The sequence below is a fragment of the Argiope bruennichi genome, chromosome X2 (genome assembly GCF_947563725.1).
Source record: "Argiope bruennichi chromosome X2, qqArgBrue1.1, whole genome shotgun sequence".
Lineage (NCBI taxonomy): Eukaryota > Metazoa > Arthropoda > Arachnida > Araneae > Araneidae > Argiope > Argiope bruennichi.
This window is the reverse complement of record NC_079163.1, coordinates 112,875,744-112,947,832: the sequence shown is the minus strand read 5'-3', so window position 1 is coordinate 112,947,832 and position 72,089 is coordinate 112,875,744. Positions and strand designations below refer to the sequence as shown.

At 30.0% G+C, this 72,089-nt stretch overlaps 1 protein-coding gene across 1 annotated transcript; it reads right to left on the bottom strand.

The window, feature by feature from the left end:
* Positions 1-34,942: 34,942 nt before the first annotated feature.
* Positions 34,943-67,317, bottom strand: LOC129960416 (neuropeptide F receptor-like). Its single transcript, XM_056073839.1, has 2 exons — positions 67,061-67,317; positions 34,943-36,957 (listed from the first exon to the last, which is right to left on the bottom strand). Exons 1-2 carry the CDS (start codon positions 67,070-67,072, stop codon positions 35,815-35,817), a joined length of 1,155 nt encoding a protein of 384 aa, XP_055929814.1. The 5' UTR covers positions 67,073-67,317; the 3' UTR covers positions 34,943-35,814.
* Positions 67,318-72,089: the final 4,772 nt, after the last annotated feature.

Here is a 72,089-nt window from a genome sequence, read left to right as displayed (position 1 = left end):
AGTTGAATTTGCTTACAGTTTTTCACTTATTTATATTTCATTTAGATTCTTGTGATTTTCTTTGATCTGAAATGGTTTTGAGAAGTAAATAAATTACTGAAATGGCAATTAAAATTTTTGTAAATTTTGATAGAGTGGTAAGTAAATTTGGTCATTAATGCTAAAAGAAATGTTAGTTCTACATGTAAAAAAAATATCATTTTTTCCTTTTCTTTCCCCACAAAAAACTATTTTTAAAAGAATTTTTTTAATGTGTTATCCAGAAATTTAACTGCTTTAATAATTCATATTAGTTGCCAGAAACTTATATTTTTAAAAATGAAATTTAAATTCAGTGTTTCACTCTTATGACTACGTATTATTAAAGCATTAATTATCTGACACAAGAATATATAAGAATTAAATATCATATAATTATCTTATGAAATCCAATATCCATTATCTTATGCAATGTAGTTTTGGAAAAAACGAATATATTTCGGTTCTGGATACACAAAAAAAATGATAAATAACATTGTAAAACTATCGTGCAACATATTTCTCTTTGCAAATGTCGTATTATTGTTGAGTGCCTCCAAGTGCAATTTCGTTAAAGAAATTAAATTCGAACTTGTTTTAATGCATAAATTTTTGTGCATTTATTGTAAAATTGGACGGTACATTGAATTTTTAATTTATCTATCTTCATAAAACGAAACTGGAAATATTAGAAATGTTTGTTGACAAACTAAATGGTTTTCAATGCAAACGTGGTTTTTAAATTTCATGTTAAAGTATTTCTTGAATGATATATCCCCCCCCTTTTTTTTTATTACACCTTATATGAAATTATGTACTTAAAATAAAAAAGGGACGAAATAGTGATTTGAACCTATTAAAAACCGAGACATATAAACATTTAAATGAGAATTAGAATTATCTGAATTGTTTATACCATGAACGATAATTTGTATTTTGAACTCTTGTTATAAACGTTTAACTTTTAGTGAGAAGTCATCGAAATTCTTCAAAATTTTATTTAATAATTGAAATTACTTAGGGGCGGATTTTCAATTCGACAGACTAGCCCAGAAATTTAACTGCTTTAATAATTCATATTAGTTGCCAGAAACTTGAACTGGGCTGCAAGAGAGCAACGGTATCCATTTCAGTTAAAGATGTTATTATCCTAGTTGAGAAATATACTGGTAAAAAAAGCGATTCTATGACTTACATAATATTAGAATATTATTAACACTTTTTCAGATGCAATTGGTCAAGTTGTTATCTGTTCATTACATTTGCTTTATTTATTACAAATTTTATATAAACTAAGAGTTTACTTAAATAATATTGCTTACAATCGCAAATGCCTCATAATCATGGGTTTAATAAATGGACCAAATAAATACAAATATATTTTTATCAGTTTACGAAAATAAAAAGAATAATAGAAAAATTAGATAAAGTTAGCATTTTTGTAAACAGGCAAGGCAATTCTATTCAGCAATATGTTTTTTGCTTAAGAGTTAATTATTATTTTTGTTTCCCATTTTAATTTCTTTAGTTTTTTTTTTTTTTTTTTTTTCACCATTTAGGCCTCGACAAGCCACCTATAATAGATAAGATAAAACAGGATTTCCAATGAGTTCTTTTCCGTGACAATTTATCTACTTTTTATATTTGTTGTCTGTGTGTAGAAATAATAGAACTTTCATAGTTCGCCAGATTTAATTTCAATATTAGATGTATTTCAGGCATTTCCTGTAACAACGGATTGTTCACTAGCCATCTTACCTTTCGAGAGTTTTACTAAGAAAATTTAAAATTGAATTTTAAAAAAAATTTATGCATATAATTTTAATGTGGTCATGAATTCTTGATCAGTCAGTCGTGGGTTCTTATTTCCCGCCATTTGTGCAGTTCTCAATCAAAATTAAATACCCTTTTAACTGTGTTCAACTAAAAAGTTCGACGCCTGTCATCCATAGTTCGTGTTGAAGTTTATAGCTCAGTCGAAGTGTCATGGAAAATAACAGAATATGGAAAACGTACATATCATCAATAACTTTATAGATTTCATTTGTTGAATTGGCCGAACAAAACACTACCGCTAAACAAAATTACTATTGACTCCAATATGAGGGATGATAGTTGCAACATCTGTTTTTTACATTTTAAGTAAAAAGTTAATTATCCACGAGGAAAAATTTAAATAGGAAAATTTATAGATATTAAAAGATTTATGAAATGAGACGTCGAACATTAAGATAACTTAAATCAGATAGGAGTAAATTTAATAAAAATAGTTTAACTTTTTTTTTACAGTTTTAGCAAGTTTTTTGCAAATTCTCTTATATTAAATAGAAGAAATTACCTAATAAAAATTTCAGAAACATACCTGAAATTGTTTTTCGGAAAAAAAAATCAATAATCGAGAAATGCCTTTATAAGTACTTTGCTATCAGTCCAAATCTGCGAAGGAAAAGGGGAAAAAAAAACAAAAAAAAAAAAACAGCTCTAAAAGTTTTATCCTACAATTTTAGATAGCATCATTATAATGGTCGATTTTCGAAACGAAAAAAAAAAGTAGTGAAAATTAAATTTGAAAAAGAGATTTAAAAAACTGGCATTTTGGTCTCGAAGTGCTCGGGAGCGGGGCGGTTATCAAAAAAATGCCCTCGCGTTTAATATTTCAGGCCAAAATTTTAACTTCAGATTTGATTTTCTTTTCTTTTTTTTCTGAAAATCTGTCATTATAAAACCATTTGAAATCGTAGAAAAATATTTTTTATTTATTTCGTTTCGCAAATTTGTACTGATAGAAAAATATTTATTGACATTTTTCGATCATTCTGTTTTTTTCGATAAAGCTGAATTTTCAGTAAACAATGCGGGTATGGATTTGAAATTTTTGTCAGTCACTGTGTACATTCCTTCACTCCAATTGAAAAAAGAAAACAAATTCACCCCTGCCTTTTTATTTTATTTTTTTAAAGAACTCTTCTGGCCCAGTTTACTATCAAGTTCCAAATGCAAATGTCTTTCCATTAATTAATCATTTCTTCTGATCATTTTCAGTGAATTTGCATTGATTCATTGAATAATTCATATCCCCTGTTTATAAATTCAAGCATGTCTAGGTACGTCTTCTAATTTTGTGCTATGTAAATGGAAGATATATACAGTTTTAAGTTGGGATAATTTCGAAATATTGAATTTTGCTACAAGTTTATTGCACTGAAATCTGTTATTATATTTTTCATAATATAGCATTTCATAAGAACCAGCATTCTAAAAACATCACGAAGGAGGAAAGGCACCGAAGGCCGTAAGTGAATAAAATGCGGAGAGGACGAATCAGGAAATGATAACCGATATGAACTGAAACGGAATTTTCCCTCTCCCTGAGTTTCACGTGTAGTGACACAATATGATGATATGTTTTGTGCTTTACAGTATAATGAATAAACCGAATATTTGATTGCCTTTTTGATTCATTGCCTTAAAATATCATACAGATGTACGACTTTGATAACAAAATCACCTAATTTCACTTATCTAATTTGATAGTATTTGCTTTTTTGATTTATTGCGTTCATTTGATGTGAATAGGCACACAATCATCTTTTTGAATGATTTGGTCCAAACTTTGATACGCATATTCAGTTGTATTGATAAAACTCTGTACTAAATTTTAACCATCTAGTTATTTATGTTTTTAATGAACCACTCTAAATATTTTTAATAATATGTAATATAATATTAAATAATTATGTAATGCATGTTTATTTTTTGATATGTGTACGGTCAATCAAACGAACTTCCACAAACGATTTCACCCAAAATTTGATAGAAATTTGAAAAGCGATGATAAATATCCGCATACCGGATTTCAAACGTGTAGTTTGCTGCATTTTCAATTATCTTGTTCCTAAACAGACAAGATATAATTTCAAAAAATGTATCTTTCTGTCTTGGAGAGATCTAAAACGTGGAGATTTATCAATACCTCGAAAGTAATTTTTTTAAAGATTACAAATTCTTTGTACTTTTGATATACGAAGAAGCAAAAAGCACCCAACCCCCCCGAAAAAAAAGTTATTTGTAATTTTTTTTCTCCATATCTCCTTTTAATTTTCTAATGATTCAAAAAATTGATTGCTATGATCTTGATTGCAATAATTCCAAATGTATTATTCTTACCATTCTTTCACGCATCTAATCCCATGTCGATTTCTATGAACTAATCTATTATCTGTTTCGAACTGGAAGCATTCTTTCAGAATATCGTAACGTGAAAGTGGACCGAAATGGCGATTAATTTTTAATTCTTTGCGCTCGGATGTCCCCTATCGAGCATTATTCAAGACGGTGCGTCACTTTGACTTTTTATTTATTTATTTTTAAATTTTGTTTGTTAAAAATACCTACAGAATGATAAGAGGATGTAAATTAATTTTTTGGAGAAATTCAACTTCAAACAATTATTTATATATATGAGCAATAAACAAGTCTTCGTATTAGGTGAATTATTATGCATCGAATTACTTTTCCGAGTGCAAAAGTTTAAAACAATCTTAATTTGAAAGTAGACTTTGTTCAGTGAGTTTTACATTTAAGAGGATATTTCATTCAAGGCGCAAAATTTTCAATTCTTGGAAAGATTCTACAGGATTAATAGGCCATATTTCAAACTGCAATATATGCAAATTTACGTCTTCAATTTCAAACAAACACAATAAAAACATTCAACCAATTCAGTATTAAATCACCGAAAATTCGTCTTAGTATTGTGGGGACTAATCTGTGTGTGTGTGTGTGTTGGCACTCTACTACGCCGTTTGACCTACAGTTATCAAATTTGGCACATGTATAGCTTGGATTTCGGAAATGGGCAGCTCAGAGCAACTTTTTTTTTTTTTGAATTTTTATTAATTAAAAATTAAGCGAAATTTTGGAGTTTTCCGCTTTAACTTCCAAAATATTACAGAACTGAACACATTTTTACATCACTTAAAGCTAAAAAAATAATCTTTTCAATGATATCAATGTTTTAACTTATAAATTAAATTTCTATTTTTAAGGAATTTTTTTAAAAAAATATTTTAATTATTTTTACTAACAATTTTTTTCGTACAAAATGAAAATAATATTCAACCTTTACGAGCACGTTATGAGTACGTGAGGAAAATTAGCTTCTATCAGCGTGTTGCCACCATGTTGACAAAAGATTAAGTTAACTCTAAGTTGAAATTCAACCTAGGAAAGTGTAATGTTCAGCACTCATTCGTTGGAATTAATATGAAATGTGATATTTTCAATAAAAAAATGAGATAAAAGCTTTATTTGGCGTTTTAAAATAGCTATATTTTTAATTCAATAATTCAGTTTTATTTAAGGCATACATAGTTTAATAATACAGGAAATACGTTCTAATTAGGGACCAACAGCTAATTTCTAAAACTTTATTAACTGGCTATATATCTAATAAGGAATGGTCTAAATGAAATAAATAATTATATTTTATACAGTTCGGATCAATAAATGTTCTGATGGATTACAATTTTAAAATTTTTGTTCAGGTACTCTCTTCTGCGAGAGATGTTTACTAAAATATTCTTGAGACACTAATATTTTAAATAAAAAAATTCTACTCTTTTGCAATTAAAGCTGATCGAGTTATAAAAATTTGAATGCCTCGATTCTCTTTCTATAAAATAGAGCGATTTTAGACCTCTCCATCACCCGTCTTGAAGAAAATGGCCAATCAGCGCGTAGACTAATGAAATAATATATTTAAATATACTAATACTATATTGGTATAATATATTATACCAAAATAATAATATTTAAAGCTTTATAACTCAGTCAGGCTTGATCGCAGAGAATTGAAACGTTAAATTGTCAAGATAATTTTACTGAATATGATTTATAGGATCGGAGGACTGTACAACAATTAGAATTCATAATTGTTTTCAGAAGTGCGTTTATATTATTTACCGCATTTAAATCTTTTTGAAGGTAAAACAAAATTTTATGATGAATCAGAGAAATTTTTTTGAATAATTCTCTGAAATATTGCATAAATTATTCAAAATAAATTTGTGGTATACATAAGAATACAATCCTGAAGGATTCTATTTTCTATTGTGATTTTTTAAATAACATGCTTCAGGTTTCAGCAAAAAATTTTTCGTATTCATTGAAGTTTTATCTCTTCCATTTCAAATTCAAACGGCAGCTGACAGCAAACTAGAGAGATATATAGTATAATGAACAACCTATCATAAAGCTTCTATAATAATTTGAGTTATGTGACTATCGAAATATGAAACTTCAAAATATTTTGCTGAAGAAGCTATTAAGAGACTAAGGTACATAAATATTTAATTGAAAATTTTAGAGAGCATTACTCTTGACGAACCAGCTGGTCGCCAAAGGCGACTAGTATAAAATAAATTACGTTTTGATTCAAAACGGGTCCTAATTAACTAAATATACTTACTTTCAATTGACTTTTATGCATAAAGTGCCTAGCGAAAAGGATGAAATGAATAATAGTTTTATTTGGGGAGATGTACGAAAACTCTCTGTTTAGTCATTTATTATTGTTTTATTTGCAAAAATCTCACGAGTTATGTTCAAATATTTAAAGTGTTATATCGATTCCGTTCGTAACTCTGAAGCTCCATTCTCGAAATCAAATATAAGGCCCAATTAAGGTTAGACAAAAATATTTGTAAGTCAAAAGCTAATTTGGATTCTCTTTCTATTACAATTTGATCGAAAATTTAGTTTATGCCCGTGATGAATTTATAGATTTAATCAGCGTAGGTTTTCTTTTTTGTTTTAAACTGTTGTTTTCGAATTATCTAAATAAACATGATATGTAGAAGTTTGTATCACTTTAACTTCATCAGCATAAATATTTCGGGTGGTCAGATTTGAAAAGAATTAGGTGACACTTTCACATAGAAAAAAAATCTTTCTGGTTATATAAATGAATTTAGTAAATTTATCATCTTAAGGAATAATTTTTACTCTCCTTTTATTAACTTCTTTCATTCTAGTAACGGTGTAATGTTTTAATAGTTAGAACAACGAAAGAAATTTTCTATTGATTCTTATGAAAAAAAATAAAATGATGGAAATTTTTTATTGGCTCAAATTTCGAAACTTTGCATAATTGTATGCCTGAGATTCTGCTGGAATTTTTTTAGAATTTAACTATCAGTTAGAAAATAATTATAACGCAATAATTATATAATGAATTTCAAAATATATTAAAGAATAAAAGTTGAAATTATTTTCTTAAAAAATTGAGGATCAGTAAAAAAATTGTAAAAACTTTGGGCGTTAAAAACAATTCAATAAAAAAATGAAGTTTCAATTAATATGGCATGAATGAAATTCCTAATCATTTATTTCAAACTAAAATATATCATGAATGTGACTAATTGTGAGTATGTCAAAGAATAAATAGTAAGATTTTTTTCCCGTCAAAAATAAGGAGATCAGAACAAAAATCACAAAAGGATAAATCGCTTTAAACAACATAATAAGGAAAGTAAGCCACTGTTGGTATGGTATAAAGGACAATTTCTAAGCATAATAAAAAATGTATTATTAATGAGGCTGCAATTCAAATTTAATTAGAGTATTTTTTATAAGCACCCCATGCTTTTTGCTTAGACCTGCGTATTTTTAATTAATATTCTACTTTTTAATATAATAATAATTAATTGTTTTTATTTGCTATTTTACCCCTTAAATGTGACATTTGTAAGGTATGAAGGCTTTCACTTTTAACCACTGTTCCCTAAATAAATTATTTCAACATGAAATTTAATTCTTTCCCTAGGCATATGACGGAGCATATTTTTATCTTATTCTTTTGACAGAGTACCATTTTTTTAAAAATTTTTTTTATTTTCTAATTAAATGACACTTTTGGGATCTTATTGCTTTTTTATTTAACTCAGTATATTTAATTATATTAACGTCCGTTTTAAAACTACATGTGATTTATTTTGAGATTCATCTCCTGATTTTAAATAGTGTTCAGATGACGAGATCTCAGCTGACAGCTATTATTCTCCAAACTTTCAAGCTACACTAACTTTAAGGCATTTCCTTCATAACCGCTAATTGTATGCTTAGGTGACAGGGACGATACCTCAGCTTAGCTCAACTCTCCGAACTTCTAACCCACTAATGTGATGACGTTTCCCTCATGATTGCGAATTCAATGCTCAAATGATGAGGACACCTCAAACGACACTACATTTTCCAAACTTCCAAAACTCGCTAATGCGAGGATATTTCCCTCATGACACCTAATAGAATGCGCTTAAGGTGGAAAAATATTGTAGAACCCGTGATCCCTCAATATTTTGATGCATCTAAAAGTCCATAGAATCCATCAGATGTGTAGGTTCCATGGGAGTTTTGTATATTTTTATGAATGATTTGTTGTTTGTTAAGAAATAAGATAATTTGACTCACGGGTAATGTTCGGGAAATTTTATGTAGTGATTAATAAAGCCGATAAGTAGCATGATTTATTTACTCCTTTGCATTAAAGTGTCTCTTCTCTAGCACCTTCTACATAATACATCATTTTGACATGTTTCGATTTAAGTAATTAAGAAAAATACCAACAGAGTCATAAGCAGTCACATATTATTTTTTCTGAAAAAATTAACTTACACAGTTATGTTATTTTTACTTCTTGAAGCAATAAAATTAACCATTATAATCATTGAATAATTATGCTTCTAATTAATTTTCTGAGTGCAAAGGGTTAATAAAAAGATAGGCATGTATTTCTCCTGTGTCTTAGTTCAAAACCAGATTTCGCCAAAGAATTTTGGGTCTGATTTAAATTAAATCCATATTGGCCAAATATCCTCCCGTTGGTGCGGTGCGAAAACTTGGAGGGAGTGTCAGCTCATTTGTCGTCCTCGGTATGCGATCGTGATTCAGAATTACGTGGTCCACCTCGAAAGGGTTTTAATAACGCTCCAAAACATAATGCTTTTATAACTGAATCCTTTCCTTTAAATGTATGGCAAGATGAATTTTTTGTTTTTGAATTCAAATTTGAAAAAGATATCGCTTTGCATTTAAGTTTAAAATGTTTTATCTTTAACATTTTTTTTTACAAATTTTAGAAATAATATTTATTTCTGTAATTTTTTCTAGAAAATTTCTGAAGCACCCCCCCCCCCTCCCCATCCCGTCATTTTTGAAGCATAGCAAAATATAGCATTTGTATCATGAAGCATCTGAAAATGGTCCTTGAAAATAATTTGGGATAAAGTAGCCAAAAAAGTGAGCAAATGTCTCAACACAATCCTATCATTATCGTAAATTTTGCTGCTGAATTTCTTCTGTTGTTTGCTGCTGAATGTTTCTGATGCAGCATGGAAACTTCTGATTTTGCACCATGTAATCTAAACAGCAACTGCAAATGCAAATGTTTCTGAGTAGATCTACACAAAGATTCTAAGCAGACACTGACTTTACTACTAAAGATTACGAGATTAGGACTATGGACTTAAAATTATGCTGAATGGATATTTTATACGTTGCTGATTCACTTATTATTTCAATTTGAATAGTACCTAATTTAAGATTGATGGGCAAATTATTCTTTACTGAAATTAAACAGTGCTCATCAATGAACCTTCGACCTCTGTTGAAAGTGGCTAATAGAAATCAGGACAGAAGAATTATCTCAACTGTGAACAATAGTTGCATTGGCTGCTGCATATAAAGAAGTAAGTTATTGAAAAAAAAAATGTGAATGAAATTTGATATGTTTTGGTGTATCGATTAGGAAAAGAACCAAAATGTTTGTGCAATCATCTTCTGTTGTAAATGAGTTTTTATGTTAATGATTTAGGTTAAAATATTTCACACTAAAATTCGCATAATTTAGAAATGAAGAGATAATATTTGCACTATGTTTGGTTTAGTTCTTAGCTAGTACTTATTTGGTTACATTAACAAAGGGTTATTTAAACTAAAATTTCTTTTTGGTTCATTCTGTTTGGAAAAAAAAAAGTCAAGTTTAGAGTAAAATTTTGCTTCCTCGATTTCTATATTAATATGTTAAAATATTTGCTTGATGAAACTTTTGCGTAATTAATTACATTTTAATAATACTGATTTTTGCATTTTTTAAAATTCTTTTTCTGAAAAAAATGTCGGATTCTTAGTTCCGATTCCTAAATAAACCAGTTGTTAGATGACTAAATTTTTATAACCAAATAAAAATGTGCGTGAAATAATTTTTTGATTATGAACTAAAGAAGTGTAAAAATTTTATGAAAAATATATTTTGGTTTATTAAGCTTATGTATTTCATTTTATCTGTATATAGTCATTAATTGGTATAAGCAAATGAGAATCGGTGTGCTTTTAGGTGCGTATATGTTTAAACACTTGCATGTCAATATGTTCATGAGATTATTTTACTACTTGGTTTGTATAAATGTGCGGCTTTTCTGTCTTCCATAAAGTTGTAAAGGTTACTTATTTTCATATAGAATAGCTGTCGTATGAATTAATCGCAGAAAAATACGCAAATTGAAAGAATTATTTTTGTTGACTTTTTTTCTTTGATTTGTCCTTAATTCTTTATTGATTTGATTGACCTTGATTCTTACTCGCTTTTTTCATAATTTATAACCGCATTCTGGAATACTTCTGAAAACTTTTATATTTTTGGAAAAATCCAATGAATAATGCAGCTTGATATTTCAAATATATTCTGTACAACATATATTCTTTACAACATATTTAAAGATTCTTTGAGAAATGTTTAGAATTCTTAAGAAATCAGTTGTAAAGTATACAAAAGGTAGTTCCGTAATATGCAATTTGTTATTTTGTAAGTGCGATAGTTAAAAACAAAAAGAGTTCGAAAACACCAAAGGATATTCTCGAGATTCTTTGTGGCGCGAAATTAATTAAAAGTAAAAAAACCAAACGATAAATTAGTGGCGCCATCTGAAGGTTTTAATTGAAGGTAAAATATCAAACCATAAATTAATAATGCTATCTGAAGGTTTTATATTGTATTTTCAGAATGTGCACGTTTTGTATACAATATAGCTAAGCAGTAAAGAGAGTTGAATGCATTTTTTAATAGTACTTTTCCAACTGACTGACTGGGCCCAAAATTTGATACTTATCTACAGTTTGGGAGTAATAAATAAAAACCTTATAGAAAATTTTAAAATTAAATTTTGTCTAAATTATGAAGCTTGACGAGTATTTATGTATGTAATTTCAATTAATGCTTACGCTTTGTATAGAGATTTTCGCCGAGAATTTAATATTTAGTCAAAGGCAAATTTGGAAACTTTTGGATCGAATTATTTATTACTGTTTTGATTGAACTTTGGAAACGGCGTTTTTTAATTCTTTTTATTTAAAGTGTCACGATAAAAGCAGTTATTTTAAAGATTTTTTTCACTGTTTAATATTTTTTATTTCACTATATTTTAATAAAAGCATAATTTAATGCTTTTTACATACCTAAATTCATCTTTTTTTTTGAGGGGGGGTGGAATCAGACAGAAAAAACTTTCTTTTATAAGCATAAAAATATTTTTAAAAATTATATTTTTTAATTACATAATTATATAAGTACTTAAAATATATATAAAAAGCAACTTCAAATGGGATGAGGCTTTCTGATTTATAATAGGGTGTGAAAAATGCAAGCGATAAAATATTGCTTAGTAATAATAAAGACTATAAAAAATATATGGATTTGAAAGAAGGAAAACATATAATGAAATGGCAAATTATTATTCAAGCACTTATTTATATTCAACAAAACTTGATATGAAAGGAAAATATTTAATTGATATTGCATGGAAAAATGGAATGAATAAATGGAACTTTGCAATTAAATTACTGTCTTGCATTGACACAGTATTAAATATTTAATGAAAAAAAATGCATTAAAGGATGATACAATTTCTAATTATTTACTCTTATCACAACTTAATGGTGTGGATTCAGGTTTTAACAACGAGATATGTCTTACATGCATACTTTAAAAGTTAAAATAAATGAATACCATTATAAATAAGTTATTACCTAGCAGGTGACACAATTTTGTATATATGTACAAACTATATATAAACTGAAGCATATACATATTTTAAAATATCTCCTAGAAGAAATTTTAAGTATAATATAATTTCTAGGAATAATAAATATAGCACATACACTACTGTTGCATAGAATCTGTTTATTTTTTACTTGAAATGGTTTTAAAAAATAATTCAACAATTATTAAAATTATTTTATCAGAAAAAATTTGCATACATTCTTTCTGATGTGACATAAATAAAGGGAATTCGGCAATTATTTTCTATCATTACAGAAGTCTTGAAAATGAAAATATCAGCAGAGCTCACAAATTTATACATTCTACAAAAATCGGTTCTATTGTTGGTATTTGTGTCTTGAGTATGAAGGTGCAGGTGTTTCTATGATGTAGTCTTTCAATTTGACCACATTGTTAATAGAAATTCTACGGTCAAACAAATCAGAAAAATGTTGGTAAGTTTATTGTTAAGATGCACAAGCTGGATTACAAACGGAAGCGACAACAGCCTATTCGAGAAAAATTTGTTTTGCAAGATGAGTTGCATAGAACATGTGTCAGGCAGATTGTACAACAAAAGTTAGAGCCCTCCTTTCAAAGCAAGCATATTTCCTCTTGCTTAGCATTCAGCAAGACACAAATGAATTGCAAACAATAATGAAAACGATTTAATTTCACTTCCATAAGGAAATAGTGTAAAATATGTTTAAATATGAGGAATTATAGATATTTCAAATAAATTTTCCTTCGAGTTGCCAAGGAAAAATTTAATTTTTATCATACTTTAAAAATTAATTTATAAAAATATTAGCTCTTGGGTTTTTTAGAAAGTTATTTGCGAATGCTATTTTTGTTTTGATAAAAAATAAAATTGCAGATAAGATTTTAATACCAGGAGACCCTAACGTGTCATCTGTGACCACAATAACTTGCTGCTTTACCATACCAACATGATTCTCGGACCCAATCTTTGCCAATTAATTCTATAATGTAAAAATTCAGAGTCTCTCTATTTTTCCATTTGTTTTTCTTGTGTATATATAAACTTAACATCGATATCTCAGATATAGCACGACCACGTAAAGTGTCCTAACATTGATATTACTCTGTAATATCATTGTTAGGTCATTTTTCTCCCATCCAATTGTTATGACCGAAGGAGAAGAATGTTTAATGAAGCACTCTGCACACCGTCCACAATCTGACAAAAACATTTCAGATTCAATAAGAATTATAATTTGTTTTATTTTAATCAATGTGTTAAAATTTGTAGAAAGGATTTTTACTGTTGCAAAGAAATAAAAACCTTATTTTTCAATTTTTTAAAATTTTTTTTATTTCGTTGTATAATTCTCTCTTTTGAAATTTACATGCAATGAAATACCTTATAAATATTGCCTATGAAATTCGTTTGATTTCTTCAGGCATGATGTGCATGGAAGCAACGGTCTGAAAGGGATGATTCTTGATTTTTCGATACATTCAGTTGTCTCATTTTTATCTACGAGATTTCTCGAATTTTCACCCCCCAAAAAAATCATAATATTGTAATTTAATTTCAAATGTACCCATTTTATTTTGATTTCATTGAAGAAATAAATGGAGGAAAAGTTCAGTACAATGTTAGTAGGAAGAAAAACTCATGGATTTTTGAAAATATTTCTAGCGCTGACTAACGTCAAGTATATGAGCAATTTTTACCAAGATTTGCGATAAGTTTATAAATTATATAAGAAACCGATATTTAAAATATTCACTTAATGAAAAAAAGAAAATGATAGTTTTTATCAGAAATCAGTTTTGTGAGAAAATAGATACATTAAAATGCTTTCTTGTTTTAATATCAAAATAAACTTGATACCCCCCCCCCAAAAAAAAATTATTATTTCTACTAAATTTATCTTAATTATTTCGTCAAAAATACTTAGATTAATAATACTTTTAAATAAAAATATTATCAATAAAATATTTACCTACCATAGACGAAAGATTATATTAATATTTTCAGAATTAAAAAAAAATGCAATGAAAAACAAGAATTTGAAACAGAAAATCATACAAATTTTTTATTCTGAAATTTTTAATAACAAATTATATTTTTTCGAAATGAATGCATATTTTTATTATTATCGTATTATTAAGTAATTATAATTTTTTTATAACATATTTTAATCAGTGAACTATATATTCATTATATATTGCTATTTTTATTTTTAAGTACTAAATATGAAAACTAAAAATTGGAAGAAATTGATGCGAAATTCTTTTGAATGTAAGTAAAAAAAAAAAAAAAAAAATGTATTACAATCGTAATGCATTTCAATTAGTAATAATTTCTCTAAATCATTTAATAACCAATTTTTTTATTAGTTATGAAAATTTATAAAATCCTATTTCGCTATTTTTTTTAACAAATTCTATTCTATTTTTGCGTCTTTATTCTTGTTTAATAAAAAATAATAATTTGTAGTTTTAATGCTTGTACAATGTTTCAAAATTTTTAATTGTTTTCCCATACTTTATTAACTCTGAGAAAAAAAATGGCAATGAAATTTTTATATTTTTCGATTGAAAATATTTGGTTTTTAAATTCCTAATGCCCTTTTTTAGATGTTTTTAAGATTTATTACATTAAAATTTAAAAATGCACGTTTTTATTGGCTTTAATATTGAATGTACTTGGTTCCTAAATCTCTTGTGCTTTTAAAAAGTGCTTTTAAGATTCAGAGTTCATAACTTCTAAATTCTTAATACGTTTTTTTAACGTTTTTATGGTTCACTACTAACGGCTTTTATTTTTGTGTATTTGATGTTCATTTTGTTATGGATTCTGTAATTGAAGTTTTTTTTCTGTAGTGTGCATTTTCTTTTAAATAAATATAATAAAATTTGAACGTTTAAGGATATTAGTATATTTAAAAAAAAAACGAGTGTTCCTGAACTAAGCAGAGATTGCAGTTGTAATAATTTCTTTAAAGTTGCTGGCATAAATTTAAAAATAATTCTGAAATGCCACATTTTAATATACTATTAGCACCTAGATACTAACCTTCCCATAATGGCTTACTGCGTTTTTGCTGCGTTCCCCATTTGTTTTAATAATTTTTGGAATTTTAAATAAAATGTATTGAAATAAGGGGGCGGATTCTCATTTATACAGGGTGTTCCAAAAAAAAAACAACCCTGAAATAAGCGTTATTTCATTAACTAGTGCGATTTAGAAGCATACTTCCGATTTCAAAATTTCATCAAATAAAATGCCCAAATATATGAAAATAATTTGGATTATGTATGTAGTGATTTAATTAGTGGCCATTACCATTCCACTGTTATACTGAACGCATCCAATTCAATTTAGTTTTATTGTATTGCAATAGATGGCGCCATGGGTTCTACTAATCCAATGACCATAAGTTGGAGTGAAAAGCGAGCTGTTGGCATTCGCTCGAGGGAAGAGAAGGACGGAGTAGGGATTGCAATACCGGACCAAAATTTCAATACCGGTATTCGGTATTTTTTAGATCTTAATACCGGGATACCGGTTTCAATACCGGTATTAGAAATTTTAGAAAAAGAAAGAAAACAAGGTGTTTCTTTGTTTTATCTGCCAGTTTTATAAGAGAGTGTAATATCACAAAAAATAATATGGAACTTTAAAATTATAACAGTATATAAAGAATCACAAAAAAGTAAAGGAACAACTTATTTATTTAAATCACAAAAAAAGTGTAAATATCACTATTCAGTCTGTGGTACTATTACAAATTTTTGAAATGTGATCTTAAAAAACTTAATGCATCAGTTGTACTGTCATTAAAGCTGAAAAGTAATTTTGTGTAAAAATTACCAGCTGTCGAAAACGCTCTTTCGGCATCTATGTCTATGTTCTTCAAATAGTGATTTGTGCTGTTCTTTCATGATTGCAACATGAAATTTATTGTTGCATTAGCTGTTAATAAATTAAAATCTCTCCGACATAATGCCTTTATAGTCAATTTTATTGGAAGTAGAGCTGATATAGTTTTGGATATTAAAACGAATTCACTGTCTGAAAAAATTAATTTGCAGGTTTAAGTCGGTTACTGCTTTTTGGATTGGATTTCTAAATTTCAAAAACCGTTCCATCATTAGGAGTAAACTGTTCCAACGTGTCTTAGAATATATTATTAACATATATTCTGCTTTATTTTCAGTTAGTATATCTTTTTTAATATGGAATTTTTTGTAGGGGAAAGTTTAAATATCTTAACAATTTTTCGTACTTTATAAATTATAGGAAGCAATTCTTGATGGGTTAATACTTCATCCTCATTAGCAATATCTTCTTCCACAATTACATTGTCATTATCTTCATTGTCAATATCACTCTCACTCTTACTCTCTTCAATGTCGGAATCCGAAGTTTCTATATCCACAATATTTGGATTCTTCTGTTCTTTATTTTTTTGGTATAATACATCTATTACTCCTAATTGAAATCCATGAGCATAGCACAATTGCTGATTTGCACCAATCAACTTTCCAAATTTTTTCATAACTGTTGCTCCATTAGTCGTTATAGATACAATATCTTCTTTCAGGGATAATCCATGTTTCGCTAATTTAGATTTAAGCAATTAATGAAGCCATTAATTAGCTAATTAATTTCGCCAGTTGGGGAGACATAAAAACAAAAACGTATACTATTTTGCTATGTTGGCGATCCTTGAACATATAGTGGAGACAATTTAAAAAATTTCTAGTAAATACCGAAAAACCGGTATTTAAACTTGTGAATACCGGTATTACGAAATTGTAAAATGGCTCAAAATACCGGTATTCGGTATCCCGGTATACCGGTATTGCAATCCCTAGGAGGGAGGGGTCATCGTGTCCGATAACGATGTGTATTTAATACGCAACGGCATCACATAGTTTTACTATGGGCAAACATCGTATTAGGCTTCGCCCTTGGTGCCATCTAAATATTTTACTTCTAACTTTAATGTAAATAATCTTTCCCGTCTTAATTGTTAATGTCCATTTAATTTTGTTTACTGTAAATAAATTGTTTGTTTTTCTTTAAAAGTTTCTTAATCTGTACCCTAGACACTGATCCAAATGGGATTGAATGAGCATTTTGTCCCACCCAGTCCTACATGTATGGGGGGGATAGTAAAAAATTGAAAGAATTAAATTTAATTCTTACAATTTCTTGAAAAAGTTTCAATGAGTAAAATGTTTTCTTACTCATCTATAAGGATTCAAAATTTTATGTTTCTATCTGTTAATTTTACTTAGATAAATCATCACTCCATATCATTGAACGATTTCTGAGCGGCGTTTATTGTAATTTTCAGGGATAATATGGATATCACAAAAAATTATGAAAAAAGTCTGAATCGGAAAATAAAAACACATTTATTAACTTTTATAACGTGCACATTTTGAAAAATTGTAAGATAATGTATTGAAGTGCTTAAAAACTTGTTCGCTCTCGAACGTGTTCATATACAAAGTTGCATACTTTCAACAATATTTGCTCACTTAATGTTCACTTTAAGACTTGTAATTTTAAGACAGGCTTTTTGAATTCGTCGGCCAAAATCAATACACCCCTTAGCTCAAATATAATATAATACCAATCAAAACTGACTGGTCAGCATTCAATATATTGTTTAGAAAATGGGGCCAAATCAAGAGTTTCTAAAAATATCACATCACATATTTACAGAAAATTGCCCCTGATTATGAACCTCTTGTACACAAAAATAAATTTTTAGATCTCCAAAAGTTATAGTTTTAAAGATTAATAATTCTATTTCGATTAAAACTACATTCGTCTATTCAAATTGCCGTTCTCAGAAAAGAAGGATTTAATTTTACCTAAGATAGGGACTAATTATGAAATTCTGAACTTCGTTCATGTAACAGTCCATGGATTCTACGAATACTGGTAACGAAAATAAGCCAAAATTTCAATTTCTGTATCATGTGCATAAAATCTGTCTCCTCTAGAAGAGTAAGAATTTTGTTGTTTGTAGTTGATAAACCTTTCTGTAAACATTAGTTAGAAGGATGCCGGGAATTCGAAGAACGATATTTATATTTTTCTATAACCAGGCCAGCATTATTATGACACAACAAAAGTCGTTAGAATATGCAAAGCTTCCTTATTACTGAAATGTGTGCTTTCTAAAAGAATGATGTAAGTGCAAGCAAAGAATTTTCTGGCTTGGCCTTCAAGTACTTTTCTGAGATCTTAAATGTTCAAGTTCTCAAGTTTCTCTTATCTTCCATATAAGGTCGAAGTTGCAACTGTCGATCAATTAAAGTGAACAACATTATTATGCTTAATTAACATATTTTTGTTGAAGTCATGACGATCGGATGATGTTATACCATATAAATATTTATGTATAATAGCTTTTCTATATTAAATATATTTGCATTTCCGAAATAAACGTTTTCATCTAAATTTGTGATTAGTCCCTCTAAATATAAAAATAAGCATATTTGCGAATTTTGCAGGCAGAAACGTGAAACTTTCAATGTGCATAGATGAAAGCAAGAAAAACATTTTACTCATTAATACTTTTTTGCTATGGGGAATATATGAAATTAATTTTTTTCTATCCCTCTTTACAGACATCAAAGTGTTTTTATGAAAATGTCCACCTTATAAAATGAATCTTTGTAATTAAAAGTATGTCTTGGTGCAATATTTAGGGAAGCAAAAAGCTTGTTCTATCTTTTTGAGACACACTGTTGATATATACTTAATTTTTACCCTCTAAATGAGCCTACTTTTAATTGCTATTTAGATGCAACGATAACTGCTACTGCTGATTAACCAACTACCTCTATGCCGAAGTGAGTTATTACTTTTATGCCATATTGTAACAGTGAAATGGTTCTTTTAAATCTATGTATAATAATGAAAAGGAGATTATATGAAATTATATTTAATGTAATTATTATATGTATTGCCGCATTGAAGAAAGACAGTCGAATCTCAATTGCCGAATGGTCATGGCACTGGTCTCATGATCAAGAGACCTGGATTCGAATCCCGCTAGAGACAATGCGATTAATAGTATATGTAAATACTTAATTCCTTGATTTTATGTTTTCCTTTATTTAATGTTCCAGAAGATACTGGACATTTCTTTAGTTTACCAGACAAGTGTTCTGGACTTTTCTTACTGTCTCCAGAAGAGTATTCTGGAACTTTCTCTGCTAGTATAAAAGCAGAAGATTTGTCAGTTACTGTGTTCTGAGTTCAGAGTTCAGTTAATAAATTGTTTTAGCTCTACCTCGTGTGTGTGTGTGTGTGTGTGTCATTGAGTTCTATACTATAGTTCTATGTGGCATTCTTTGGTGGAGGTGCTAGGTACGATTCCAGTTAGCGTGGAAACGAATTCACGAAGAAGCGATCGCCTTAAAGGCCTTGAACCAGAATTTGGACTTTATTTCCCACCACCCAGAAAGACAAGGAAAAGGCCTGCAGAACAGGAAACTAAACCTGTCATCCTGACATCTGCACAGCCACAATACAGAAACCCATCTGTATTTTAAGAAGACGTGGGACAAGACCCAAGCAAATGGCTGAAGAAATACGACAGAGTATCAAAATTCAACAGATGGGATGACATGACTTGTCTAGCAAATGTGTTCTTTTTCCTGGATGGCACAGCAAAGCATTGGTTCGAAAATAATGAAGAGAAATTGACTTCCTGGGATATTTTTAAATCAATGCAAAAAGAGGCATTTGGAGAAACACAGCACTATGTAAAGAAAGCAGAAGAAGAGCTAAAGAGTAGATCTCAAAAATTTGGCGAAAGCACGCAGTCGTACATCCAAAGCGTGTTAGGGTTATGCCATCAGGTCAAACCAGATATGTCAGAAGAAGAGAAAGTGTCTCATCTTATGAAAGGAATCGCCGAAGATGTTTACCAGGCACTATTGACGAAAGAAATAACCACTACAGAGGACTTTATTAAATGGTGTAGAAAGATCGAAGAGATGCAGCAAAAGGGAATCCGGAATAGAAAAGTTGAAAGGCTTCCAAATGTCGTACTAATCAATGGCTGCAATTGACGAAAAACTGGATCTGGCATCACTAATACGTCAAATAGTGCGAGAGGAGTTCCAGCGCCTCATATCTCCAGTAGTTGATCCCGAACTCCAAGACCAAGGCATTCAAGCCATTGTTCGAGAGGAAGTAGAAAATGCTTTGGCTCCTTTGTCACAGACAACACCAGAGTGGACAAAGGTCAAACCAAGACGCCAAACTTCCTATGCTGACGTTGCCAGACGACCTACGCCCGTAGCACAGCAAGCACAGAGGAAGACAGATGTCTGAGGCACTCCTGATAGACCATTTAATGTGTGTTTCCATTGTGGCCGCCCTGGCCATGTAGTTCGATACTGCCGAGATCGCAAAGCTATTTTTGAGGTATATCGGGCTAATAGGAGAGATTTCGGCCGTTCGCCGTCGAATGAGGGACGCTATGCCGACGAATACAGCCGATCAGCAGCCCGAGGTTTGTCGCCCAGCCCATCACGAGGACGATCGCCGACACGCCGCTATAGATCTCCGTCGCCATATAGAAGATCCAGTCAATCTCCTAGCCACAGAAATGAGGAAAACTAAGCGGTGCGACCTTCCTTGGGGGTGAGGCCGCTAGTGACAAAAATCCTCCGATTACCGCAAAGATGTCTGGGAACAATATTGAAGTAATCGTAGACAATGAGCCAGTACCTGCCCTTGTGGACTCTGGAGCCTCATTTTCTGTTATCTCAGAGAAGTATCGTCGCCTACTGAAGAAAGTTATGTTTCCAACAACTAACAATGTTCTTTTAAAAGTCGCCGATGGAAATTACGTGAAACCAGTGTGAAAATGTACGCTTCGTCTCGAAATCAATGGCAGACCTCAGGCTTTTGAATTTATTGTTTTGCCGCAATGCAGTCACGATATCATCCTTGGTTGGGACTTTTTGGGCGCTTCTGAAGCTGTTATAGATTGTGGCTGCTCGGAGCTCTGGTTTCAAGACGTCCTTCGAGAATACCAAACTCCAGACTCCAACCGTTTATTCACGATAGAAGACTATACAGTACCTGCTCGTTATATCAGAAAGATTACTGTCTTAGGCCGTAAGAACCTTCGAGTTATCGACGTAATAGTAGAGGGAAATAGGATGCTCCTTGAACAAGGAAGTTGCTATTCTGTCTACTATAGTTACGCTCCTTAATGGAAAAGCCGAACTATGGGTTGCCAATGGACAATGAGAACTTCAGATCATTCCTAAAGGCATGTGCATCGGGTATGCCGAACCTTTACACGAAGACTGCGTAAATACCATAGATGAGGGATCGCCTTATTCCACGACCACTTCAAAGGCAAAGTTGGGTGTCATCGATTATACCATGATGATAGCTCCGGATTTGAGGATCGGCCAAAAAGAAAGAATGTTTCATCTACTCCAGAGATTTTCAGAAATTTTCGATCAAGATAGGACGTTCAAGAACGGAAACCAACTCAATGTTAAACACCGAATAAACACAGGCGACCGCTTACCTATCAGTCAGAGAGCTTACAGAGTGTCCCCATCCGAACGCTGCATTATCAGTGAGGAGGTAACCAAAATGTTAAAGAAAAACATCATTAAACCATCAGAAAGTCCATGGTCATCTCCAGTCGTCTTGGTCAGGAAAAAAGATGGAAGCTGGCGTTTTTGTGTTGATTATCGTCGACTCAACAAAATTAGCAAGAAAGACTTGTATCCATTGCCACGTATTGACGACACCTTGAATTGCTTGAAGGGAGCAAAATATTTTTCGTCTATGGATCTCTACTCCGGTTACTGGCAAATAGAAGTCGATGAAGCCGATCGTGAGAAAACAGCTTTTATTACACCTGAGGGATTATACGAGTTTAAAGTGATGCCATTTGGCTTATGCAATGCTCCTGCAACTTTTGAAAGGATGATGGATAATCTTCTGCGACATTTAAAATGGACAATAAGCCTTTGCTATTTAGATGACATTGTGTTGTTCTCAGAAACATTAGATGAACATCTTCAGAGGTTGAATACCATCCTTCAGTGCATACAGAACGTCGGCTGTATCCTTAATCCAAAAAAATGTCGCTTTGGAGCACAAGACAAGAGATAAAGATTTTGGGACACCTAGTATCCAGTGATGGCGTACGACCGGACCCAGAAAAAATAAAGGCCGTGAGTGACTTTCCCGTGCCTAGGAATATCTACGACATCAGAAGCTTTCTGGGACTTTGCTCTTACTATCGCCGATTTATCAAGGACTTTTGTCATAAAGCCGAACCTCTACAGTTGTTACTGAAGGGGGATACAAAATTCTGTTGGGGACCTGAACAAGAGGAAGCTTTTAATACCTTGAAGAAAGATCTTACCTCCGATCCTGTCTTAGGCCTTTATAACGAAACTGCACCAACGGAACTTCACACCGACACGAGTGGATACGGAATCGGCGCAGTATTAGTCCAAATCCAAGATGGGAAGGAAAAAGTAATAGTTTATGCCTCGCGCACTCTGACGACGGCTGTGAAAGACTATTCCACAACTGAAAGAGAATGTTTTGCGGCCATATGAGCTATAACTAAGTTTCGGCCATATCTCTTTGGAAAGGCTTTCAAGATCGTCACTGACCATCATTCCCTGTGTTGGCTGACAGGACTGAAGGATCCCTCTGGAAGACTCGCTAGATGAGTGCTGCGACTCCAAGAATACGACGTATCAGTGGTGTACAAAAGTGGAAGGAAACACAATGATGCTGATAGTCTGTTCAGAAACCCATTAAAAGTCGATGCTTCATGGTATGGGGATTTGATAGGTGCCACTTTATTCACTAATCTCTCAGAAGAACAGATAAAAGATTCGGTATTGGCTAAAATAATATGAGACCAAAAAAGTATCAAAACAAGTAGGCTGGGAAACTTTAAATTAGTCGAAGGTGTCCTCTACAAGAAGAATTTTGATCCGTCCGGAAGGAAATTCCTACCAGTGATCCCGAAGAATTTACGGCTCAGTATTCTAGAATCTCCCCATGACGACCCTACCGCTGGACATCTAGGATTCACCAGAACGTATGACAGAATACGAAAGCAATTTCATTGGCCAGGATTGTACAGAAATGTTTGAAGATATGTGATGCACTGCCGAGAATGTCAAAGGAGAAAATCTATTCCTCAGAAGCCACCAGGTCGTCTCGTGCCTATTCCACCAGCTGCCGCTCCTTTCCATCGCATCGGAATCGACCTTCTAGGACGATTTCCAAAATTTGACGACGGCAACAAATGGATTATAGTATGCACCGATTATTTGACACGGTACGCAGTCACCAGAGCTTTACCGACGGCGGAAGCTACACAAATAGCCAAATTCCTACTAGAGGACATAATCCTGAAACATGGAGCTCCAAGAGTTATTACAGACCGTGATCAAGTATTCGAGTCCAAGCTGGTGTCCGATATTAATGCACTGCCGATGTTTGGAGTCATAATGCCGGCTATCTTTCTGCTGAGCCTCGAGAACATTAATAGACAGTGCAATATCACTCATCGAATGACTACAGCCTATCATCAGCAAACAAATGGCCTCACAGAGCGATTCAACAAAACGCTAGCAGATATGCTTTCTATGTATGTTGATGTCGAACAGAAGAACTGGGACCAGATATTGCCATTCGTCACATTCGCCTACAACACTGCCAAACAACACACGACAGGTTTTACGCCCTTCTACCTATTACATGGGTGAGAAGCTGAAACGCCGTTGGATACGATGTTTACTCTTTGCTCCAACGAGTTCAACCAGGAAGACGATTACGTTAGCCATCTGATCAATAAGGCAGAAGAATCGAGGCAATTAGCACGTGCACGAACTCTCGAGGCTCAGCAGAAAGATCGCCGGCATTATGACTCCAAACATCGGATGGTGGCATACGAACCAGGGGATTTAGTGTGGATTTTTATCCCAGTTCGTAAAAAAGGGCTTTCCGAGAAGCTCCTCAAGAAGTACTTCGGCCCTTATCAAGTTTTGAGGCGGTTGTCCGACGTCACTTATGAAGTAGCCAATTAGATCCTAATTCTAAAAGGCGGAAACCGAAGGAAGTTTCCCACGTTTTACGCATGAAGCCATACCATGACCCAGAAGAACAAGACGACCAACATTCTTATAAAATTATGGAGGTTCGGGAAAGAGACATTTCTCAAGAGATTACTCACCGTGAAGACACAACTTATACTGACCCTGTGACTCGATCTAGAACTAGAGCCACACAATGAAATGTCATAACATCGAGACGCTGTTCTTCTAAGGAGGGATCAATGGCCGAATGGTCATGGCACTGGTCTCATGATCAAGAGACTTGGGTTCGAATCCCGCTAGAGACAATGCGATTAATAGTATATGTAAATACTGAATTCCTTGATTTTATGTTTTCCTTTATTTCATGTTCCAGAAGATACTGGACATTTCTTTAGTTTACCAGACAAGTGTTCTGGACTTTTCTTACTGTCTCCAGAAGAGTATTCTGGAACTTTCTCTGCTAGTATAAAAGCAGAAGATTTGTCAGTTACTGTGCTCTGAGTTCAGAGTTCAGTTAATAAATTGGTTTAGCTCTACCTCGTGTGTGTGTGTGTGTGTGTGTGTGTGTGTGTGTGTGTGTGTGTGTGTGTGTGTGTGTGTGTGTCATTGAGTTCTATACTATAGTTCTACGTGACAGTATTAACATACTCCAAATTATATGGAATATTTAATGTAATAACGTTCGCGAACTTGGATGAAATAATATTAAAATGTAATAATGTTCGAAAAATTGTATGGAATATAAGAAACAATTTCTGCATTGCCCAACGGAAGGGAGAGTAATGCATAGATTTACTTATTATTTTGGTTTTAAGGATTCCCACTGTTTTTGCATACCTTGCGCATTGCTTTCTTATTTTATACTTTACAGTTTGATAATAATTATTGCAATAATCGCTATTGCAATCATTGTAGTTGAAGAATGTCTGGTAAATTTTCAATTGCAAATTACACATACGGGGGGGGGCAGAGGAGCTTAAATAACATGAGGTATTTGGAGGCTCGATTGTCAAAAAATAAAAAAATGAAAACTATTCAGCCAAAGGAACCCAAATTCAGAACAATATTATTTCGACCTGAATATTATTTGATCTTTATATTAGAATTTTGATTTATGCAAAGGAAGTTCCATATTTGTAATACGGCAGTGAGCCAGAAGAATCATAGAAATCCCGATTTCTGTTTCAAATTTTATTTTGTCATCATTGATACATGCGGTTCAACGAGTTTTTATTATTTAAGTCTCAGAATATGAAAATTTGCATTGGCAATTATTTACAGTTGGAGGTAAAATTATTCCAAATGTACAAGTTTGACAATATTCAAATCTTTACAATCTAATGACACAGTCGATATCACTGCACAGAGATATCGAAAAAGATTCCCAAATCTTATTAATCTACAACTCAACAGTTAGGTATCTGCCAACTATTGCATACGTGCGAGATAGAATTTTGAATTATGCGTTCAGCATAACATGAACTGTTCTACTGCAAAATTTTACACGGTAAACGGGGAATTAACAATGAATTTTCTTGCAAGTCGCTATCGCATTCCTAGATCTCATTTCCTGTGGTTTTCAGTTTTGCAGTCATTTAAAAGGAGTGGTTTACAAAATGAACGGAGGATCGTATAATTCTGCAAGTCAGATGAACTGCGACGTTCTGTGGTAGAATATGCAATATAAAATTTGGAACGTTTGACTAAATTAATTTTTTACTATTGTGCCCCAAACACCTCACGTTATTTATGGTCCCCTAAATATATAGCTTTAAATGCTTTCAGATTTAAACTATTTTGATTATATGACGTTTCTGGGTTGAGGGTTTTTGATAATTTTCATGATTTAATTAAAAATATTAGAAAAATTTATCTTATCAATTTTTTATTAGAAATTTCACGCTTTTTTATTCATGAGATAGAATGAATTTAAACATATTAAGATCTGTTATTTAATCTTTTGTGGTTCACTGTCTAGTACCACTAAAGTTCCTAGTTTGGCTCTCTAAAATTGATGTTGTATATATTTTCCCATTTATTGAAATTGAATTATTTCGGTTTAGTGGCCAGGTCCAAATTAATGTATAGTATTCTAATAAAATCAGTGGACTGCAAAGAGTTAATGAGAAAATTATTGAAAAAAAGAGCAATTTTAAAACTAAAGAAAGCTCCACACAAGCAAATATCATTTAAAAATAATTTTAATTAAATGCTTATTACCTCATATCTACATTTGAATTAATCGTTTACGTTGATATTTCGATACATCATGAAACCCAAAAAATATGGCTAAAGAACGAAATAACTGATTTCAAGTTTGCGTTTAAATCGTTTCATAAATCTGCATGTTTTGGTTTGCCATTTATCTATATATATGGTAGAATATTACACCTTTGGCTGATTTTCAGTATTAACTTTTTTTATTGGCTTCGTATGTAGGCTCACGATTCTGTTGCGACTACTGAACTTAATTTTGTTTAGTTTTGTATTTATTGTATTTTTTTGTATTTATTGCATGATTTTTCAAACACAGTGGTCATAGGTACAACATAATGTTTTAATTTTGACTGTGGATAACATAAAGTGATAAGTTAGTTATTCTTGATTAAATCTCAAACTTTTATAAGCAAAAGAATGTTGTTTACAAGAATAAGTAGTTTTTATGTGTTCGTTTATTTTAAAATATATTCATTATGTTACAGTTTAATAAATGAGAAAAGTCTTTTTTGAAATTTGCAATTTGAAAGAAAAATATTTTCAGAATTTATTTTTTCTTAATTTATTTTTAATTCTTTCTTTAGCAGAGTTTCTTCTTCTAAGTCCTTTTCTATGTTTATTTTTGGGGCCTTTATTTGATTTAAATGCAAGTAAGGCTAGTTTTTCAAGAATGTCAGTGATAATCTTTGATTCAACCTTTGGTTTTTCTTTACTTGCTCCTATTTCTCGCTGATCCATAAAGAAAGGCATCACATTTTCAGGAGATACTGAGTAAGTCAATGGTATATTTAGACTTGACAAAAGCTTGGGCCAGAGTCTGTGTTGACGAACTTTCAATGGTTGAATCATGTACAAGATACGAATGAATCATTTGCTTATCAATTACAGATGAAAGCAGAAACTCGTCATTGGTAAAAATATTCTTGTTAAAGGAAGCAAAATCTATAAATTATAACACTAAACTCTTCCATGCTAAATTTGTCTCCAAATATTAATCCAATCTAGCCATAACATATATAATGGATTTAAGGGCATTATTTAATGTTGGCATCCTGATAGTAATAACTGTTCACTGCCTGATAGTAATAAATCTTGAATGGGTCTTTTATATTGGGTGCATCCAATTAATTGTTGTGAGGATAAAAGGCCATCATAATCGCACCATTTTTTTTTTTGTCATCTCAGTGACAGGAACAGTTACAAGAGTTTTGTGGTTCCAAAGAGTAAGAGTGTAGAAATTTTCGGGACATGGTTGATTATGATTGATAAAGTGTTTAAATAATTGAAGAAAAATAATCTTGTAAAACAATCCGATAATCGAAAAGTAATCTAAAAGTCGAAAAGAATCGTAGATAAAAAGTAATCTAAAGATGAAACCACTTAGAAGTAAGACATTGCGCCGTACCTGGTCTCAAATTATAGATTGAAGTATGCTTAGAAATCAAATATTTTCCTTAAATCTTTCTTTCAAGAATAAATTTCCAATCTACAGAGAAATAAAAAGAGAATTTACTTGAGGCTCTCAAAATATATTTGGCTTGCTATCAATACCATGTTTTATAAAGATTGGAATGCAAATCTCTTAAGATAGGCTATAAGACCAAGGATCAAATCGAGATGGCATACACAGATTACCATTTTCTTCACAATCTGAGAAAATTATTTTCTTTGAAGTATCCCTACTTTCACCTAAATAAATATTGTGCGTCTGACCTGGTCAAAGTAACAGCACATCATGGGAGCCAAAGGTGCACCATTACATTTAAATCTTTAACTCATTTTTGTTTTGGTATAGAAAAATCAGTTTGCGTAAAATATTAATATGTCTACAGTAGGGTACCCTGATAATTTTTTAACTATACCAAAAATGTTATAAGACAAGATGTTATTTTATACTTACTTTTTAGGAGTGAAACATTTTTATTAATCAAAATATCAATTTCTTTAAAACAACAAGTTAAATTAAGCAATTAGTAGGTACTCTTTGTACTTAACACAAAAACTTTCAAATTTCGTTGCCTATTGTCATCCCTGACAGAAGTTATCAAATATGCAACCAATCAAATGTACAACTCTCCCTATATAATTTTCGAAATTAAATGTTTCATAGTTAATATCTGAAGTACCGTGAATATGTAGAATAGGAAATTTTATAGCTCAGAGAGTTTAAAGTTAATTCCGAGAGACTCTCGAGGTCAATACGAAAACAGTCGCCAAGTGACTTAGACCTCAAAATGTTAATCCTGTTTTAGCAGTAGTTTTAGTTCAAGCAAACCTTTTCTTTCGATTGGATAGTAATGAAGTAGATGTGAAATAAAGCATTCTATATCGGAAATCACTGAAATGTATGGAATACAGTTTGGGGGTACTAATTATCTTTTTGGAATTCTGAATGATTTAGAGGCACGTTTGTTTCGATAATACGTGGGTAAATGTGTAGAGGAAAAGAAACCAATAGATGAAAGCAATAAATTCATTCTGTAGTATAAGTTCCTGTTACACATGTTAATACAGATGCTCATAATCGGGATTTTGAATCAATAGTATAAATAAGTCCTGAATGCTATTTAAGATGTTAATGACTTTAACAAATTTAAGACCATTCAATAATATTAGCTAAGTTTAGTTATATTAATGCTCCCTTATTAAAACTACACAAGTACAGTTATTAGTCAATAAATACACTTTTTGAAAATAATTATTAAACGTACAGATACTTAATGTAGTATATCTATCTGAACTGTAACCGAATTGATTTTGAGACAAAAATTTCGTCTTTGTTGATTGAATGTTAAAAAAAAATATTTTAATAAGGAAATTCCAACAAAATAATTTTAAGAACAAAGTTAATCAGAAATTGATTTTGTTCATGTTTTACACTTTTCATCTTCATGGACTGGCAGAAGTCGCTGCATTGATGAAGACGAAACCCGATTCAAACTTAAAACTTTTATTATGCTGCGCTGTTCCGAACTAGAGGTTCGAATTTTGCTTAACTGCTAAATGTCGCCTATTTGGCAACAGAAAGAAAGATAATGAAATCTTTGCAATCAGTAAGGAATTTTTGATTTTTTTTCATGTGATATAAAAAGTTGTTTATGCTAGATGAATGTAAACAGTCGGTCCAAAAAAAGTATCCGTACGTTGTTTATTAGTCCGAAACTAATTAACGCACAATAAAACTGTAAATGCCTATCGTAGTGGAAATCTATTTACTATAAGAAGCATTTTTTTCCTGCAAGGGTTCGTCTTCATATTTAGATTTATACAAAATCAATTTTTCAAATAACACCCAATTTTGAATACATATCCAAATTTTTCAAATTAAAATAGTTCGAATGTATATAACATTTTGTAATTGAGTAAATGTTTAATGAGTCGATTGAAATTTTCAATTCTTAATGTTAAAGGAGAGTTCATACATTTCAAATCATGCCTTTTCACTATATTTCAAGATTTAATTATTTTTTGACAACAATTCTTATTTCGTATAAAAATACTCAATGAAAAAGACAATTTTGTCTTTTTGAAAATGTGATAGCATGTATTTTTTATTAAACTTCTATTAAGTTGAAACATATTGATGTCAATCAAAGGTGTGAGACCTTAAACACCATTTCAAATTTCATTCGCTTCTGTCAAATTGTTTTTAAAATTTGTCTCAATAACCAAAAACTTGAAGAACAGCTTTCTTTGGGGAGCATTTCTCTTTTACAAAAGGACTTTCCTGCCGAAATAAAAAAAAAAAATCTTTAAAATGGAACGTGAAAATAAAGAACGTCTTTTAACGTAGCTTTAGATTAAGAAATACTCTATTTAAATATTTGTGAAGGGGAAGAGAAAAATGGATTCATGTAACAGATTCTACTCACATTTCAAAAAAAAAAATTGTTTGGGTTACAGTTGTAGAAATGATTTATCGGGTCTTGAATTAATGAAAAAGAATAAAAGAAAAATTGTGTAAAAAGTTTGCCTAACATTAATATTAAATGTTAATATAATTAAATGTATGATTGAATGAAGCATTATTGAATAAAATAAAAATAGCAACTCCTTATGTGTGGATGAAACAGTGTCACTAAACTTTGACAAAATATATTTTTTAAAATTAAAACAAAAGTTTAAAAATTTCTCGTTAAATTTATTGTTGTACTCTTTCCAGTAAAAAGATATTTATCTGTTAAAAATGATTTCAAATATAGTTTGATAGAAACTTGAATATATAAATAAACAATATTATTATGTTTGTTTTTATTATAATGTTATATTTCAGGTAACTTCCGTCTTTTTATTTTTTCATTGATCCGAAGGCTTATTTTATTAATATTAATTGCTAAACTTATCCAGAATTCTATATTATTTTATTTAAATATTTATTTTTCGCAACTAAATATGCAAATAAAAGCATGTATTTCGATTTCTTATTTGGCCATGTTTTATAATGAATTTTGGAAAGGGGGGAAAAAACCCTCTAATTTTTCTTAGAGCAAAGTTAAAGATTATTAATTATTCATTTACTGGGTCATATTATATTTCACTTTACAGGTCCTGTAAAATAATAATTTTTATGGTTATGCCTGTTTGTCTATTCCCTTATAATATATTGTAATTATTAAATGCTTTTATTTGTAAGGAAACCATTAACTAATAATAAAGTTTTCAGTTTTCAAGAATTTTAGTCCTTTAGTAATTTTTTTATTATATAAAATTAAAAACAAGATAAAAACCTATATATTTTCAAAAAGTTGCAAAAAATTAAAATTATTAATGTGTTGATTACGTTTTTAATTGAAGTGAATCACTTTTTTTTTAATTGAAGTGAATCTAAATTGACCTGTTATTAAAAGAGGCCTCATAATTTGCCGTGCCTGGGATAAAAAAACTCTTAATTCGCAGCTGTATATGGATATTATTATAGTATAAGGAAATGGATAGAATGCCCAATAAAGCTCTAAAAATTAACAATAACAATCAAATGACGCCTAGTACAAGCATAATTGAATCTTCTTATTGTAGTTCGATCACACAATCATAACTCATATTGAGAATTGTGGGAAGTTATAATGTATTAACAACTGTCATTGATATTCAAATGTCAATTTAATTAATGTTTACTTGATAAAATAAAGTTCTAAGACGGAAAAAATATTTGGCGCAATTTTATTTATTATTTTTATTTATTATGTATTTTTATTAAACTTCTCATAAATTAAAAATTTGTAATGATGAAAATTTGTAATCGATTTTTCACTCGCTTCTTGGTGTACAAGAGAGGTGGAATTTTCTATTGTGTATTTCTAATGATAATAAAATATTTCAATGCTTTTAGAACTTAATTATCATTTAATAGACTAATTATAGTTAAAATTTGATTTTAGATAAAAAAAACATCATATGGTTGTAAATTTAATTTAAAATGATCACATGATTTCATAATAAATAAAAAAAAAAAACCTCTTTAAATGAGTTTTGAGCCTCTAGTCCAAAGCATCGTAACGTTTTGATGTTTGAGACTTGATTCGTCTATCTTCACTATGTTTTAAAATTTTCTCTCAATTATACAACAATGCTATAATGTGCACACAGAATTGAATTTAATATCGTCGCAACGCACGTGAGTATAATTTCAGTTATTAAAACATTGAAAAATGTTGCAAAAGATACTTGAAACTCATTTTTAAAATTATTAACATTAGAGAAAAAAAATTATTTGGAAACAAAATTGACATGGCTAAGAAGCTCATTAAAAATATTTTTTTAAAAGGGGGATTAAAAATAGCTTTTATGGAAAAAAAGATATGCTTTGGAGTTATTGAATGAAAATATTAAATCTTGATTAATTTTTAATTCAAAACGTAATTAAAATTTTGTAAAACAGTTTATTTAATGAGCATTTTCTCTCCAAGATCTAATTACGAATCAAACATTGTAACTTTAGTTCGAATGGTTCTGCTTTATAGAACTTTTTCCACGATTTTTGCATTTTGCATGACAGGTTTAACGGATAGATGCCAGCCTATAAACATCATTTTGTTAAAAAAAATAATGAAATATATTAATGATTAAAAAGAATAAAATTGTTTTTAAACAAACATACGGAATGTGAAAATAAAAATCCCACAACCGTGATGTGATAAAGACAATACAATCAGGAAATTCAGACATAATAAATAGAATATCGAAGCTTTTTTTAAAATTTAAAATATATTATGGCCGTATTTAAAAGTTTCCAATTGATTTAAAATATTTGTCATTCCTTTATGCTTTTGCGATTTTTGTTTTAACCCCCGGATTTTTAATAAAAGTATTTTCTGCTATTTAATATATGATGTTTGAATTTTTTATGATAATTTGTTTTACTCCATGCTCTAAAGCACATACTTGCAAGATAAGGAGTTCTTAAGATTACTAATAGACTCTGCGATATCATTTTCACTCGACGTCACATTGGCTATACACGTTGTACACATAAATATATGCTTTTTTGCTGAGTCTGCTCTAATCTGTAGAGATGCATTTACTGCCTCACATATTTTAACAGATCGTGAAGCCTTCACGATATAGTAGTTGAATTCATTTCACTCGAACAGTTTTAATTTATTATTTTTTATTAGGAAAAAATCCACTTTTTAATCTCCGTGTACTTGAAGGACATACTTGTTTTTTCCATAATATTTAGTTTTTTTTTTCTGCTCTGATTTTTTTAATATTTGTGTAACACTGATGTCAATTTATTTTTCTTACTGCTTTTACTAAGTTAGTTATAAGTACATTTAGATCTAATGCACATTATTAGTTTTTGGTACAGCTTATTTCATCATCAAACATCAAAACATAAGAGTTTTCAGAGTTGTATTTGCTAGAGTTTTCAATTTAGTTTCATAATTATTTCTAATTCATATTCATGGTAATGAGAGCTTCAACTAAGTTTTTAATGCTCTAGATTTGAATTATAAATTTTTTTATTAGTGTAAGTATAATAAGTGTTCCTTTCATTAACATAATAAACTTTAACAAAACTTTTTAAACTACGAAGCATTTATTTAAACATATAATTTCATTTAACAATACAGTAAGCAAAAACTCAATAAATATCAGTAGATCTCTTGGGACTTACAGAAATTATATTATTTAGATCGAATAATTTTTTTAAATATATAAATTTAGTAATATTGAATCTTAATTTTAACGCTATACAGTATATACATTATATTCAGCAGCCACATTTTCTTAGACATTCAGCTCTAAAAATTATTACACACTAAATACTATTTTATCTTTTTTTTTTGTTCTAACTATAAGCACATTAATTTTTTTCTACTATATGCACATAAATAAGTTTTTTACTACTACAAATACATTAATTCATTTTGTTCCACTATCAGCAAATAAATATATTTTTTACTACTATATGCATATAAATAAGTTTTTTACTACTACAAATACATTAATTGCAAATAAATATATTTTTTACTACTATATGCACATCAATTCATCTTCTACTATATACACATCAGTTCATCTCGTTCTACTATATGCACATCAGTTCATCTCGTCCTACTATATGCACATCAGTTCATCTCGTCCTACTATATGCACATCAGTTCATCTCGTCCTACTATATGCACATCAGTTCATCTCGTCCTACTATATGCACATCAGTTCATCTTGTCATACTATAAACACATATTTTTAGCGCATAAACTCCTGCTTTGCTGTTAAACTGTTTACTTTATCTCTAATGTTTTTTTAGAAATATTTCCGTCATCATTTCATATTAGTTTCAGAAGATCCCAAAACAGTTCTGTTGTTATTTCACTGATGTAAAGTTTTGCATATATAACAGATGATTCTTTATACTACTTTCTTAACTGGAAAAAAACACACAAAGTAATTGGAATAACAAAACTGAAAAGGAGATCAGGGATGTTGAGAAAACGGATCTAATACCAAACTTTGTAGTAGATTACTTTAAAAATTTCGTATTATTACTTTTTTATGAGTTTGTACTTGAAGCAAATGCAGACGGAGCAGTTGAGCTTGCGTTATAAAGTTTTATGTATATGACAGGTAAAATATGCATTTATGTATATACTTTAAATTACTTTCTTAACCGGAAAAAAAAACCCACACAAATAAGTTGGAATTCACAGAACTGAAATGAAAACTAGTAATTTTGAGAAAGCAAATCCATCACCAACTTCAACAGTTCGAGTCAATACTGTTTGCGAGTTAGTACTTGTTTCAAGTACAGTGCGAACAGCTCAAAAATTCTGAAGTTTTAGAATAGATTGGCACTGATTGTGTTCGCTGCTTGTGATTGCTGCTCTCCAGAATAACATAAATAAATGACATTTTCTAAATATCTACTGAAACATTAGAAACCCAAGATCAGTTTGGCTATCATCCTTGACAATGAAATAAAAATCATTGTCGTTATGCCCATTGTTGATGCAGATACACGAAATTAGCGATGAAACTATTAATTTATATCTGCATAAGTCTCGAAAAATGAATGCCAAACAAAACTGACCCTAGCCAGTATATAGGGTCAGTTTTGCTATATTTTTAATGTCATCCATTTTGTATGAAATGAATGCTCATTCTTATCAATGAATTTCTTGACAGGAAGTGCTTACTTTCAGCCACTACTTCAAATTACCTGTTTAATCAAGTTCTAGAAAATCAAGTTTATGAAGTCTCTATTTCGAGAACTACTGATTAACCTTTCCGCTGTACAGTTTAAAAGTAAAGTTCCCATAAGTCTATAGTAAGAGTATTAAATTCTGTTTTGTACTTTATTTGGCTAAATGATTTTGATGGATGGCCTTTCTGTAATAACGAACTTCATGAAGTTCATGTCGAAGAGTTGAGAACAATCAATCGATGTTATTGAGCTACAAGGAATCCATTTCTTGCATGATTACGAAAGGATTTCTTTTGAAACATTCAAATTTTCTCTTCATTCTTGTGACACTAAACAAAAATCTACTTTTTGAACCTTTAAAAGTCATTTGAGCAATCGATACCTCGAAAATAAAGGAATTAGGGAGGAAACAAAGAATTTTTATCTTAAATTTTTAATCTTTTACAAAAATAGTTTTTTTTCTTCTGTCTTACTAATAAAGTATCTATTCTGATAGTTTACTATTCTTGCTCTTTCCTGTCATCAAAAAACGACAGGTTTGCCTTGATATTTTAAATTTAACAGGTATTTTAAATTAGAATCTGCCGTAAAAAATTTTCAAGTTGTACTGTAAAATATAATTTAATTTTCCATGCAAATAATTTAGTCAAATAATCAATTTTTTTAAAAATATTTAATGCCATGTAAAAATTTTAATCTGCATGGCATCTCATTGTATGGATTTATTACTTCACACTCTCGTATCAGCTACATCCTTTACAGCTCTAGTGCAAGGAGTTGGATCCTGTCTGTTAAAAATAATATCGCTTATTTTATCTTTGACTGATATAATTTCTCTTCTAATATTCGAGTTGAACCAGCCGTATAAAATCGGATTTGTAGTTGTAGATGTCATGGCAATAATGTGACACACAAGAAATGCCGTGTATAAGTTTTCGCCACTCATGCAATTTGGATAGAAATCTGCAATTAAATTAAATATATTCCATGGCATCCAGGTTGCGCTGAAAACGGCTGATATCATCATCAAAACAAAAGTTGCTCTGCGATTTCTTTGTCTTTCTTTATGTATCCTTTCTTTATTGGGGCTTGCAGAAGTTTTGTTATATCGGTTTGTTGCATAATTCAGATGAAGTTCAATTCTGAAGTGTGTAATTAACAAAACAAGTGTAGGTATGAGGAATTGGACCAAGACGATGACAACTGTGTACAGACCTTTTGCATTATGCCATGGCCATTCTTCAAGGCATTTTTCGTAAACATATATATCGGGCAATCCTACGTTCCTTACGGTTTGAGCGTAAGGTATAGGACTTGATATAATAAATGAAATCACCCATACTGCGATAATGGTTATGACAACTTCCTTATTTTTCTCCCGTTTTCCAGATGGAAATGTGTTCAAAACAGTTTTGTGTCTGTCTATAGCGATAGCACTGACAGTAGCAGAAGACAGGAACACAGTAGCTGCTTGTACAAAAGGTACAAGCTTGCAAAGGGTCATCCCTAAAATCCATCTTTTTCTAATCAATGACATTAAAGAGAATGGCATACAGAAAACACAGAGTATCAAGTCAGAAATGCTTAAATTTATAACATAGGCATAACGCGTGGTACAGAATTTTGTTTTGGTCACTATGATACCAGACACTATCAAATTACTGATGATTCCACTGATTATGAGCAGCGAATAAACGAAGATAATTATGATCTCAGCAGGTTTACTAAACATACTGTCGGTAGAAATATGCCGTTCTATTTCTTTTACTGCATCATCCAAACTGAAATTCAGCCTCGGTAGGAGGGAAATGTTCTTAGCGAAGTATAACAACTCTTCTAAGGAAGTTGACGACATGTCTGGCAGCAGAAGCTCCTGAAAAGAATAATCCATTATTAAATTGATTGATAAAGTTTTCAAAATTATTTCTAGTAATAAATTGCAGTTTTCATAAACAATGCAGTTTCAGGGTTATTGGATTGGCTTGATGGGCATTATTTTTGAAGCAACATGTGACACAGACATGTCCCTCCCCTTACTATCACAAACTGGTTGGTAGTTTTTCAGTTGATAAATGATGGTAAGGAAAGCAATGGTCAGTGGCATGTAATGGGGTGGGACAGGAGGATAACTGTCCTGGGCGCCATTAGCAGGAAAAATCGAGGAATCTTATGACTGTATGTAAGAGAAAAGTAAGGTTTTGTAACCTCTTATTTTCCGAATTCTTAAAAATTCAAGCAGTTTTAATCAAGAGAGCGGAAATAGAGTTACAGTTCATTTTGTGATCTGGGAATTAATTCAAGATCTTTTCTCAAAACAAATAGAATAAGACTAGAATAGGATTGACTTTGTTAAAGAAATTTGATCGTCAAAGTGCCATGTGTGAAAAGGATAACTCATTTAGATCCTGCTCAAAGATTTGATCTCAGTGGGGAGGAGGGGGGGAGAAAATAGGTATATTTAACATCAGAATTTTTAGAAATTTAATGATATTGTGGATTAACTGCGCAGGATATTTCTTGGGTTTCATCATATACATGATAAAATATTAGAGCCTCTATATTCATGACGACTCTAATTTGATAGCGGCATAATCTGAAATTCGTGTCAAATAATTAGGAATAAAATATTTCTATTTTCAAAAGTAAAATAAATCATAAAAATAAATGCCTTTTCTTATTAGGCAAAATGTAAAATGATTCCAAGTTATTAATATTTAAAAGTTTTGTAGATAAAAGAAATGATACACAAAATTTTTTTTACAATAATTCGTATTTGTGGAATTTTGTAATGGTTTTAGTAATTTTTTATGCACTTTAAAATTAAGGGGGAGATTAAGGAAATGCATGTTTATTATATATATTTTTTCAGTCATGAAGTTTTCAATCAAATAATTGTTTAAGCATCTTATTTAAACCCTTTTTAAGTGGTTAAAATAATACATAAAATTTTCAGAGCAACTTTGGTAAAATTTCATGAGAAACTTCCGAATGATTTTATTAAATTTATTCTGCAAATACTTTTACAAGTCCTTATGATGCGATATAGATGAAAGGGTAAAACTTCTATTTAATGTCCATTGTACAGTTATCTCTAATATTAAAAGCGAATACGTGTGTTTGATCCTATGAGTGTTATAAGCATATTATAATTTATATTTCAGAATTAGATCTAGCATGAGATTTATTTTGCATGTGGATGAGTAATTTAGATGGTTATATGACCTTATTTTATTTTCTGTATATATTTATTTTTGTATTGCTTAAGATGGTAATTTCGTTTATTTTCAGGCTAAAAACATCTACAGAAACTAATTTATCAACCAAATTGTGGTTTATAATTTACTTAAATATGGCTACAAGTTAAGTAATGCGCAATTGCTTTTAATTTAATGTAAATGCATTCTTGACCAAAAGAATAATCTTAATTGAATCTCATATTTTTAAGAAAGTCATTGTCTTGAACACTTTTAATATTTAGCTGTAAGGTCTAAAATCATTCACTTCATTTACTGCAAAACAACTGATAAATTTCCTTTTGTTTATACATGAAAATTAAATTCAAATGGTAAATGCACTTTTTTTGTACGCTGTTTATTTTTATTTTCCCCCTTTTCTTGATTGTTTGCGGTAACTGATATTTTTAGCATGACAAAACTGAAATATCTTCAATACTTAAATTGAAATTGGCTGATATTATGAAATTACTGCAACTAATTTAATGTTCTCTGAAATCTGATATTGTTCTGATATTGATAGTTGTTCTATATATTATTTAGATTTAATTGCTGTTTTAAACTTGGAGCTCCCTAGTCTAAGATTTCAAAGATGGGAAAAGGCGAATTGCACTTCAAAAAAAAGGTGGGTGGGTTGATGTATTTTTATATTTCCCCAAGCGACACTTCATTCAGGTACACTTATCAGCCGATGTACTGATAATAATTAGTAAGACACCCAGGAAGTAATGTGTAATGCCTGAAAAATGATTATTGTGAGGAATTTGTAATAATGTACGATGTTAATCCTTCGCTGTCTTTTCACATTAAGCTGTAAAACGTTGCATAAATAAATTTGCGTTTCGTATTGGTGTTCACTCCCTCCAAGGCTGGTAACTGGGGGTTCTATACTATGTTCCCTGCTCGTCGTCATGCCCCTGACCTCACTTTCTCTTTTGTACTTAGATCGAGACAAGTGAAAATGAGTGGTTCAGGAACATTGTGTTGTGCTCTCCAAGATCAAATGCTTCAACCATACAAGGATTCTCAAAGTTCTAGACAGACTTTGATTATTTAAGTAGATAATCTACAGAAAATCTTTCCGGTTTATTTTGTAAAAGTAAAAAAAAGAATGATATTTTACTGCGAAATCAAATATTATTTTACTGCCAACCATATGCTTGAATCGCTGCAATTATCTGTATATAATTTATCAGATTGAAGATAAAATTTCTTTTTTTAAATGAATAAAGTTGCAATGTGGCATTTATAATTCAAGTGATGATCTGAATGATTGTTTTGTACGGTATTCTAATTTAATTTTTGAAAAACGGAAGTATCCTATAACGTTAATTAGTGTGTTGTTGTGGGTTAAATATGTGTGTCAAATTTCAGAGCAAGTCAAATGAACTAATCGACACACATGTTTGCTTCATTTAGGAAAAATTTATCTTAAATAAGCTTTTTAAAATGGAAGTAAATGAAAAATTCTTAAATAAAATTAAATCAAGAAACAAAAAACACCTGGAAATTAAATATTTAAAAGACACAAAGTAAAAAAAAAATGGTAAAACAGGTTTGCATTTAATTACAAAATTGACACAAAACAATTAAAAAAGCACTTATCAACAGAAAATTCAAATTTTGTTATTTTTCTTCTCCAGCCCTTAAGCTGCTCAATTTTTATTACTATTACCATTATAGTCAATATACATAAACAAGAGCTTGGAGATTTCTGTCCTTGAAACGGGAAAACTTGCAAATTCTGGAGGCTACTAATTTGAAAAGTGAGATGAACTCTACTTAATTAACGAAGAGCTATTAGTTAGCATTATTAGATGGGAAATTAATATCCTCTGAGGACGAAAAATGGTCTTTAAGATGGGGGAGTAGCTTCACTACTGTAAGCATGATATTTTGTCTTGAATTTTTAAACTTCAGATACTGATTCTGAATACGATCGGGTTAAACAATCTACAGGTTCGAGTCGTTTCCAAAAAGCTTTTTCTTTCATATTTTTTGGTTGTTGCAAAGAAAATAATAAAAATAAACCTGATCTCAAATTTTTTCATCAAAATTTAATGTGTGATTGAGTTTCATATTGAATTTATATTACTACAATAGTGCGCAATCCGTAATTATCGAAGAAGTTAATTTGATCCATTAAATTGCCTAAAGATAAGAAGTTTTAGCACTTTATCGTGTTAATGTGCATTTAAATGTATTTTAAATCGTTAACATCCAACATTTGGTAAATAGTAATGTTAATAAATATGTAACATATTTCAATAGTTATCGGCACTTTTTAATTATCTGCTGCTTATTACAGCAAATAAATTACTAAATAAATGTTATGTTTTCATGGTTGGCATAACATTTTACTTACTGCCTGTTGAATATTATAAGAAATTACTTGCAATTTACGAAATTACTTACAATTTAAGGAAATAAGGGACAGCGTATTTTTCAGCTAGTGGTATCTATCACGACTGATTTTTTTTGTATCATAATACTGTTGAACCGGATTATTACTGTATTCATTTATCTGCATAAAGACTTGTTTGTGTTGAAACAAATGTATTTTTTTCCAGCAATGAGTGAATAGTAGGTAATATACAAATTATTCAGGTAATCTGATGATTAACTAGGTAATATTATAAATGAAACAATTATCTGCACTTTAACGGCTAAAAATGGGGCCGCGGTGGCCTGGTGGTAAGGTCTCTGCTTCGGAACCGGAGGGTTTCAGGTTCTTGACCCGATTCCACCGAAGAACCGTCGTGTAAGGGGGGGGGGTCTGTTGCACGTTAAATCCGTCATGACGAAACGTCCTCCCGCTGGTGTGGTGTGAAGAGGGGGTGCCAGCTCAGATGTCGTCCTCGTCATCTGACCGCAGTTCAATATTACGTCCGTCCCAAAATAACCCTACTGTTGCTCAAACGGGACGTTAATATAACCAAACCAAATTAACGGCTAAGACTTGTTTATCTGGACCATAAATTCAGGACTATTTCGTTGGATGTAAACATATATCGAATAGTTTTCCCCAGAATGGTCAACTTTATAATCCTTAATTTTTATATCGTAATAATTTTTTTAAAAAATTTGAACTGTCTCTTGCTATAATTAAAGCATTATTTTCTTTCATTTTGATTCGCAATAAACAAATCTAGGTTCGTGAGATCTTTTTTCGACTATAAAGGCATAACAAGTGAATGAAAAATTATGCCAGCCTATTTTTAGGACGTATTATTAAGCATCATAACAAAAAATATTACCATTCTTAACCCTTTAAAGGGACATTTTTTTCTAGTCATATTATGTTAAAATATTTTTAGGCTTGAAATTAGAATAAGAAAAGGGATTCATTTAGCTTATTAGATACATTTAATTTGATTAATTAATTTGGTTAATTAATAATTAAGTAACAAACCAAGACGCATCATTTTGTCTGAGATAAAGAACTGAAGCATCTAAGTTTGACTTACTAAAAAAAATCTGTCAGAACTTAGGCCAACCTACATAATTTCATACAAAGATTGATAAATTTGGTGGGAAGCATACTTCCCACGGCCTTAGAAAGGGTTAAAATAGGCAATGCATTCACAAATGCTACAATCATATAAATTATACAAAATAAGTTTGGCCACATGGGCCCATTGCTGCGTACGACTTTTAATGTTCTCAGTCTCAAATAGCAGCATTAACTGGTGCAGTCGTAACATGAAGATGTCTCAAGACATGAAAGTGCGATGGTACTGAGAAGCCGTGTTAGAGGTGGAAAACAAGTGCCTTACCCTAAAATCGGTTGAATTCAAGTCAGTTAAAATCAGAAATCAGAGCCTGGAATCCTGTTTCAATGGAAATGAAAACGCAGCAATTCTAATCACAGCACACGATAGCTAAGATCTTCTACAAGAGTTAATGGTTAATCAGTCCCTCTGCATGGCGCAAATGAATATTTATTAGCTAATGTATTAGAATAGGGAAAATAGAATAACTTTCATCTTGTTAATCTAAAGGGAATGTTGCGATTACTATTACCTTTGCAAATATAAGATAGCTTCTAGAAAACTGATGGGTTTGAAAAAATCTTAATTTGTGCGTTTTCCATCACGTTTCTTTCCATTTTAGTAGCTTGTAGAATATCCTTTGGAAATTAAAATGGTTAAGTTTTTCTAATCTAGAGAAAGATCTATTATTAAAACTCAGAAAATATTGCCAACATTTTTAATAATTTTATTTTTATAATTTTAATAATGTTTAAGCATTTCTAATAACTGCTATTAGTTTTAATAATTTTCAAAGATTAAACTTTTTAGAATTATTTTTAATAACTTGGTTTTTAACATTTTTAATAATTTCAACATCTTATTTTTGAATGTTTTTAATAATTTTAACATCTTTAATTCTCTTTAAAATACAATAAAAAAAAGTTTTACAAACATGTTTTTAAAATTTTTTTTATAAGTCAATGTTTTTCATGTCATTCAGTCTTCTAGTAGTCATCCTGTATTTATGGAATAATAACTCTCGCAAATATTTATTTTATAATTAAATTTCCATTTAATCTGAACTTTGATAAAATGAATGGGTAAAGTATTCAGGAAAAATGCATACATTATAAATGTATTTGCTTTACACTTCGTCCGTCATGTTAAATTTTCATGCTTACATGTATATATGTAACTAAAGCCGTAAATCAAATAACGTATTGAGATCTATAGTTTCAAAGTCTGAATCAAAATTAGAATAGTGAAGTACAAGCAGAATTTAGCTTTTTAATAAGGAACAATGTATGGATCATCCAGTGAAATCGCAAATTTTTTCATATATATTTAAATATGCTAGAAACCCATATCAGTTAACGATTATATATTTTATGACTTCACAAGGAAATCAGACTAAATATTTCTAGAACGAGCTCAATAAACTTTTTAATATTAATTTTTCTAACAGAATTATAACTTTACTGTTCGAACTTTGCATGATTCTCTAATTTATACTCTCTCGTATAAATCCTTCTTAAAACAGAATATTAATCGTGTGTTTGTTAGCTTTAGTTTTATGTATAATGTTTAGATTCTTCTCAAGAAAAAGCGAGTCCTCTGTAAAAGTTAGAGCAGTGACTCTCAACTAAGGATGGGGCTTAATTCATGTAATAGGAAATTAGTATGTTAACTTTTGTAAAAGACTAACACATTTATGAGTATCTGTTATGGGGGAAAAAAAAAACCCAAATGAAAACATTTCTGTATAAGGATGTTGCGCAGTTTAGTATCCCCTCCCCCCTCTTTAACGAGTTGAAAACTGACTTTTGATCTCAGATAGGCGAGTGCATTTGCAGAGAAGGGGAAAAGGGCGAAACGGAGAGTAAGCCGCGGAAAGGTTTTTAATAATTACGACTATGTTAAGATATCTTAATTTGTCATAATAGATTCGTCCGAAATCCCGTAATGTTCAGCTTGTCTGCCTGCTCGTATGAGCTGGGAAAAATTATTTTTTAATAGTATGCTTTGCTTAAAGTGGCTTATGAGCTAATGTAGGATCTCACAACAGCTATAAACAATACATTTAAAGAGTCTAGATTATTATAATAAAAGTATGGATGCTAAATAGTACAAAGTAATCATAACTTAAAGAATTGTTTCTATTTTAATTTGTTTGTATTAAAGGGTTCCATAATTCTTCTTTCCTTGCATATAAGCCATTTATTTCTCATATAAAGGGCATAAAGAGACCATACAAACTTTCTTTTCTTACGAATTTCGATATTTAATCTATTTCTATGAAAATTACAATGAGCTAAAGCGTCTAAAAATAAAGGATACATTTAAAAAAAAACTTCATCATAATCTTTATATATATATATATATATATATATATATATATATATATATATATATATATATATATATATATATATAATATATATATATATATATATATATATATATATAATATAAAGATTATTTCATTGATGTCAAAACGTTGATTAGCCGTTTCATAATTGGAAATGTTATTCATACTTCAAAGGTAGATTATAATAAGTTTTAATTAAAAATTATGACCCAGTTTTTTATAAAAAAATGTTACAAAAACTACAATTTCTAAGTAATCAAATGCGATTAATATTAAATAAACTGTTTATTAACTTAGATTTATTAACATAAGTTTTTTTTTCGTTTGGGAGCTGTACATTCAAACTGAAAAAAAAAAATGGATGTAAAACCTGTAAAAATATTTTTAAAAATCTCATGAATGCTTCTTAAAAATTAATAAATAAAACCTTTGTATCTTAAAACAGAAGTAGTTTAAATTAAAGTCTGTAATAAAGATCAACAGACGAGAATGGAAAGAAGATATGTGGTGACGAGCGGCGGATTATCAAATAAGCAATGTAGGCAACTATCAAGGGGCTCGGCAAATTTGGATGGTCTAGAGAGTCGATTTTTTTTTTTGTGACGTTTTAAGGATTATCTAATTCATGCTTTCATCTGATTTTTAAGGATTATACATTCAAACATATTCATCTTAAAATTAAATATCATTTAAATGTAGGGACATTATGTTTTTTTCCATATTTTCAAGGTCGCTTATAGATTAGTATGGTTCGGGTTTTATTTATTTTATTTTTTGTATTTGGTTGACTGACTCATATATAAACAGCTCAGGTATACTTTGTGTTTGAGCATTTAAAATGTATTGAAAAGCTACAATATTTTTTAATAGGTTTGTTTAAAATTACTTGAGATTAATTTAATACTCGAGATATTGAAACCAAATCTCTTATAGATCACTCACAGTTAAGTTAGTTTTTATTTCAATTTTTCTTCATATTCACTACTTAAAAACTATTTATATAGATGTTAAAAAGGAATCAATAAAAAAATAACTGGTTTTTAGAACTTTGCAAGGAAAAAAGAGGGAGTCGGAAGGTACATTGCTTAAGGACTTCTAAAAAGCTTAATCCTTTCTTGGTAGTGATTGTACATGATAATACCAAAATAATTGTCTGTAAACGCTCATCCATCTCAGTTTAAAGAAAGGGTTTAGTCAGAAAATAGTTTGTTATTATAAAAATAGCCACCGAAGAAGCGAAAAGAAATTTTTCTTGGGTACACCAATTGAAAAAACGTTTCTTTCAAGAATTCAAAGACTCGCTGATTGCCTCTCGGAGTTATCACGAAGTGAACGAATGTGGTATAAGTGAAGGTACTAAATAAAATTACAGAAACATACCCAAAAAGCGAGTCAAGTTATACAACATTGTAAAATATTGTGCAATATAAGTCTTTGTTTTTAGTGGATTTTTTAATGCATTATTACAAGTGATGTTTCATTTATTTCCCAGAAAGGTTACGATCTGAAGTATGGATTTTGGGTAGCATAAAATTGATTCTGAATATTAAATTCAGTTTTGAAGTATATTCATAGACTGTGGTAGTTAAATTTTGGTTACTATACACAATTCCTTATGCATCTTCTGGAAAATTCCTACCAACAGAAAGCATACAAATGCATAAAATTTTAAAACTGTAAAGCGAGCGGAGTGATACTTCTAGATATTTTTTTCCGTAATTGAAACAAAATACTTCATTAAATATCAAAGGATTTTTTGGTCACAAATTATAATTTTGAATTAAGATGAATAAAATGCATAAGGGAGATTTTTTTTCCATCATTTTGTCATATTATTTTTCATGCTAATTATACCTGTTTAACCAGTTAACTGTTTTTGACGAATATACTCATCATTGAAAAAGTACAACATTTTGCATTATGACGAGTTTATTCTCTGACAATTATTTTATTTATGTAATAATTGCGCAATAATTATATTTATAAATAATAAATAATTATATATATAATACATATATATGTTTATGATAATTTATATACGCATTTTCCGAAGATGTCGAAATAGTAACTAGTTAAACCTTTTCTTAAAATCCATTCTTCTATTAGAAAGTTCAAACTAAATCCTTTCTGAAAGTACTTCAAAGTAGACAGAAACTCTAATTATAAAAGTCTGTATTCTTGTAAATAGTCTATACCCAGAAAACGTTAAGCATCTTTAAATAAATACCTTGTTGCAAGCCCAGCAACTAAGGAGATATTTAATTTTAAAGTATTTGAAAAATATTTCATATGTTGCTGCATCGAGAATCCACGAAAAGATGTTTGACCTTAGATGAAATTTGTGACACAAGTTTTAAGGTATAGCATTAGATGAAAAAATTAGCCCCAAGTAGTTTTTTTTAAACTTGATTTTAGTACAATACTAAATGTAGAATTATTTGTATTCGATAATCAAAAATATAAAATACTGTATTGTCATCGACAATAAGCAAATGTACGAAATTTCAAGCCTCTAACACATTGATTGCAAAACTCCATCTTTACAAACGTGTAATAAATCAGCGTTTAAAGATACAGAATAAATGCAGACCAGTTTATTAGATATAAATATTTTATGAAATAAAACTTGATACCAAATAAAAATAGTCCATAAAAGAATTTTCAGAATTTTTTAATGGATATTAATATTTTATTTCGACATTTAAATTTATAGAATTATTTAAATTATAGGGAAATATTTTCCTGAATGTAGTTTTATTAAAATCAGATGACCTGTCTACCAACTGCTGCGGTGACTTAGTAATAGTGACTTGAAATGGGAGTATTGTTGTGGATTCATCCCGAGTTTATTGAAAATCCGTCTTGTTGGTAGATTTTGAGCCCTTAGTTGACAGTCAAACAGTTTGATGCTATATTTTGTTATGGAAGTTCAGTGATTGAAACTGTAGCTTGGATGTCATCCTCGTCGCTTGGTCGATTCAAAACAACGTTCAAAATAACGTCTCTCTTAACGAGCTTAAAATTTTCACGGGATAGTGATTCCTTTACTCGCTAGCATAAAATTATTTTTATATTGATAATATTAGTGAAAGACTTGAAAGTATATAAAGTTTAACTAGGAAAAAGAAATGAATAAAAAAATATACAGCAGTTACTTTTCTTAACCTGCATTAAAGTAAGAATAAAAATACCGAACAGAAAATAACAGCATGTTGGGTATTTTTTTAGAAGATTAGTTGATCATTTTGATTTGGTAGTATTTGTATTGCTTAGATAAAAAATATTAATTAAAAATAGAGCGTGTTCTAAAATGAATCAAGGATTCGGTAAAATTAATGAAATAAAAACTGAAAATTTTTAAAAATAATAATTTTTTTTTACTCTAGTTTTTTTTTTAATTAAAGTAACAAAATGATTTAAATTTGAACTACAAAATCAAATGATTATTTTTTGGAAAAAATATTAAATATTTACCGGCATCTCCTCCATCTCTAATACTTGATTCCTTCGCTTACAATGATACACGCATTGGATTATTGGATTTTTAATTTAATTAAGTGAAAGTATTAATTAATTTAAAATGCAAAAAACAACTTGGAAATGTTTCAATATCTCAAATTCCCCTTATATTATAAGAATCAAAATAACAATAAACGTCCTAAATAAGATGCCATCTAATTTGGAAGTGAAATAAATGGGTCGGTCATGAGTCAGTCAATGTTCATTCTACAAAGCTTTTAATAAATTTAGACCAGAGGGCTTTGAATTCAAATTGCAACACGGACCAAATAAAGAATATTTAAACATGTAACCTCCTCCCCCCCCCCTAAAATTGCTTTTTTATAGAAAGGCTAAGTTTGTTTTTAAAAACAGAGTTTAGGTTGAAGGTAAAATTTCTAAACCTTTTTCCTACCGTTAGGCATCTCTTCTCTGCCTTGGAGGATATTTTCTTCGTAATGCGTACTTTCAAAACTGGTTCAATGTAAATGTCAGTAATCGACCTGAAAGGAGCTTTCTTTCCTTCAATTGGTGAAAATAATTGCTTGCATAGATATGTACTTCCAAACATGGAAGCAATTTCACATGACAATTTTCAAATGTTTTTCATACCTGGCAGATAAATTTGTAAAATCTAGTGAATTTGGGATGGATTTAAAGACGCTATTCGCTCCAAATTCACTGAATTTTGCCTTCAGATCTAAACAGCATTGGATCGTGATTACTTTTGTTTGCATATAGTTAGGTGCTGTTTCTATATGTATGAAGAAAATAGGAGAGAAAAAAAATTCTACCAGTAATGGAAAATTTAGGCTTGTCTGAAATTCATTTCTAAGGGTTAAAATTTTTTGGCGGGGTTTTGATACGATATAGTTTTCCCCAAACTTAAATAGTACATATCTAAGTGCCTTTACCGATATGTATATTACTTATCGGTAAGTATCTGTAAGTCCAGGTTCAATTTTAAACTGCTTTTTCTAGAGAATTTGCTTATTTGAATGTTTTGGTAAATTTTTTTTTGTAATTATCTATTCTTTTTCCTGTTTTAATTTAAAATTGAATAAGTATTTTGTTAAATTAATCATGAAGGATAATTCTTGCAATTATAATATTACCATCGATTATAACCATGATATTATGCATCGGTACTAATTTCAATAATTCCTAAAAAAACTTTTTTTTTTAATTCGCATCATCAGCATGAAGAAAGGCTGCGCGCTGATGACTCGATTTTCGGTCATTAAAAATTGAGCGAATTTTTGGTCTCTTTAACAACTGACATAATTTTTCTCCCAAGTCGTTGAATCGCTTAAGGAGGAACAGATGTACTTTGATAGTTAAAAAGAAACTAAACAGCTTTCTTAAGAAAGCAGAGAACTGTAACTGATTTTAAAAGGAAAATATTAAAAGGATTTCAATTTTCTATTTTTATTATCTTTGTACATAATTCTTCTTAATGTTTCCTTTTTAATACTTAATGGATGGGATTTTGAGTTCATTGAAAAAAGTTTATTTCGCAATAATGAGATTGTATCTTTTCTATCTTTGAAGGGAAACATTTGTTATAAAAAAAGTCATTTGAAAGATACTATGTTTACAAAGATACTAAGTTCATAAACATAATTGAATATATTTTATCCTTTAATGATATTATGCATCGGTACTAATTTCAATAATTTCTAAAAAGGCCTCGTTTAATTCGTATCACCAACATGAAGACAGACAGTTCTCTGAATTAAGTCCTTAATGTTTGTGCTCTCTTCACCGGCAACAGAGAAAGTTTCGAAAATATGTAAATGGTTTTGTTTTGATCTAATTACTTTAAATGGCCGGTCGGATCAATTATCCTATCCAAATACCATTACGGAAATGAAGAGATTATTCGAAAAGCTTTTACATTTCCAGAATCATTTCTGCAGCTATTATTAGACAATTTTTGCAGAAATTGCCTTTGGCAAAAAGTTTCGAGTGTAGCTATAAGCTTTCAAAAGATGCAGGCATGCACCGGCCTTCACATTTATGCGCATACTCCCATCTTTCTATTGATCTTATTATCCTCTTTAGACTTATTTCCTTTGCATCTATTAAGATTTGACTTCATAATGATATTTAATGGCACACTAATGGGAATTTTACACATCAAGCAGATTATTTTACATTTCACAGTAATAATATTCTAATCTCCTCTTTTCTTGGAAATACCGATGATCGTCAACAATTTTTTGTTCAATTCTACCAACTAGCTCCGATGCATGCTTTGAATACAAGGGTTTAAAAACCAAGCGCACTGTTTGCTTTCATTTCTGAGTTCAAGTGAGAAGGAATGGATGTTGTTAAAAATGGAGGGAATTTGATTTTAGACCCCTTGTGCGGAAGCATGAGAAATTAATTTCTCGAAACAGAAGAGTGCTAATGGTTGCTAGAAACAGATAACAACCAATATCATTTACGTTGTTTTAAACAGTTTATCTAAGTAATATACTCTGTAGAACGTTCTGTTTAATAAGTTCTGTCATCTGATTCTTAGATTATTGGCCATCAAACATTTTTTGGTTTAATCAAATTAGTACAAAATCAATTTCTCAGATGTACGAATAACGAGTCAACATAATCAGTCAAAATGATACATATTTGTTAAAAATCAACCACGAATAATTCGAAATGCTAATTTCCACAAGCCCTGTGTCTTGTTGAAATGAATCAAATTCATCATTTTCAGATTCTTCTTTCAGCATCATATTTTTTTCCTTTATCTCGACGTGAGTTTTGTTTTCTTCTCTACTTGATGTCAAACAGAATCAAACAACAGTTGTTAACAAGTAACTTTAATTCATGAAACTTAAGATGTGTGTACATCATGTACACATATTCTTTATACATACTGGTTGTTAATTTGAAATAAAAAGAAAGACCAGTATTCTGGGGGGGGGAGGGTGCTATCGCGTTCATAGATTTAATATTAATTACTGCCATATAAAATATTCCAAATCCATGGAAAATAAAAGTCTTCATTAATACAAAAGCCTGTTCCTAAATACTCTATTATAAAAATTATATTACATAAATGAGAACATTATCCTGTTTCCCAAGAAAAAATCCAAAAATGAAAATTTAATCTTTTTTATAACCGTTATATCATACAGATCAAAGAAATGTATAATGTAGAAACTTGCCTAGAAAATAACCGATTTTACTTAGAGCCGTTGTATTCTACAGACCAAATAAATACGTAGTAACTTACCTTCCAAATAATCAATATTACTTATAGTCGTTATACCCCCCACACCAAATAAATACATAACTTAGCAGCTTACCTTACAAATAACCAAAAAATAATAATTCGGAAAATTTTGAGAAGGCATTGGATCAGAGAGGGTGAAACGGTTTGAGCCGAAAAAAATTTTTTTGGCTGGTTATCCCCTTTTAAAATTTATCTTTGGATATCGTGAAACTTGTTATAGGAATTGCATAAAAATAATTTGTAAATAATGTAAATAAGGCTGTTTAGTCTAAAACTTCTAGCTGTGCGTTTTTGTAGTTGAAATCTTGCACTCGGTACGTTAAGATTTTTTTTTTTAAAAAAAAGGAATGATTAGTGCTGTTATGACGCATGCTTAGGAAATGCTTTAATTTAACTAGATTGTGCAAATTTTTTAGTATATCCGTGACAGCAACATTAATATCTCTCCTATCAGTGACTATTGGTATTTTATTTATTTTTGAGAAATCATCTCAACATGTTTTTTCATGTATGTCTATATATGAGAACTGGTTTCAATTCATTCATTAGTTTTTCGTTACAAATACCTCCAATCAAGAAAAGTTATTTTACAGTCATACTGAAATAAAAAAATAATAAAGATTGCATCATATGTAACAAGAAAATGCTGGATAAAATGTAATTGAAAGATAAATTCTGCAAATTGATTACCGGATGTCCTGTAGGTAATTCTTACGAATGTACTTCATCTCAAAATAATTTTGCAAACCCTGTACAAAAAATAACCCCGCAAAAATAATAAAAAATAACGAAATAATTTTAGGTAAAACTGAATTTTGTCTCTGGATTTTAAGATATGAATTCTCTTTCAGTACATTTTCTTTCCAAATTCGATTGCAACCGACAGTACCGATGCAATCTTTATACGCAATTTCGTATGCAATCTTTCTTATAAATTTTTTCACCGATTTTTTCCAAATGTTCTTGATAATTTGATTTCAATTAATGACAATATGTTATTTTATTGAATGGGAAGATATAAAATTTTCAGTTTTTTTTTTTTTTTTTTCGATTTTATCGCAAAGTACTTATTGATCAGTTTAAGCATTTTATTGTGACAGCGAACACTGGCATTAAAGTTAATGAAATGTTTTTAATTATTTGAACAAGTTGTAGATTAAACTAATGAGATAATGATAAATATAAAACAATTAAAAAAAATTCATTGAAAAGGGAAAGAAAAGTAGTTTTCCTTTTGAAAAAAAATCATAAAAGTAAAAGGAGTAATAAAAAAAGGAGCTAATAGAAATGCTCTAAGTCAATTGGAATTACAATTCTATTTACATATATATTTTAACTTTTAATGAATCCCCAGTGATAATTTAGATTCAATGATATTCATTGAATCTAAATTTCTTCATACTTTTGTTTATTTTTCGATAGATATCATCTAAAATTTTTTCTATGTTAATAAAAGCTTGCTTGAAAACTTTTGATTTTAATTACTTTCTACTGTTTTTAGATTTTAGTATAATTCTGAATAATGAGTATAAATATTACGGTAAAAGTATAAAAAATAGTTCTCAATTGTATAGTACTCTATAATGTTCTAAACCTTTGTTGACCTTTATGAAATGAGTATTTAAATTAATATATTAGTTAATATATTAATGAATGGTTGAGTTCTAAAATTATTAACATATTGCCATTCGAAACACATAAATACACATAATTTCTAAACATTGGTGCATAAAGATGAGGGCGTGAGATCGATTACTTTCCTTTTTTAATTTTTAGAAACTATTTGAAATGCATCAATTCATATCATATTTAGTGTTTTCTCTTTAATCCTAAAAGCACAAAAATATCGTTAAACGCCCGTAGTGCACCAAGAAATATTTGAATTTTAGATTGAACTCCTCATTTAACAGAATGCGATTTTCAAAAAGCAAACAAACCAGAACTGTAATTGTATTTATCTAAATTATTTAACTTCCCATTTGGAAGTATTTTCTTTGTTTCAAATTTGATATTATTAGGAAAAAATTAAAATGTAAACTTGGTATCATAATTCCCCCCCCCCTAATTTCAAGATACTTCTTGTTCCTTTTCTACTACATGTTTTCTCCCAAGCACATTATTATTCGCACCAAATATTGTGCTCATAACGAGATGTAACACTATGCAATATTCACGTTCAATATTGGTAATTATCTACGTGCTAATAAGTATACTTCAGCTTTTTAATTACTTTAATTTATAGAGGCCTGGTGGTAAGGCCTCGGAACAGGAGGGTTTCAGATTTGAAACCCGATTCCACCGAAGAACAGCCATGTAAACTTGTCTGGTGCCCGTTAATTCGTCGGGGCCAAATGTCCTACCACTGGTGTGGTGTGGAAGTTTGGAGAGGGTGTTCCACCAGCTCTGGTATCATCCTCGTCATCTGACCGTGGCTCAAAATTAAAAGGTCAGTCCCAAAATAGCCCTAGTGTTGCTTTAAAACGAAAAGTTAATATAACTAAACTACTTTGATTTATAACTTTTAAAGTGTTTTAATTATTCTGAAATGACCTTCACAATACATTTGTACAATTCTCTCTGCTCTCCATTTCATTATAAGTTTTTCAATGCTCAGTGGGAGCAATATCATCTCGTAGCAGTGTCATGAGATCACCAATAATGTTCGCATGATGTTAGAGACTGGAATGTTGCAGGCTCAAGATCCGATTCTACAAAATATTCGCCGTGTGCTCGGACATAGTGCACTTTAAATCTGCCGATGGCTAAACCTTTCCCCCGTGGTGTGGCGTTGAAATTTCGAGAAGGGCTACAGATTCTCTGACACGCATTTCATCTTCGTCATTTGATCGCTGTTCAAAATCATTAGAAATGCCCTGAATAAGCCCTTGTGTGCTTTAAAGAAACTGGGTAGATCTATTTAAACTGTATTCTCATTCGTTTCCCCTTTCATTATTACAACTATGCAAAGTATTGAGGAATTTAAATCTTTTTTTCCATTAAACTCGATTGTTCAAAGTGGTGCAGTTTTCCATCCTTTTCTCCCATCTCCCGAATGTAGAGAAAATGAAATATTGACACAAAGTCTGGTGTACTTTTCCTTTTTAGTTTTTCTTTCTAGCCAATTATCTGCTGACAAAGATAGATTCTATCCATGCTTTGTTCTTAATATGTATCGTTAATGTATTCAGTATAACAGCAGATATAATGTAGGAGACTTCCCTTGGAATTCGCGCCTTGAATAAAAAGTTCTAACTTAAATGACATTTAAACTATTTTCGTTTAAGCAAATAATTTTCGTTATTTGTGCATCAATGGGAAAATTGTAATATTTTGCATATTCATAAAATAAATCAGTGCTTGAAATTGATAAATATTTTCAGTTTGTGTAACGGGAATTTTTGATCTGATTCTATTATTTTAATCTAGAAGTCACTTATAAAAAAACTCACCGAATCTTTTTTTTAAAAAATAAACACAATTTTACGAAGTTTTAAATAATTGTTGTAATTAAAATTTTGAATAATTTAATTAACTACTATGCAGAAATTTGGTCATTTCAACGTATCAGATTTATTTAATCTCCTTAGTTCAAAATATCTAAAAGGCCATTTGTCCGTATATGGATTATAAATCTTTACTTATAATGAAGATGTGTGTGGGTGTTGGCGTTCTACGGATTACCTAAAGCTCTCAAACTTGGCTCATATATACTTTAGAAGAGGGAATGTGCCCTTCTGGGTAAGATTTTTGAAATTTTAATTAATTAACAATTAAGCGAAATGTTGGCGTTTTTCCGCCGTAATTTTTGAAAATATTCCCACACAAAAATAATTTTTACATCATCATAAAGTTCAAACATTTATCTTTTCAATGATTTCAGTTTTTTTTACATATAAATAAAATTTTTATTTTATTTATCAATTTTTTTAAAAAAATTTTTTTAACCATATTTTCCAACAATTTATTTCATACAGTATAAAATTTTTAACCTGCGCGAGCACATTACGTTTGCATTAGAAAAATTAGCTTTTATAAACGTGTTGGCAAAATCTCAAATTAAAAGATTAAGTTAATTCTTACTGCAAACTAAATATAGAAAAGTGTAATTTTCAGCAAGTGTCTATATGAACTGAAATATATATAAAACATGATATTTTCTAAGAAATTAAATGCAAGAAAATCTTTGACTTTTAAAAATATCTATATTACTAATACAGTTTTATTTAAAGAAAACATGGTTTTATATACACAGGTTTTATATCCACTCTATTCAGAGACCGACGCCTAATTTCCAAACCTTTAGTGATAGGTGCATACATTTAATAAAAAAAAGCTTTAAATGGAGTAAATAATTATATTTTATAAAATTTGAGTCAATAAATGTTCCAATGAATTACCAATTTTAAATTTTTATGTTGAGTCTCTTGTCTGTGAATTATATTTAATAAAATGTTCTTGAAACACTAATATTTTAAATTTAAAAAAATTCCGCTCTTTTGCGAGTAAAGCTGATTGAGTTATGAACATTTGAATATTTCCATTTTATAAAAATGAATTTAGACAGTTTTGAAGAAAATACGCCAATCAGCGTTTGGAGTTTCCCCAAGGTTGATTCTTCTAAATTAAACCCATTCAAAGCTTTATAACTCGGTCATATTTGATCACAGAATATTGAAATGTTAGACAGTCAAGAATACCATACTGAATACGATTCGCCGGATAAAGTTAAATTTTGACAAATAATTTTTTAGGTGTACATTTATTGACTGAAATAAAATATTTCATTTAAATTCTTTTGAAATTAAAACCGATAGTTGAATTTTATGATCCAGAAAATTTTGTATTAAAAATTATTTGAGATATTGCATAAATTATAAAAATATTCAGTAGTACACATTAGATTTTAATGTTGACTCAAACTTTCTATACTCATATTTTTAAATCACATGTTTCGTTTCAGCAAAATCTTTTAATTTATTTATCGAAGTTTTATGATTTCAGCTTCAATTTAAATTTCAAATTTTACGGGAATTGACAGAAAATTAGAGAGATACATAGTGTAATGAACAGAACGGCATAAGGCTTCTATCATAGTATGATTTGTATGACTACCAAAATTTGAAACTTAAAAAAATATTTTACTAAAGAAGCTATTGAGAGACCAAATTACATAATATTTAATTGAAAATTTTAGAGAGCATTAATCCTGGCGATCTAGATGGTCGCTAAAGGCAATTGGTTAGTTTGTTTCATAGCTTGAAACAAAGTTCAGAAACTAATTTTAAAATTAACAAAAATTTAGAAATTACACGATGAAAGCAAAAAATTGGATTGTTCATTATACTGAATACACAATTTTAACGCTTCTTTGAGCATTAGTAGAAGATGTCTTCAGGAAGGCATTCAAAGCTCGTTATCGTTTCAAAACAAATCGCAAACACAAAAGCCATTATAAATTCGCTCGGTAAGTTTTGATTATTTTTTGTAAGAATAACTGAATCAAATCAGAGGACCGATTAAAAAGAAAAATAACTAAAGTATCGCATATTTACAGCATATAAAAAATGTACTTGATAAATTCGACGAATCTCTTATCACTGAATCGGGCTAAATCAAATGCATTTAAAATAAGCAAATAATTTATTCAAAATTTATCTGCTAATGTTTAAGTCATTGTTAATTTTAACTGTGTATTAAAAAAGAATGCTTAACATTTGCTACGATGCACTCGACATTTTTTATCTAGATTTAAACACATTAAAATATTAAGCATGTTTGTGATATATTTATAAGCTTTCTTCACTTATGCTTTTACTGTCACTTGAAACCTAAACTTTGGACGCAGCGCAGATACTCTGTTATCACATATGATCAGAATTGAAACGGATCGACTTAAAAAAAAAGGGGGGGGGTCACTCTATGAGGAAGCATAAACAATGCAAAAGTAACTTTTCTAAAACTGAGGAAGTTTAACTTTTAATTGATTTGCAAATATTCTCATTTGCAAGTCAATTAAAAAAAAAAAAATGCGCCAAGAACCAGTTATGGAATAGCCGAAACTGTAATGCTCGAATTTTACTGCTACTTCTGAATCTGGTGCGAAGGCAAACGACCAAGTTCACTGCTGGTTGATCTTTGCGGCTTATTGTTGAGGAAACTAAGAATGATGCTACCACTGTTGGTTGGACTTTCCAACAATGCAATTAGAAAAGAAATTTGCAGTGATATTTAGTACCCGAACCAGGGAAAAGGATGTCTGAGTACTGAATTCGTCAAATACAAAATTGTGTTATATTTGACTCGTGATTCATAACTTTAGACGTTTTAACAAGTATGCATGATGTTTCAACTCCTTCCGTATTAACGTATTATGTTTCCTTCGGCTCTCAAAGGAGACGTAATTGTCCTTTAACAAACTTTTATTAACAGCGTTCTGTCCATGGGGCATCATTGATGATATTCACAGCTGAGTTGCTAGACTACAGAATAGGAGCCCCGAATCTCGCTGTCATAATTAGGACATGAATGTGAGGAGGCAATGTGGCCATCGAGCGGATGCCTCAATATTTCCAAGCGATACACGGATCGATGCTTGTCACCGGACATCAATTGTATTGCTCACCTGTTGACTTCCGTTTTGGTCGAAATATTATTTCCCACCCAACAGCCATTCAAGTATGGTGTCCATTGCACTTATATCAAGAGGACATTATAATATCGTTGAGGTATTACAAACCCGTCTTCTAAATCTTCAGAGTATTCATAGTTCCATTTTTACAATATAACAGCAACCGTGCGCTCCTTAATTCATTTTCAGTGTGAATAAGTGCTCCCTTGGCTTGAGGGATTCCCCGTTATTTTGCCAGTAAAAAACTTGTAGGATAAGATTGAACATCAATATCTCCCGCTTTCATCAAAACTAAGATAATTTTGAGATCATATCAATAGCGCGTTATGTATATCAAACGTATCTCAAAGCAGCAACACGTTCAAGTGCGCATTTCCCGAAACGGAACAACATATTTTGACATCTTGCAGTTCTAAATGTCTTATAACTATACATCTTTGAAAGTTAAATCATTCAGTATTTGGCACAATTTTGCTTATAAATGGATAATAATTTTTTAATTTTTTTTTACGGTATAATATTTTTTTCTGTCATGCATATAACAATTGATCAAGGACAGACAACGGCTCTAAACAAACAAATAAATAATATTCAGACTTTTAACGAAAGCAAAATTTACTGAGGGCAAAAAGAAACGTATCGAAAACACTCCATGAAATTACAGATCTCTTTACATTCTTAACACTGACGTTCTGAATGTAATTATCTAAAATGTTTTTCGATGTTTATTCCCTTCAATGAATGCAAAGAAAAATATAGAATCCCATCCAACAAATCCGCATAATATTTAACAAACCAGTAACACACCGAAATCCGGATATCTTCCCCCTCTCAGAGTATGACGTAACGGCGAAGAGAAATAATGAAATGCAACATGATTTAATGACGAAAGCTGCAAAATAAGGAGATAAATTCATTTCCAAATTATTCCAAAAGTTAATTGAGGGCCGCGGTGGCCTGGTGGTAAGGTGTCGGCTTGTGAGCCGTAGAGTTTCAGGTTCGAGACCCGATTCCACCGAAGAACCGTCGTGTAAGGGGGTCTGTTGCCCGTTAAATCCGTCATGCCAAACGTCCTCCCGCTGGTGTGGTGTGGAGAGGGGGGTGCCAGCTCAGGTGTCGTCCTCGTCATCTGACCGCGGTTCAAAATGACGAGGTCCGTCCCAAAATAGCCCTTGTGTTGCTATACAACGGGACGTTAATATAACTAAACTAAACTAAACCAAAAATTAATTTGTCAGATTTAAATATATCAATGTCGTGTACTGAAATATCAAGACGGCTCTCGTGATTATGAGCTCTGATTAGATGTTGAGAAGGACATATGATTAAATATGTCGTCCTCTGGAAGTATCCACGTCATCAATAGCAGAAAATCTGCCATTACCCGGAGGAGGATTTAACGTGCATCAAGTCTATAAGGGACCTTTGATAGGCTTTGAGCATAAAATTCTTCGGTACGAATTTTTGTTTAGTTTAGTTATATTAACGTCCTATTTTTTAAGCAAAACTAGGACTGTTTTGGAACGGACCTCATAATTTTGAACCGCGGTCAGATGATGAGGACGTCACCTGAGCTTGCACCCTCCTTTCCAAACTTCCGCACAACACCAGCAGGAGGATGTTTGGCCCCGCCGGATTTAACGTGCACCATACCCGCTGGCACGGCGGTTCTTCGATGGAATCGGGTCTCGAATCTGAAGCCTTTTGGTTCCGAAGCCGAGACCTTACCACCAGGCCACCATGGCCTTGTTAATTCGGTCCCGAAGTTAAAACCTTGTAACATATCAAAGCCTCTTTGGGAGCTTCCCAGGAAGAATTAACGATGGAACTCTAATTTAGGGAAATAATTTTACTTTGAAAGATTTAGATATAAATATTTTAAAGACTCCCATTGAAAGATCTAGTTTGGGCCATCTGCCCATATTAACAGAAGCTTTAAAATAAATGAGAAGAATAATGATGCTTTATCAAAATAAATGGCATAAAAAGATGATCTATCAAAATTAAAATATTCTCATCGTTTCAATATTCATTAAGCTCGGAAGGAATTACATGAATAATGTTATCGAACTATTCTAAATAGTTTTAAAGGAAGAATCTTAAAGTATAGTTTTATGAAGGCATAGCAATCTCATGTCTTTAATATATATATTTTTTTCCATATGATGTACTCAGCAGGATCAAATTTTTATATTTTTCAATGTTTACAAATTAGCGCACTTCTTTAACTATAATATTAGAAAAATTTTATTAATATTTTTCATTTAAGGTATCCGAACACGTTGAAAAGGTCGATTTTTGCCAAAAATGATATTTAAAAAAATTCTTTTATTGGATAGACCAGTCTTTGAGTTATCCAAAACAGGTTTACTTTTATCTCTACTTTAATTAGAAATCAAGATATTAATATTTTCGTAATGATCGGTAAACCGGACGTGTATATTTAAATAACCGGAAGTACCGATTTAAAGAGCCAACAACATGTTAAAATTTGTATAAACACAAATTTGGTTTTAAATACAGAACAGTTTTTGCACTGCAAAATGAAAAATGTCAATGAGAGTTTTAACGGTGTTTTGTGGAAATTTGTACCTAAAGATGTCTTTGTTGAGCTCCGAACGCTCAGATTAGGGCCATTTATGTCTGTAATACATTTTAAAGAAGGTTTTATAGGATTTCTGAATGTTCTTAAGGTTATTGGAGTGTATAATAGGGCAAATGCAGTTAGAGCATTTGCTGAGCTCGACAAAAACAGAATACAAGAATCTAGGCGGCATTCACTGCCAAACACAAAAATTGCCAGAAAAAGAAATGAATAAAAAAGGGAAATTATTAAATGGTGAGGAGAAAGAAGGTATAACCTATAAATGTAGTGAATTTTTAGTATGTACACGCATAATTTATTATTAAAACATGTTAGTGTATACTTTCAATGCATTTTTCTCAAAATTGATTTTTTTTTCTTATTTCTTGCTCACTTCAAATCAAACTCAAAATATAATTATCATATTACTATGAAATTTGGTGGACTTTGTCTTTATACTATTTTCTAGGGAATGAACTAAAAGAATTCAGATTGAGAGAATAATTTTTAATTTACAGTCTATTGTTTGAACAATAATGGCATAAATTTACCAAAAATTTTCTGATAAATTCTTCGACTGGTTCTAAAATTTTTATTACTAGCCGTCTTTGGCGACCAGCTGGTTCGTCAATCTTAATGCTCGTTAAAATTTTAATAATTAAATGTTTTATGTAACTCCTATTTTAATAGCTTTTTCATCAAAATATTTTAAAGCTTCAAATTTTGATAGTCATATAATTAACTCATAATATTATAAATGCCTACAGTCGTAACGTAATATGTATCTCTCTAATTTTCTGTTAGCTCCCGTAGAATTTATGCTTTAAGTTCAATTGATATAAAAACTTTTTTTTTTTTTTTTTTTTTTTTTTTTACTGAAACGAAATATTTTTTTAAATATGAATACTGAAAATAGAGTCGCTGAGTATTTAAACCTTATGGGCAATAAAGAATATATTTCTTAATTTATATAATATCTCAAGAAGTTTTCAAAGAAATTTTCTCAGATTCATCATGAGCAGAGTGATTAATTAACAATGTTCAATTTTAAATGCATTAAACACTATGAAAATAAACAGAATAGTTTAAAATAATCGGTCGAAAACAGGTTAAAAAAACTACTTAAAAAACGATGTACTTCAAACTATAAGCATATACAAAAACTATATAACTAACATAAATACAATTTGATTACAAAAGCATTCAACTAACCTAAAAATAATTTAAATCAAGTCCGCCTCCGTTGAAAATAGTTGTCAACAATCGGAACACAATGCGCATGCGTGAATTTTCAACGCCAGTAACGCAAATGCGCGAATCTTTCTACGCCAGTTGGGGTAACGCTATGCAGAGTAGAAATTTTTAATTTCCTTTTTTCTGTTTTATTTTAATTCAAAAGTACTTCAGAATGAATCTGAAAGATCGATTAATTAACAATGTTTAATTTTAAATGCATCAAACATTAAGAAAATAAACAGAATCGTTTGAAATAATCGGCCGAAAAATATTAAGCCTAGCCTCATTAGCACGGGAAAAAAAACTGAAGCCTTACTCATTTGGCGATGGGGAAAATGAAATGATTTTTTGGCGGGAAAGTTAGTTTTTAATTAATAATTAAAATTCTAATTAAAAATTCAAAAAAAGGGACCCCAGATGCACAATCCCGACCTCCAAGGTATACATGTACCAAATTTGGTAGTTGTAGGTCAAACGGTCTGGGCTGTAGAGCGCCAACACACACGCACACACGTTGAGCTTTATATAAATACTAGCCGCCTTTGGCGACCAGCCGGTTCGCCAATCTTAATGCTCGTTAAAATTTTAATAATTAAATATTTTATACAATTCCTACTTTAATAGCTTCTTCATCAAAATATTTTATAACTTCAAATTTTGATTGTCATATAATTCATTCATAATATTATAAAGGCCTTCAGTCATAACGTAATATGTATCTTTCTAATTTTCTGTTAGTTCCCGTAGAATTTATGCTTTAAATTAAAGTGGAAAGGATTAATCTGCAATTAATATAATAATATTTTTTACTGAAACAAAGCATTTTTTGATAATCTGATTACTGAAAATAGTCACTGAACCCATTTAAACCTTATGGGCACTAAAGAATATATTTGTTAATTTATATAATATCTCAAGAAGTTTTCAACGAAATTCTCTCAGATTCATCATGAGCAGATCGATTAATTAACAATGTTTAATTTTAAATGCATCAAACACTAAGACAATAAAACGAATCGTGTAAAATAAACGGTGTAAAACAGGTTTTAAAGAACTACTTAAAAAACGATGTACTTAAAACTATAAGCATATACAAAAAATATATAACTAACACAAATACATTTTAATTACAAAAGCATACAACGAACCTAAAAATAATTTAAATCCATTCCGCATCCGTTGATAATAATTGTCAACAATCAGAACACAATGCGCATGCGTGAATTTTCAACGCCAGTTACGGTAACGCTATGCGGATTAGAAATTTTTAATTTCCTTTATTCTGTTTTATTTTAATTCAAAAGTAATTCAGAATGAATCTGAAAGATCGATTAATTAATTTTAAATTCATCAAACCTTAAGAAAATAAACAGAATCGTTTGAAATAATCGGCCGAAAAATATTAAGCCTAACCTCATTAGCGTTAAAAAAAAACAAAAAAACTGAAGCCTTACCCATTTGGCGATGGGGAAAATGAAATGATTTTTGGCGGGAAAGTTAGATTTTAATTAATGATTAAAATTCTAATTAAACATTCAAAAAAAGAACCCCAGGTGCACATTTCCGACCTCCAAGGTACGCATGTACCAAATTTGGTAGCTGTAGGTCAAACGGTCTGGCCTGTAGAGCGCCAACACACACAAACACACACATTAATCTTTATATAAATATAGATTATAACCATACGATTGTAATTTTTTTCGGATGAGAGTAACAGTTTTTGGTGTAGCCAATTTGAAGTTTTTAAAGAATTTGCTTAAATTTATGCTATTAAATGCCAATTTTCAAAAAGTTTTAATGTTTATTTTAAATATTGACATCCTATTACTAATTTTGAATAGTCTTAAACCCAGAAATATGATTAAAGTATGTCTACACCATGTTTTCTAAAAAAGTGCTCCGAACGTGTTCGGATACTTTAAGCTGATGAATTCGTAATTTAAAATTAAATTCTCCCATGATTCCTAGCTCTTTGATAAAACCAACCTTTGTAATTATTTCAAAATATTTAAACTGTATATTACTGCAGATTAAAGCAGTGTTTAGAAGTTATGCCAACAAATTGGATGTTTATGTGGCTAAACGTAAAAACTATATAACTACGGTATCGAAACTTATTGGGATTCGTAAACATTATTATTTACCCATCGATTTAAATTTTAATGATTTACCAATCGATTTAAATTTTAATGATTACATGTATTTTTTCTAGAGTTGTTTACGAATTTCATTTATAAAAAAAGAAAATCACTTGCTTTGGAAATTGAAATCCTCATTTCAAAATATTTTCTTATATAAGAAAATACACTAAGGAATACATCTATTGACAATTTCAAAAAGCTTAGAAAATTTAGAGCTTATAGAATTAAAATATAGCCTTTAGAATGAGAATTATAACAGTCAGTACGTTCTTTATCAAAGCAGAATTTATTTGATTTTTTTATTTTATAAAATTACTTCATTATTTTATTACTTCATTTTTCTTGTTTTTTTTTTTTTCGCGAAGTGTGATCTCGAAAATAAAAAGCATCATATTTATTTAGCTGATGGCAAACAATTGAAATAAATCGTTAATTAAAAAGTAATTTTCTTCTGTAAATTTCAAGAAAGGCTTAACATTTTTTTTTACAGTGAATAATTTTTTTTGAAGTGCATTTACAAAAGCGATTTATCAGTCAAAATATTATAAATTATAGTGGCACTAAGATTATTTTATTATATTTCGCTTTGCATCAAAAAACTGAAAACTCGTAAATGAAATCCAAATTTAAAAAAACATTTACCGTTAAATTAAATATAACAAATAATATCTAGGACATGTATTCATTAAAGATATGCACGAAATATTTTAGTAGAATTCTTTTTGCATTTTACACGATTTTGTGTTTTCCATCTCTTTACCTGAGATATATATGTACGCTTAGTTTTTCTTTAAATTGAAATTATTTTCATTGAAAAAGTTGAGAATTAGTAGAATAAATTCAAAAAAATAAGTTGCCTGTATGAAATATAAATAATACAATAAAATATAAATTGTCTGTATGAAATATAAATAATACAATAAAATGCAAATTGCTTGTATAAAATATAAATAATACAATAAAATGCAAATTGCTTGTATGAAATATAAATAATACAATAAAATACAAATTGCTTGCATGAAATATAAATAATACATTAAAACCAACGGGAGTGTTCTCCCCGAAACTTTCTAGCATACTAGCCAATTAAAGTCATGTTCCTCTTCTTCCACATAAAATTAAGGACCCTGGGTAAGACTGCGAATAATTTGCATGGCGTTGGTGAATGATAGTACATTAAATCTTTTGCGTGAATCTAGTATTTTTACTTAATCTATCACGAAAATATATATTTTGGAAGCCTTTTTATTGGCCGATTGACACCAAAAATTTGACGTAAATCTATAATTATAGTCACAAGATAACATATTGAATCGATTTAAGTTATTGTGATTGAGTTATTGCATTTACATGTGTACGAAAGTACAGACCGACGGACGGTCAACCGTTTGACAGATTTGGTTCAAAATTTGATAAGTACCTATAGTTTAGATGCTAAATCTGTGCACCAAATTTTGTGTATCTAGTTCTTTGCGTTTTGTAGTTAACAAGTTCATTTTTACTCGAACAGACAAACAGACAAATTTCATCTGGATGGAAATGAAACTTGAAGGAATTTAAAAAATTTGGTCTTAATTGCTTATACCAAATTTCAGCCGTCTAGATCAAAAGGTTTTGCGTAACTGTGTTCACAGATAGAAATAATGCCAAAAATGTATTTTTTACTGGGGGAGGTCTGAAACATGAAGATTCCGTAAAAATCTCGTGTTCGAATTTTTTTTAACGATGATCACAATACTTCCTTTATAGTTCTTATACGAAAAAGTATTTTAAAAAAATCAATTATTTTATCATTTAAAAATATTTGGAGATTAAAAGTTGCAAATTTGGTTAATATTTTTAAATTTATATATAGCAATTAATATGTAGGACATTTCTTCATTAAAGCACATTCAAACTATTTTAGTAGAATTTAGTTGCTTTTGTTTTGTCTTTCATTTTTCATTTGAAACGTGTGCATTTTTTTTCTTCTTTCATTAATATTATTCTGAGTGAAAAAAAAGTATAAAAATCAATTGGATGTAAATTTAGGCAAATAAATTCAATTTTTTCTATCTCGCTGGTATAAATTAGGAATAATATAAAAATATAAGAAATAAAGCCTAATTCATTTCTGAAGAAACTGAATGTTTTTGACTTTTTTCAACAGATGATACCGGAGCTTGCATAACTAAAAGTGTAAATTGTTTTTAATGCCATAATGCTTTTTTACTGAATGATTTTATTTCTTTTTATAATATAGTAACTTCAAAAAAAAACATTTCCTACTATTAACTTCTCTAAAAATTAGCTTAAATTGAATTTCAGATTTTCCCAATAATCTTTTTTTTTCATTGATTTACTATAAATATTTATCAATAAACGGAACATGATAAACAAAGAGCAAATAAATCAGATGATCTTCGTATTTCTAAGATTTTTTTTGTTTATTTATAAATATATTTATTTTAATTTGTCTTTAAAATCAGTCAAACTAAAAATTAAAAAAAATGTAGAAAAATATTTCATCACAAAATGCCGAAAACATGCTATAAAACGAATAATATATTTGCTTCTTTTACACCAATGTAGCAAAATACACTAAAATTCACTGGGTAAACAAATATAAGTTAATGTTAAAATGGTAACTTAATTTGATCATCATATATCTTTCAATATCAGTGCATGAAATGTCTGCATTTTATAGAATGCTTCATTATTTTTAGGCGAAGAATGAAATGCGAGAATTATTTCGCTTAAATATTTTTACTAGGCCTTCTATAGAATGCTAAATGTTATTGAGATCAAAATAAAAAAAATCATTATACGGCTTTTATTTAAAAGACATTCATTTTACAGAAATAGAAACGTTATTTTGAAAAAAAATAAATAAAGAATGTCATTAAATCTTTTATTCAAACGTAAAGGGAAATAAAATTTTTACAAAATAAAATAAAATCTGAACCTACTTGTTGCATCAAGAAAGGGAATTTTAGTTTGAATTGCAACTTAATTTTATTTCGTGTAAAAAGTAATTATTAATGTATTTTATACTTTGCCTTGCAAAGAATACTCCTAATATGTGTAAAATATTAATCCTATTATACATTGCTTAATAAAACTGTAGATATTTTATGAAATGCTGGAATTCAAAATCTGCTGGTATATCAAAGAAAATCAAAATATAAACAAAAACAACAAAATTCGAAAACCAAATTATTTACAGAAAATTTTATCAGAGGGGGAAAAAATATTCCCTAAGGTGTCAACAAAGGACTTCAAAACAATATTCGATATAAGAAGAACATGACTTCTCCAAGAGCGCTATGTTAACATTCTTTAAATAAATTATTATGGTTTTTTTTTTAAATAAGAGAAATTTTTAATTTACAGCTCTTAAATTTTTCCACTTTTCAACAAGACTTAAAATTCCATTACTGAAAAAATGATATAAAGCGGTTACTTGTGGAAAATACTCGATCTTGCATTAAGGAGACATTTAACGATTTGTTTACAATAATCATATAATAAACATCATGTCAACCATTATTTTAGAATTAAAAATATTCAATATTCTTTAAAAATTAATATTTACCTCAGCAGACATTCAATGCTTCTTGTGGAGAATACAGGGAAACTCAACCAGGCAAAGTAGCCTTGACTCTTTGTTGCCGTGCGCTGCTTCTTTGTTGCCGTGCGCTGACTCTTCGATGCTGGGCGTTACAACAGGAGTTCTCCCTCCGGGATCCAGGAAAGTCCGGAAAGTTGTCCGGCAAATGATCGTCTAACACCGAGCTTTCGAAGAAGGGGATGGTATTGCGCTCGACGCATGCGCAGTAGACCTGAACGAAACCTGCCAATGGCTAATTAGTTCTGTTCATCAAATACTATTATTTTCGTTTGGAAATGACGAATGTGTAGAATTCTGAGAACATGGTAATCGAAATGACACTTTTCCATTGAAAGTCTAGATGAAATTGAGAAAGCTCGTTTCCCAATTTCGTCCAATCACCAGGCAACGTAAATGAATAGTTAGAATTTTTCCCTTTCCCGCGTCCCCTTAGCTGGGTTCTATATGCATATGCTACTTTATTTATCCAAAGTTATTTAATTAAAATACCGAAAGGATCTCGAGATGACAATATCTCTGACTAAGGATTGCAACATTTCAAAACATGCCTTGTTGATAGTTTCCATTTGTATAACCAGACGATTGAAACTAAACATGGATTTGTGAAAAACTTTCTTGAATATTCAGATATGCCTACTAAAAAATCCATTTTTTTAATCAGATTTTGAGCGGAATTAAAAAAAAAAATTATGATTGCATTAGTGTCTATTTTATCCATAGACCTTTAATTAAAATATCGAAAAGCTCTTGATCTTCTGATTAAAATTAATAATTCCAAACATGTCGAGTTCACTGTAAATTATGAAGAGAATAATTTTGACTTATTCGAGATTTTGTTGCTAAAATTAGAGAAAAATTAAATTGTAGACAAAGTTAAAGACAGTTATTGGTTATTAATGGCATATTGAAACGTATCAAGAAGACGAAACGAGTTAGTTCTTTGAAACGCATGAAATTATTTTGCATAAAGAAATTTCTGATAAAACGTCTGAAACGATTGATGCTCAAGCTTTCAGTTCAATTTTTTAGTCACTTGCATACAAAATTAATAATTTCGATGATGTTATTAAATGTTACTATAACGGCATTTTTCAACATTTTTGGGGCCTAGGTGGCCAGGTGTATGTTCTCGACTGAAGGTTCGAAACCTAATTCCACCGAAGAATTTCTGCATAGGAGGATCTAGTGCACGCTAATCCATCGAGGATAAATATCTTGCCGGCGGTGTGGTACGGAAAGGGGGAGGGGAGTGCCAGCTCGGGTATAGGTCCTGTTCTCTTTCTACAGGGTTTTTAGCCGCATGTTCTATCTCTCTAGGCACGTAGATACTCATCCTGTTTATAAAATATATATCTAAACTGGATTTAAAACATTAGAATCTCTATAAATTAAAATTATGTTGGATTCAATTTAATTATTTTGATTTTTCCTAATGATATGTAATTTTGGATTAAGACAGAAGATATTACAAAGATGACTTATCTGTTAAGTTCAGTCTGTCTATCAATGTCCATTATTACGTCTTTTTTCCACTTACCCCCCCCCCTTCTCCGAGACCTTTCATGTATCCTTAGAGATATGCTTACCAGAAGTTGAGGAAACACTATGCTAGAATCTTATTGTGAGATTTAAGTGCAGTAAAAATGCTTGCTGGAAGTATGTTTGAGAAACTGAGTTTATATGTTAAAAATGTTTTCCATAAGTTTTTTTATAATAAATGGTTAAAATTGGTTATTTTTCTTAAAACTCATTTCGATATGGGAGACTGCTTTATTTCAGTAAAAATAGGTACATAATCAACAGGCATAGATTTAGTGTTAAACGTTTCCATTTTTGTAAATAGATGATAAGCATGAAATATAATTTTGTAGAAGGCTGTATTGAATATTCATTTATCCGCAAAAAGTTGGCAGCCGCGTGACTCGCTCGTGATTCACATCAAACATCTAATTATTTCACAACTATTATCTAATTAAATATTTTACTACAATTAAGATATAGCATAGAAGAGGTCATCTAATTAGATTGATGATACAAATCATGCATAAATCATAACAGCGGGCGTATTAGCAAAAGAATCATCACTTTTACCCTTTCGCCGCCCTCTCCCGTCAGCGAAAATGTTCCTCTGTTTTTCACCGCATTAGAACAAACAAAAGTAAACGCTCAAACAAGTAAATATTTACAAAGCGTTTTAAACGTTTAAATTTTTAAAATATAGAAGAACGCTTGAAGCGCGTTACGGCCGCCCTACAGAAGTTTCACTTGAACGCGCTAGACTCGTAATGGACGACGAAGAGGTTAACGGTGATATTTGTTTTACTTCATACATCAGAAATTCTGCCATTTTATTAATTAATAGTTACAATTTACAGTCGATGTTACATAAAATGTAAAAAATACACAGCATAGAATACTTTATTTATGGAGTAGTCGAAATCTATTTCAGAGTAATTTGACTAAAATATTGCCGTAGTGACATATATGACAGTGTTCGGTTAACTTTCGCAGGATTGCGATACTTTTTATGCCTTTAGTTTTGGTCGTAGTTTATAAGGAGGAGTGAAATTTTGGAACTAGCTACGACGTAACTGATTCGATTTGACTTTGGTAAAGGAATTTTAAAATCTTTGGCTTGAATTGCAGAATGAGAAATTTTAAAACCACTCTTATCTTTTATGAAAATTAAATATCACCTCGTGAAGGACTTTTTGTGCTGAAACCTGTGGTATCCCTTTTCTTGCTGTCCTTGAAAATATAACAAGATTGTATAATATTTTTGTATTGATATTGTAAGATATAAATAAATAATTTCACCCATTAAGTGGCTCCTTTACTGTACTCATTTCTTTTGTTGAAGTAGATAATCAATTTCAGTAGAAAGAGCATAGGGTGAAGTTACAACAAAGTTGGTTACATAATTATTCGAAGTTATATTAAAGTTAGGCCAAAACAGTCGTGTGGACCGAGAACGCTTGAAGCCCGTAAATGTGGAATCTAATAATTAATTTACTTGCATCAAAATTCGTTGTATAATACTTAAAATTGAAATAAATGCATGTAATTTTTTTATCAGTGTATTTCTAAATCCGAATGACTTTAACTGTCTTAAATTGAGCGTCAGGAGCCTCTTAAATATCTCAAGCGAGCACTTTTATTCAGGACTTGCAACATCAACGTAAAGTCTTTTGATAACTTCATTTTAGATTGAAGGCAGATTAGGCTCACAAACTAGGCTTTGTTAAATCTTAGACGGAACATTCAATTTTTCAGCCCTGAAACAATGGCATTTTCACTTGCATAAAAATATGCTTTAAAATTTAAATCATTAATATTAAATTCTATAATATAATTATAATTAATAGTACATTTTAAATATATTGTTTTCTTCAGGTTTTTAAAAAAAGTAAATTGTGAAATTATGAAATTTTGCTTTCTATAAAGAACGCTTTCCTGATAACTACACAGGAAAATGGCAGCCATTTGACGCAAATAGGCTTAGCATGTGCGAATAAGGAATATATTTTGAAAATATTTGTAAGAAATCCATTAGATGGTTTCATATTTTAACTTTAAATGGATATCAAAGCAGTCTTTTGAGTAGGCAGAATAGCCAATTTTGAATTAATAATTAATCAGACCGATTTAATGGTGTGTTGACTTAACCTTAATTGAAATATGCCATTTATTGGATAAAGAAGAAAAAAAATATATGAAAATATTGCTTAACTATGTAATTAAGCAGATTAAAGAGCGACTTTAGGCGTAGTTATAGTATTCAGAAGAAAAAAAGAATGATTCAAACTAGATTAAAATAATGTTCTTTTGTTCTTTTTTTTAGGATGTTAATTCTTCATGCATATGAAAAAGCACCTTTTACATACCTTTAAAGGACAAACAATTAAAATCATTGAAAATCCATCTGTTAAAGTCAATGAGCAGTAAAATTTCATCAAGGTCATTTCACTGTTGGTTTAATTTTGAACTTTAAAATCTCTTTATGATTAAAAGCTCTTGTTATATCTAAAGAGAAAGATAAACAATTTAGGAAACGTTTTTCACAAATTAATACTGACAGTCATTCAAAAAGTATCTTTCAGAATATTTCTGATGTATTTATTAAACGAATATTTAATTTGATTTGGAACTCGATTCAATTACGCTGAGAGCTCCCAAAATAAAAATCTACATGACATTTTCCTTCGGCAATTTTAGAAGGCTTTAATTGTTTAGGTTGTTGATTAATTAATCAAAAGAATTTGTTAACAAGTTTAATGCATCATTATCAGTTATAAGAATAGATTCGTTTTAGAAATAAGTGGAAATATGAGATAAATATTATAATGGAACATGTATTAAGAAATTAGTTATCATAAGCTCAATAATATTTGCTAAAGTCATTTAAAATATAATTTCATTACTAATATTTCGGCAATAATTTAATAATTTACTGTTTCAATATTTCATCACCTTTTCCAATAATTTTAACTTCATAAGATGTTTTTAGTGTGAAATCAAAGAAATGCGAACAATATACATTTATCCATTTAATTTCTGGAAATATGAAATAATTCTTAAAATTAATTCAATAATTCACAGTATATAACTGTTTCCTTTCCTCTTTCTCTGTTCATCTAAAAAAATACTCCATTAAATAAATTAAATGTTACTTAGATTTTTATTTTAGGAAAAATTATCTACAAATTCTATCGATACAATAAGACAAATTTACTTAATCAAATTTAAATAATTAAAATATTAATAAATTAAATCATTCAAATTAAAGTTTAAAATAATTTACAAATTTACTTACAAATTTTATTAATCAAATTACTTCAAATTTAATAAATGCAATAAATTTAGCTTGCTTTTCTTTTTAATTGAAAAAACTGTAGTGTGAAAAAGTTTATAATTGCAAATAATTGACATTTTTATATTAAATAATAAAAAAATCCCAAGAAATGTTTTACTAAAAAACTACTTTTTTTGAAAA